This window comes from Coffea arabica, chromosome 10e (genome assembly GCF_036785885.1).
Source record: "Coffea arabica cultivar ET-39 chromosome 10e, Coffea Arabica ET-39 HiFi, whole genome shotgun sequence".
Lineage (NCBI taxonomy): Eukaryota > Viridiplantae > Streptophyta > Magnoliopsida > Gentianales > Rubiaceae > Coffea > Coffea arabica.
In genome coordinates this window covers 47,497,130-47,568,248 of record NC_092328.1, presented here as the reverse complement: position 1 = coordinate 47,568,248, position 71,119 = coordinate 47,497,130, and the positions used below count along the sequence as shown (strand labels likewise).

The window sequence follows — 71,119 nt, the reverse complement described above, 5'->3', positions numbered from 1 at the left end:
GACAGAATCCGTTAAATTTAATGGAAATGGCTTATTGGAACCTAAAAAAAAAAAATTTTATACCTAATTTTTATCAAATATACCTATTCTACCCCTTAACCCTCAATTCTCTCTATTTAGAGAATAAAATAAATGATTTTTTTGAGTTGTCTTTTGCTTAATTATATCAAGGCATTTTGGTCATTTCGTCCATTTCCGTTAAGTTTAACGGATTCCGTTACCTTTACAATTTAGTTCAAAACATGAGGGGTCGTGTTGTATATTTTGAAACCATGGGAGGTTTTTCTGCGTGTTAGGTTTATCACGGGGGCGTTTTTGTTTTTTACCCAAGATTGAAAGAGTGAGGAGTAAAGTATTATTGATCGACAAGCAATTTCCTGGGGACGTTCATTGGCAAGAGTCATCCTAGGTGAAAAATGTGCTATGTGCAGTGGGAAGGTAGATTTTGCAGGCAATTGGTTTTCAGTTTCGTTTGTAATGGTTGCAGTAACCATTTTTGTTTCAGTCATCTTCTGATATTGGTTATTGAAAAAATGACGATTCCACTCTAATAATAGCATAACCAAAACAGTGATAATTCTGGTGGAAAATGGTTGCATCAATAACTCAGCCAAATTAATCCCAGCAAACATGTTGCAGATGTAACTTTTTTATTTGTGGAACTAACGTGACCTTGACACTTTTTTTTTTCTTTTAATATATGAAATTCATGTAACCTTGATATTTATTTTTAATCGACTCTAATAGCCCTCCTCTGATAGTGATACCTAATTTCAATTATTCTATAACCTTGATTAGGATGCACATACTTCAACAGTTTCATGCACGATGAAAAAAAAAGATGTCCGACAATTCATCTTGTTTCTTGTTCTGTACGGATCCTCTATCCAACAATTAAATTTGGTTTTATGAGGTAAAGGTTAGTACTATATGAGGCAATTCAGCTCAGACCCTCTTATCCTACTTGGGATAAAGATTGCCTACATCTTTCTATTTAAATCTACCATTTTCTCCAGGGGGGAATAGTGGGGAGAGTTTTATTCAAACTTTTCAAGCTGTAAACTGTTTTAGCTGATCGGGTTGAACGGGATTGCAAGTTTAGGAAAGAAAGGGAAAAAAAAATTAACGGGTTTCTGGTAAACTAAAGAGGGTTTTAGGTATTTTGTCCACTAAACTCTTTTTTGGACAAATCGATAACAGAAAAAAATTTATATTGAAGGATTTTCTTAAATTTAGTTTTCCTGCAACTAGATGTGTTCGAAAGTAATAACCGAAAATTTTATTCCAATCAAATCGTCTGGCTTGTTTCGACTTAAGTTGTAGTTTGCTTTCTTTTTCTTTTTCTTTTTAAGGAGCAATTAAGTAGGTAATATATAGGGGGATGGAATGGTTCGGGAGAAAGTGTAAGTGAGAAATCCTTCAAAAAAGGGTAATAGATATAATTTTAGATCTTGTACAAAAGGTAAGATAGATTATTCGATATTACCTAGCCTAAAAGTGCAAGCGTTTAGATTGTAAATCTCCAATCTGCAGGTGAAGATTTGCGTCAAAAATTTTCAAAATGATTGATGGAGAACTTAGGAACTTAGAAGAAGTACAACCAATTTAGTTGCAAGGACCAATTTTGAATTCTCATAGACTAAGCGATTTCAGAAAATTTGATGAACTTCAATTCCCAAAACAATAATACAAAACTGGTTGTAAGAATTTTAAATATGCTGTTAAATTTCTGTGTAAATATCGCACTGTCAATAGGCAAGTCATGAATTCGTGATTTTATGACTAAAGAGCTCATGAAGCATTTCGAATCGGGTAAATTACATTTTATCCTTTTCCATTTAGCACTATTTCACATAACATTTATATGGTTTCAAAAGCTAATTATAGCCCATTATGGTCTAAATTAAGTATTAAAAGTAGCAAAAATCATTTTTAGTAATAGAAAGAGCTAAATTACAATATAGATTACTCTTTAGACTCATGTGGCTCTCAAAAATTATACATAGGTCTCTGTGATTAACAAATAATTTTCATCTTGATATTTGGGTACTTTTTGACATTGAAAACCTTTTCTTAGAGAATAAGTTCCATCACTTTAACACTTTAATTTAGATTAGGGATTACGTATAACTTTTCAAAATCATGGCTCTGTTGTTTGATAGGAAAGTCGTACAAGAAAATGTATTGTGAAAAAAATGAAGTAAAGGCGGTAAAGAAAGTAGAAACTAATAAGTTTCTACACGTGTTTGGTCAACAAAAAAAATGATGCATGAAAATACAAATACAAATACAAGTACAAATTCTTGTGTTTATTTAGTTGAAAATCATGGGAAAATTGGCTAGTATGGTCATTAATAAAAAAATATTCTATATTTAACTTCTTTTATTTTTTTTGGTATTTAAAATATAACAAAACATGTAATAAATATAAAGTTTTGCATCATAAAAGAGTTGTTTATCTCAAATTTAATCACATTTTTTTTAACAATAAGTTTATATGTATGTATGTATGCATGCATCCATGCATGCATGTATATAGGATAAAATGGTCTAATGACCCTCAAACTATTACAAATTACAAATTTTGGCTCTTTAACTATTACATGGGCAATTTTAGCCCTCCAACTACAAAAATATGTATACTCGTTGTCTTTCTGTCTATTTGAGTTATTATGTCGAACAAAAATAGCAACACACTCAAGTGACTGGGGATAAGTAAGGGGTCGTTTTGTCTGCACAAGATGTGTGCCGGATTAAAATTATTCTACTACCAAATTAACTAATTTCATAAAACTCTCCATTTTTGGAGTAGACATAAATATTTCCTCAACCCAAAATCCTCGACGAAAAATTTTGGCTACAATTGGCTGAAGGAGCGAAGATATCTCCGTCCGAAAGAGAAGAAGTTAATGTTCGTTGATTGATAACGAATTGGATAATTAGAATGAGGAATGATTTCTTTAGAATGAGGGATGATTTCTTTGGCCACCACTATCCTTGGCTTGAGTTTTCTGATTACACCCATTGGAGCTTTCAGGTGATTGCGCCATACTAGTTGAGTCCACAGACGCAAGTCCGAATAAATAGCTAACTCTTCATCAAATTCCAACTCAAAATAATCTTCCCTGAGGTCCTTCAGATCTGAAACAACCATCTTATATGAAAAAGGCAAATTGAGGGTCTCAGCGAAAGATGGCAACCACATGCCAGTCTCTTCCATTATCTGCTTACAGGTTCCAACAGCAAATATCTTGAGATGTTCAAGGGGGCATTCGTATCTGACAGCTAAAGCCTGCATAATCAGTGTCCAGTGTGCTCCATTGCTATCTTGAAAATCTATCAGATGAACCCTTTTATCTGATGCTACAGCATTCAAGATGGATTCTTGTTGGTTTTTTGGGGCATGAACTAAGAAACAACACCTTAGTGTTGCAAAAAAAGCTTATAAGAGACTTGTATTGAAGGTGAAAATGAGCTTATGTCCTACAATCATCAACTCACTATTTATAGTAATTACATGAAACAAACTAGCAAAATATCCAACTAACAATTATCCTAAAAATCTCAACAAAATATAATCTTCTACTACTAGCAAATCTTATCTAAAATATTTGTTAACAAATCAACATGATCTTTGGTTAACAAATATCCTTATTTTCTAATAACTAAATTATTTTGATATCAAACAAAATCTAGCAAAATATGTAGAAAAAGTTGCATATTCCAACACTCCTCCTTGCCACTTTTGCTGCAGATTTTGAATTGTCTTCTCAAATCTTTGAATCTTGTTTTGGATTGGACTTTTGTAAGAAATTTTGCAATTGATGATTCACCTTGCAATGAACTTCTTCCTTTGGATTTTTATGCAAGCTAAATATTAGCCTTGCAACAAGTCACTTTTCTGTCTTCTCATGCCAAACTCCACATAAAAGATGATTTTTTTTTTTTAATGTTTCCAAATAACCTTCTCATAGGTTTAAAGTGGAACATTCTTTGACGATATTTGAACCTATACAAAAAATATGAAATTCTGCATGGTTCTTCATTTTGTCATGACCATCAAAATCTGTAGACTCAAAAACAGAAATGTTATAATCTTGATAAATATCAGGAGTCAATTTGATATCTCCTGACTTATCAATGATCTCCTCCTGAATTTTTCCAGGATCTGAATTCTTGATTTCATCATCATGTTCCACTTTAGAATTGTCAAAATCCGACCAATTCATAGTGAAACTTCTCCTTTTTATTTTAATTGAGAATAATTTATTCTCAATCAAATCATTAGCCATTATCTTTGTGAAAACGGCATCAAAAACTGATATGTGAGTGCTGGCCTTGGATCTCTGTCTAACTGCAACTCTGTGGTCTCTAATTTGTGTATCCATCAGCTCTTCAAATACTGATGAAACAAAATTCGTCTCCACCATATCCCGTAGATCATTGACTACCAAATAAGTCCAAAATTTTATGGCCCAAATTTGGTAAGTTTCACCACTAAAAGTTGAAATATTTGACAAAAAGTTCTTTCCTGTCATGGCTTTGAACTTATAAAGGATCCTCACCAATGCATCACTCTCAAAACAAAAAAAGACTCAGGCCCTTAAGATATAGGCTCTGATACCACTTTGTTGGTTTTTTGGGGCATGAACTAAGAAACAACATCTTAGTGTTGCAAAAAAAGCTTATAAGAGACTTCTATTGAAGGTGAAAAATGAGCTTATGTTTTACATTCATCAACTCACTATTTATAGTGATTACATGAAACAAACTAGCAAAATATCCAACTAACAATTATCCTAAAAATCTCAACAAAATATAATCTTCTACTACTAGCAAATCTTATCTAAAATATTTGTTAACAAACCAACATGATCTTTGGTTAACAAATATCCTTATTTTCTAATAACTAAATTATTTTGATATCAAACAAAATCTAGCAAAATATGTAGAAAAAGTTGCATATTCCAACAATTCTGTTGCTCTAAACTCAGTTAAAATAGTGAAGGGTCTTTCTCGTTGAGGTTGCATGCGAGTCTTGGCCTGCATCTCGTCCACTGGCCTCCTTAGCTTCCCCACCAGTTCTTCTGTTGGAGCTATTCCCCACTCTAGTTCAATCTTCTTTTCAAGAGCTTCAGCGAAACAATACACAACTCTGTGGACAGGACTGCCGCTTTTAGAAGCAGAGCGACGGCACAGCTGAGCAACTTCCTTGCTTGCACATATTGTCGATTGGCCACCTTTCCAGCAGCAGCTTGAAGTAGTAGTGCAAGTTCCAAGTCTCCAGGAACTTCAGAGTGGAGACCAGTTGAGTTCCAATCATGGTTCAAAGTCACGGTTGCGGTCGCGTTCCGGAACGTTCCACATCGGTCTCGGCATATCGGTCGCGGTCTCGGTAAGACGCAAATTTTAAAGTATTTAATATTCTAAAAATTGTTAATAATATAAAAATGTATGCTAAATAAAAATAATTAAAAAATAGTAAAAGAAACGGCCAAGTCAATCCGTCACGGTGTGACTCGGCTGATTTCTCGTCTTGACTCGGGATAACTCGGAGTGACTCGCCGAGTCAATCCATCGCGGTGACGACTCGGCCGATTTCTCGGCGAGTCAAGTATTTCGGTATCGTTTCGTCACGGTATCGTATCGGTAGGAGTCGAGACGGTGACGACTCGGCCGAGTCGTCTCGGTCTCGGCCGAGACTTCGAACCATGGTTCCAATGCGACTGGCCACATAAGAATGAACATCAATCTTCTGGGAGTTGAACTTAAGTAGTTGCACTTTTGCCACCTTCATGAGGCTAGCAGTTGACGGAGCTGGATTGTCAGGAGTATCCATCAGTGTATCAGAGCTCAGCTCATTGAGATTTCCTTCCCTCAAACGCTTCAATTTGGTACCATGTTGCTTCAGAAATTCCAGCGATGTCCCTGGCAGAAACGGACTTTCCTTCTTTCCTTCAGCTAGATAGGATATATGTGGTACTGAATTTGCATAATTTGCTGGACTTGTATCCATGTCTTTCCAGTTATCTTTTCACTGAGAATAATAAAGAACAGAGATCTGATGGGACTAGCTCCAATAATTCATGTTTTCGTATTAAGCTTAAGACACTCAATCAGTTAGTCAGTATAGTTATTTTGACCCGTAGAATAATCCTTAAATTTTAAATGCTGCTGCAGTTGTAGCTTTAGCCATTGTGGCACTTCTAGGCAGAAAGCATTAATTTCTTTTATGTAGATTTCTTATTTTGTGTGGAGGTAACTGATTTCCTTAATGATTTAGTTACTTGAAGTAGTAGCCAAGAAATTTCCTATTTGTATGAGTTTGAGTTTAAAAATTATAAATTATTTCCTATTCTGTATAAGTTAGATATTATTTCCTATTATGTATAAGTTTAGAAATTAACAATTATTTCCTAGGTGAGGGTTGGCATACTACAAAATGGCACACAAGGAAACCATGTAATCTTTACATGGAGTGAGAGAGGTTCATAGGAAGTGAGAGAAATTATACAAGGATTGGGTTTGAATTAAAATTCTATTTTTATATAAGCTTTATTGTTTTATAATAGGTACAATGTTGGAGTTGAAACACGTTATATCTGTTATATCTTGCGTATCGTTTATGTTTTATGCTTGTGATTTGTTTTTCATTAAATTGTTGTGTACTTGATGTGTTAATAGTTGTTTGTTCCGCGTTTAGATCCCAACAACGGGTATCAGAATAGGGTTGAAGCACTTGCTTGAAGCACTAATGCAAGTTCCAAGTCTCCAGGAACCTCATAGTTGAGACATTTTGAGTTCCAAAACGACTGGCCACATAGGAGAGAACATCAGTCTTCTCTGGTAATTGAGCTCAAGTAGTTGGGCTTTTGCTAACTTCATGATGCTAGCAGTTGACAAGTCTTGATGGTAAGAAGTATCAATTGGTCTATCAGAGCTTAGCTCATTGATATATCCCTCCCTCAAACGCTTCACTCGGGTACTATGTTGCTTCAGAAATTGCAGCGATGTCCAAGGGAGAAACGGGCTTTCCCTTATTCCATCAGCAATATCAGAGACGTGTGGTGAATCAGCAAATTTTGCTAGAATAGAATCCATTTCTTTTTCCGGGCCTTTCACTGAAGAATAAAAAATCGAAACCTGTGTAAAAATTTCTCAGCACACCACTTATATAAAGACCAATTTTCATTCTTAAACAATTCTTAAAGAATCCTTGGCTCAAACTGGAAATTTTGATCAAGATATATTAATGTAATCTTGACAGGTGGAATGCTCTCTTAGAAACCAACAATCCCATAGGAAATATGTGGTTGTACTGACAAAGGATCTGTCTTTGCAGCGGCCTGGCACATTACAATCCAAACATGCTCAATGTTTACTCTAGATTTCCTGAATTATCATCCACAATGATCTAGGATTAGGAAATCTTAAAACCCGTGTAAGAATTCAGAAAAAACATTCCCTCAAATAAGTTGAAGTATCCTAAATGAAGCATTGAACATAACCAAGTATCAGATGCAAGTAGACGGTATTTCCCCAACACAAAAAGAAGTACTTGAAACGAATTCACATAATATGGATAAGTTGCCGTAAAAGAAAAGAAAAAGCCATGAAACAAGGATAAAACAGAGATGATTGGCAACCAAATTTCTTGGAAGAATTCAGACAGTAGGAACCGTTTTGATTGGATGAAAACCAGTGTATGCTTATTCCACAAATCCTAAGGCCTCCTTTTAGTTCTCATTCTCATATTGGTTATTGGAAGAGACGATTCCACTTTGACCGTAGCAAGAATTGTGGATTATAAAATTCGATACATCAATAACTCAGCCAAATTAGTCCCAGAAAGCATCCTGCAATATAGTTTTGTATTCAGGAAACTAATGTAACCTCAGCAGAAAGCACGATCTAGTGAAAGATTTCCAACAAGTCGTTTTGTTCCTTTTTTTCGCTTCCAAGTCTTTATAGTTACTATGAATATCTCACCTGCTTTGCAGGTGATTTTATACCCCGAAATACAAATTCTATCAACTTTTGATTCTCAACATCTTGTTGCAATACTTGTACTTACTTAGAACATAGAAGTCATAGATCTAAAAGATGTTCAAATTTTTCTAAACTATGAAGATACTATACCACCGTGTATTCATACTATTGTGTCATGTCAAATATTTTATATACTCATGATAACATTTTACTTAAATCATAAATGTTACACTTTTTTAATTTGCAAAACAATAATGCTGTTAAGCAGGAAAGAAAGGTGGACAAGTCAAGCATGGAAGTAACACACAGGGTTTTATAGATAGTAATAAAGCGAAAGGCTGAATCATGTGCGAAGTCAATTTCTGGGAGCCAGTAAATGAGTTGGTTTACTTTATTTCTTTCATTCCAGCTCACTTGTTATGAGAACTTCTATAGAAATATAACAAATTTAGTTACGTGGAGAATTTTGGAATGACTACAGATTAACGGATTTCAGAAGTTGATCAAATTAAATACCAAAAAATTCAGAAAAAAAATCAACGAAATTTGTTAGAATTTCAATTTGTGTCTTTAAATTTCAGAGTAAATCTGACATTGTTTTACACCATTTCTCGGAAATCCTCTGGACAAGTTAGTGAACTCCTATGGCTTGATGACCGAAGAGTCTAAGAAGCATTAAAATGCCGAGTAATTTAATTACTTGTTGTATTGGCACAGACCAAGAAGCATCTTCTGTTGAAAGAGTCAAGAATATTAATTTCCATTTATTATGAAGTTAGAAATATCATTTTTAGTGATGGAAAAAATGGCCTTTTTGCCAATGTTTCTGACCAAGTCTTTTGGTTCCACACAACTCCATTTTCATTTTCATTTTCAGAGACCCGATTTCTCCTCGATTACAAATCTACACCTATTGGCTAACGAGCCATTTAGAGAGCTAAAGGAAATTGCCAAGAACCATCAAGAGTTAAGATCAGGTTGACTTGAGAAGTATCGCCACTTATACCCAGTGATAAACAGATTTTAGATAAACTCAAGGAATTAGGAGAAAAAAGAGTATTGTTTTTTTTTTCTCTAGGGCAAATTGCACTTTATCTGCCTATGGTTTAGTGTTTTCGTACATAACCCTCATATGGTTTCAAAAATTATACATAATCCCCTCATGATTTAATTAAAGCGTCAAAGTGACGGAAATGATCATTCATAACGAAACCTATTAAAATATCGAAATTATGCTTGTTTAAAAATTAAAATGGTTGAAATGACCAAGATATATAAATATAATATACATAACACACTAACTATGTATAATTTTATATTTTACCATATAACCCCTTTATGATTTTATACTTTACCATATAACCCCCTTATGGTTTTAAAAATATACACATAACCCCCCTGTAGTTAAGAAATAATTTTCAACTTTACATAGAGGTATTTTTGACATTTTAGATGACTCCGTTATGGATTGCAAATTCCGTCACTCTAACACTTTAATCCAAATCATGAAAGGGTTATGTATAACTTTTGAAACTATAAGGGGGTTATATATAAAAATACTAAACCACAAGGGATAAAGTGTAATTTTTCCTTTTCTCTAAAAAAGATGGCATGAAATGCTATTCTTGATGGACCTTAATGCTCACTGTGCAAAAAAAAAGCAATATTTAGGGCGCTACCTATCGTAATTGCTCTTTCTTTAGCTGGGTAGTAATGCATGTTTAAGTCTCGTTGATCAATTTACTTGTTCTTCACTTTCAAAGACTCCAATATTAATGGTATCAATTAGAACTTTTGCTTGACTTTCTTAAAAGGATAAATTGGCTTGACTTGAGAAGTGAAACACACTCAAGTCGACTCCAGTCTCCTAAAACTTGACAAGCATGTCCATGTTATATTGAACAGTCTTTATGGCTGGAAGAAACCGTGGAAAGACCTCAGAGTCTAGTGTTGCAATGGTGGGGTGGGGTCTCCAACTAGCTTTATCTCCAGTATAAATTGTGTACACTTTAAGCCATTTTTAGTTCAACATAGAAAAATCACAACAAAAAAAAAATCATGGGTTCTTTAGCTAATCATCAAAACCCATCGTTCGAACTTCTTCTGCTCCTGCTTATCTCAGTTTTGGCTCTCCAATTTGCTTCAGCTTCTGTTGAGGAGGCTGAAGCCCTTTTGAAATGGAAAGCCAGTTTTTCAAACCTGAACAACACCCTCCTAACATCTTGGAATCTTCAAAACACTCGTAATCATCCAAAAGCAAGTGTCAGCCCTTGCACTTGGTTCGGTGTGTCGTGCATTGATGGCAGTGTAAGCACGTTAAACCTCACACATTCAAGTATCAATGGTACGCTTTACAGCTTTCCATTTTCATCTCTTCCAAATCTTGAAAAGGCTGATTTAAGCATGAATGAACTTTCTGGCAGCGTACCTCCTCAGGTAAGCAAGCTTTCGAAGCTCAGTTATCTTGATTTGTCCTATAATAAATTCTCTGGAACCATCCCACCAGAAATTGGCCTCTTAACCAACCTTCAAACCCTCCACTTGAACGAGAACTACTTAAATGGCTCAATTCCTCAGGAGATTGGCCAGTTAAGGTCTCTCGTTGAGCTTATCTTGTGTACAAACAACATTACGGGCCCTATTCCTGCCTCCCTTGGCAATCTGAAAAACTTGACTTATTTATATCTCTATGAAAATCAACTTTCAGGTTCTATTCCTCGTGAAATTGGAAACCTCAACAATCTTGTTGAGGTTGACATCGACAACAACCAGCTGACAGGCCCTATTCCAGCCTCGATTGGTAACCTGAATAACCTACTGCTTTTGCATCTTTTTGAAAACGGCCTATCTGGTTCCATTCCTCCTGAGATAGGAAAGTTGAAAAAACTCCAGAGTCTGAGCCTATGGGGAAATAAGCTCACTGGTGCAATCCCAACTTCACTAGGTAACCTGAGGGATCTGACTCTTTTGCATCTATATCGGAATCAACTTTCTGGTTCAATCCCGGAAGAGTTAGGCAACCTGAAGTCTCTGGTCGAATTCGAAGTAAGTGAGAATCAACTTTACGGGTTGATTCCTACTTCACTTGGCAATTTGATAGAATTGGAAACTCTGTTTCTTCGCGATAACCAACTTTCTGGCTCCATTCCCCCAGAGCTAGGGAAACTGACAAAGTTGGTTGTCTTGGAAATGGATGAAAATCAGTTCTCCGGTCATTTACCAGAAGGGCTATGTAGCAGTCAAACTCTTCGAGACTTCACTGTCAACAATAACAGCCTTTCTGGTCCAATTCCAGAAAGTTTGAAAAACTGTGCAAGTTTAGTCAGAGCTCGATTTGATGGGAACCAGTTCACTGGGGACCTGTCTGAATCGTTTGGTATTTATCCACACCTTGAATTTATCTTGCTTAGCAACAACAGCTTTTCTGGGGAGCTCTCAAGCAACTGGTGTAGATGCAAAAACTTGACAACTCTTTTAATCGCAAATAACAGCATCACAGGTCACATTCCTCCAGAATTTGGGAATCTGCCTAAGCTGGGCGTCCTTGATCTTTCTTCAAATCAGATAGCTGGGCAGATTCCAAAGGAACTTGGGAAGCTGAAGTCCTTGCTATGGCTGCTTTTAAATGACAACCAACTCTCGGGTGGTATACCTCTAGAGTTAGGATCACTGACAGATCTATTCTCTCTCGACCTAGCAGTGAACTTATTAAATGGATCAATTCCAGGAAGCATAGGAGAGTGCCAGCGACTAACCTTTTTGAACTTGAGCAGCAATAGTTTAAGCCACAGTATTCCATCCCAGTTGGGTAAGTTAATTCACCTTGACCTTCTTGATTTGAGCCACAATTTCCTCATCGGAGAGATACCAACTGAATTTGGAAGTTTGAACAGTCTGGAAACGTTGAATCTCTCCCATAATAACCTTTCAGGTGTCATTCCAAAGGCTTTGGCAGAATTGCCCGGTATTCAGCATATTGATTTATCTTTCAATGAGTTAGAGGGTCCAATTCCTTGTGGAAAAGCATTTGCAAATGCCATTATTGAACAACTTAAAGGGAATAAAGGTTTGTGTGGCAACATTACAGGGGTACGACCGTGTGATAGTCCTCAATTGGTCAAAAAGCATGAGAATGGGCAGAAACTTGCTCTCATAATTGCACTCCCTCTTGTTGGAGCACTCATGCTTTTTTCTGCGTTTGCTGGAATTCTCTTTTTTCACGAAAAAAGAAAGGGAGATCCAACAGTGAAAGACGGGGAAGTAAAGGGTGGAGATGTGTTCTCTATATCCTTATTTGATGGCAAAGAAATGTATGAGAACATCTTAAAAGTGACGCAGGATTTTGATCCAACATTTTGCATAGGGAAAGGAGGTCATGGAAGTGTTTACAAGGCAAATCTTCCACCGGCTAACACAGTGGCTGTAAAGAGACTCCACCACTTGTCTGAGTCTGCAGATCAAGAAGGTTTCTTGAAGGAGATAAGGGCCTTGACAAAGATCAGGCATCGAAACATTGTGAAGCTTCAGGGTTACTGCTCAAGTGCCAAATACTCGTTTTTGGTTTATGAGTACCTTGAAAGAGGCAGCTTGGCTAAACTTTTGAGCATTGAAGAAGAAGCTAAAAAATTGGATTGGCAGAAAAGGATAAAAATCATTAAGGGCATTGCTCATGCTCTGTCTTACATGCATCATGATTGTTCGCCGCCTATAGTTCATCGAGACATTTCAAGCAACAATGTTTTGCTTGATTCAGAGTATGAAGCTCATGTTTCAGATTTTGGCACGGCTAAGCTTCTGAAGATAGACTCGTCTAACTGGAGTGCAGTAGCAGGCACCTATGGATATGTTGCACCAGGTAATATAGTTTTTTTTCTCTTATGAACCATTCAAGAAGTTAATTACAGCATGATCACAAAGTTAATGATGACATGATTTTGCCTTGCAGAGCTTGCCTACACAATGAGAGTAACTGAAAAATGTGATGTGTATAGCTTTGGGGTTCTAACCCTTGAAGTAATCAAAGGCAGCCATCCTGGTGACTTCATTCCTCACCTTACATCGCCCACATCTGTGAACATCCAACTGAAAGACTTGATGGACCAACGACTTCCGTATCCTGGTCAGGAAGTTGAAGAGACTCTGGTATCAATTCTCAAGCTTGCAAGGGCCTGTCTGAATGTTGATCCTCAATCAAGGCCAACCATGCACATGATTTCTAGCCTTTTATCAATGGGTGCACAAGCACTGCCTAAGCATCTCCATGGTGACTTTCAGCTGTCTTAGGATTTCTTGACATTAATCTGTCTCATGGGCTACATTATTTTCTTTGTCGTCACATCTCCTCTTTAAATTTAGTTTTTCTATTGGCTTCCACTTTATGAAGCTTGAAAGGCATAAAACCTGGAAAATAATGGTATGCTGGAGAGGGTAGGCTTGCTTGATGTAACACTGCTTCATATGTGTATTGTGTACTCTACAATATCAACTATCTTTCAGCATGAAAGCAACAAGAAATATCGATTGCTAGGCAATATGCAACAAGCTTCTTTAAACATCCGAGACAAACCACAGAAGATTGGGCAAAAGCTAAATCACACCTTAGGCGAACAGTTCCAACTTCCAACGCATCTCTTCCTTGTATAAGTTCATTAACTTTCAATGCCTTGTATTTGACTACTGCTAAGCATAACTTTCAAGTTCTAGCTAACAAAATCTGCGCACCTTTGTAATAGAAGATTCTGAACCATGCTTCTGCTGGCTGCTTCGAGATGAATGACTGTGACGCTCCTTTCCACCTGGTTTGGAAGAAGCATTGCCATACCATACCATTCCAACAACAGCAATAATCATGCCAATGACCACATGTAAATTAAGACCCTCTTTCCCGAAAAATAAGAACCCCAGGATCAAAACAAGAATGGTTTTCATATGGCCAAGGACCTGGAATGAGACAGCAGTAAATCTGCCAATGCAGATGAACTGGCTCAGATTTGTTCCAACTGCAAAAGTGCATGAAAGGACTATAAACACCTGAGAAGATGCCCAAAGATAAAATAGTGTGAGGAAACACCTTAAAATAAACAAGCACCTCAAGAAAAGGCATCCTTATGTTATGATAAACAAATTAAAGGGAAAAAATAAATGTGACAACAATTATAAGGTTTATAAATTAAAATGCCATTAAAAAGAAGTTAAGATCAAACAGACAAACAGAATGAGAATAAGAGCAGAAAAAGTAGTGTGCGTGACTACGAGCAGAAAAAGCAGTGTGCGTGGCTATCCACAAACCATGCTATTATATTCAAAAAATATGAAGGGAAAAAGAAAAGAAGTTTGAAAATTAAAAAATAAACAAATAAATTGTGTATCTTTCCCACAGTTGGCAAAATTTAATTGGGACAGCTCATCAAGTCAACATCTTATGCTAGATCTGTCACTCCTGTAAGGCTGTGAATCCACTATCCTATGTCGTATGATAATTTAGAAACGTATTACAAACTCAAACAAATAAGAGTTCATCATATATGGCAGAATTCTTTTCCCTTCTAAGCATGACATGCGGTGAAATACAGGTCTGTAAAACAAAAAAGGGGTTCAACATGTGGAAAATATTCAACAGACATCGGGCAAGATATACAAAAGGTTTTTTTGGCAGGGCATGATGCACTATTTTGCAAACAGTGAACTATTACCATTTGCATATCATACTTTCAGTGGAATAAAACCTGTTCCAGCATGAAATTAACATTTGTATAGGTTGCATGCTAGTAAGCATGCCAAAAGTTGAGTACAATAAGCAAAATTTGATGCATCCGCAGCAATGCCACTTCCCAAGATTAAAAAGCACATGATTATCATCTAATTAAGAATGAGAATGTAACATAAGTATAACCATAGGAGAAACTGGGATGATCACAGTTAACATGAGCATCGGGCACAAAGACTTACCAAAGATGGTACGTTGAAGTTAAAGGCATCAATCCTCTTGTTTGTCAACCAATAATCTAGAAATGGGCCTACTAGCAGCAAAGATGCAGCCTGGGCTGGTGCTGTATGTCCTAGAAGATTGAATGAGCTAAGAGAGTATTTCCGTGGAAGGAAATGAACAAACTGCATAAGAAAGTCAAGTTCTTAGATTAACCTGAGGTTCCAAGCATTTCAGATGCACAAATAAAAGATTAAGCACCAAACAGTATTTTTTTCTTTTGAATATAAATAATATATCTATAAGCACCAAAAGCAACTTTAAAAATACGTAATTGTGGGGGATAATTACATAAAATTACAGGATTCGTATTCTGCATTTCTTCAGAAAAATTTTCAGATGGACAGGGGAGCAAAAGATGTCACATGCTTTATGCATCTGGTGTCGGATATTAGTAGGGCATCTACTAACTATAATAGACAAATTGCATCAAAAATTTTTTTTTTCTCTTTAATAAACCTTTCATCATATCACCAGGACTGGTAATCGTGGGGTCTGCATGATCTAATGTTGCATTAACCAGATGAACGATCAAGACATCATACAACCTTACATACAGAATTGAGCAGAGGAATAAACAACTTACATACTGTTGGAGAGAAGTACTCCAAACTGCAATAAAGGCAGCAACAAATCCTTTAGTGTTGACACTAACATTAGTGACTGTGCAGACGCCAACACCCAGGAGGACAAGAGCAATGCTGAGCTTTGTATCTCTTGAATATCTAATTTTGTCAAACACAACTTCCAATAAGCAGGAAACAGGGATCATACTCAGCTTTGCTATCTGACAAGAACAAAATTTATGTCATTCACTCAATTATCAGAGGTCATCTTCAACATACAGTAAAGTTATCAGTGAACAGTCTCCAAAATGGAGCTAATCACAAATACCTGGTCAAGTTGCAGTTCTCATTGAAGCAAACCTCAGTGTTTATCTAATTAGATTGCTTCAAATGTCTAGTCGGGATCCTCGGTGACATATTTTCTATGCCAATCCAATGCCACCTCTAATATATCGCCAAGTGTCCTGTTATTATTTGCACTTTAATTTTTTAATAATTCAAATTGGTTTGGTTTAACACAAATTTTCTTTACCCTCTAAAAATTTTGAACCAAAATTAACCGATCGGTCTAATTCAAATACCATCACTTTTGAGTTAACCACCCACAATCTGTTGCATTGGGGAAAAAGAAAAAGAAAACCTAAACAAAATTACCTCCAAACTCTTTCATCGGTGATTGCTTTGAACAAAGCCAAAAAGAAACAATCGGCAGTGGAGACAAGGAATAACATAATAAATATTTGGAAACAAAGAAGTCCAATTATGCACAGAATCTGGGCTGATGGCTTCAGGTTCAGAGAACTTTCCATGGAGATTTCTATCCATGAAGTCCTGAGTTTTTCCTAAGTTTACTTTTCGAACCCCAGAAAGGATTTGAAACAAAAGTACCCCAAATGCATAAATATCACTTTTCTCTGTAAACCGGCCAGTAGGACTGTACTCAGGAGCCAAATATCCCATCGCAGCGCTATCCTTGAGTGCTGAGAAGACAGTATCATTAGTAAGTAATTTGTGGAGACCCGAATCAGAAAGCAAAGGTCTGTTTCGTTGATCAATCAGCACATTCGCAGCAGAAATGTTTTGGTGAACAAGGGCAGGTTTATTCACCTTGTATCCATGTAAATACTCAATACCTGCTCATATTTATTATGTTATTCCTTGTCTCCACTGCCGATTGTTTCTTTTTGGCTTTGTTCAAAGCAATCACCGATGAAAGAGTTTGGAGGCAATTTTGTTTAGGTTTTCTTTTTCTTTTTCCCCAATGCAACAGATCGTGGGTGGTTAACTTAAAAGTGATGGTATTTGAATTAAACCGATCGGTTAATTTTGGTTCAAAATTTTTAGAGGGTAAAGAAAATTTGTATTAAACCAAACCAATTTGAATTATTAAAAAATTAAAGTGCAAATAATAACAGAACACTTGGCGATATATTAGAGGTGGCATTGGATTGGCATAGAAAATATGTCACCGAGGATCCCAAGTGCTTTCTTTGCTTTGTTGGCTTGTCAGGCAGAGAGGGAACTGAAACCGTGGATTGCCAAAGATGATGATCTTGGTCAGAAGATGTGGAGGATCAATCAACGCATTGTAAAAGTGATTGTGGAGCTAATGAGAAATCATGATACACCTGAATCATTGGTAATTCTATCCAGTGCTTCAGACCTCCTGTTACGCGCCACAGATGAGATGCTCGTTGATGGAGAAGCATGCACTTTACCGCAACTGGAGGTAGCTGATTCTAATTATTTGAATGAGCAGCTGTCCTTTCTTTTTTCTTTAAAATTGTAAAGACTTTTGAATTGCTAAATTTAAATGTTCAATTTTGCCCTTTCCTAATCTTTTCCATATATGCTTGTTTGAAATTATGAATGAAAGTATTGATCTTTTTCCTCAAAAAAAAATGTTTTTTTTTATGGGTAAATCTATAATACATTGACATTGTATACGCTAACGGATCTAAATACATCCCACGTGTAAAATGTAGAGATCAAATCCAAATTGAAATCATGTGGCATATATGCAGGCCTGGTTGTGTATACATTATTAATGTAGGAAAGATTAATTCTTATACACACACTGTTTACTGACTAATTTCCTGTATTTGCATCCTCTAACAATGAAAAAGCTCCTCGAAGCAACTGCTAGAGCGGTCCAACCTGTACTCGAGTGGGGAGAATCCGGATTGGCTGTGGCCGATGGCCTTTTGAACCTATTGAAGGTAATAGACCCATGTAAATAACATTCTTTAGTGCTGCTACTAGAAACGTAGTGTGATTTACATTGAAATTTAATGAGGATTTCTGTATGCCATGTGACATAAATTAAGTCTCATTTTTGCAAGAAGACGTGAGCATCATTAGGCATCAGAGATTACATTTTGTTCATCAAACAATTTGATGGGTTGATTGCATACTGACACATCTAGTACAATTGTTTGATTGCTAATTTGCAGTGCCGATTACCAGCGACAGCGCGCTGTCTCTCTCATCCAAGCGCTCATGTTCGGGCTCTTAGCACATCAGTTCTTCGTGCAATTCTGTATGCTGGTTCACTAAAAGCTAGTGGGAAAAAAGTGGACAAAAATGGCATTCATGGCCCTGCTTATCAGTATTTAAGTGTAGGCAATATCAACTGGCAAACTGATATTGAGAAGTGTTTAACATGGGAAGCTCATAGCTTACTTGCAACTGGAATGCCTACTCAGTTTCTTAGTACTGCTGCCAAAGAATTAGGCTGTACCATATCCATCTGAAACTAATAGTAACATATTGGTAATTTGACTGTTCTTGTGTTTAACAAGTGGATCTAGAACAACAGACACGCTACGATTGGTTTGATCTCTGCTTGCTAAAGCTGCTGTAGACTGTAGTATGCGACTTTTATTTGGTGTCACATTCCATTGTCATAATCCTTCATTTAGGGATAAATGCCAATTTGCCATGCAGTTAAACTTTGTGGATGAGATATGCAACAGAAGTTAGTGAATGCAGTAGTGGAAGTTTTCCCCATAAGGGTTTAAAATATCATGCTCCAGTTTTCAGACAAATTAAAGAGTTTGTTAGATAAGATTCAATAGTCAATGACCAGAGTTGAACTGCAAATAGAATAGACTGGGTTTATTGCAAAACAGGTTCTGATAAGAGAGATTTTGGAAACAAAAATGAGCCACCACATGGAGAATGACAAGCCACTGAAAGAGATTCTCCTGCAATTGATGTCTTGCAGCAGCTTTCTTCAGGAGAATGGATCTCAATACAAACTACAGGCATATTTGTGCAAATTTAGGCCTGCAGATGCCATCAATATGACTAATTATTATAAGAAGAAGAGGACGCTGAGACGACCAAGATGTAAAAAGCCAAATTATATGTTACAAATACAGGGGACCATGGTTCGTAGTCATCGTCCGGCCTGGAATCGGAGTCGCATCAGACAGGCTGGAGGAGAATTGGAGGCCGAGAATGGAAGCGGAAAGATCCCAAAGGGGGGGAAGAAGACAGGGAGAAAAGGCAAAAGATTGAGAACAAGTAAAAGAAGAAAAGAAAACAATTTGGATTGAAATTTTTGACTTCTTTGTTGAAAAGAATCGAAGAAAGTTTTGACAATCTGCCTTCTAAGAAATCTAAGTTTCTTCTAAAGCTGACTACCATAAAGTTGAAATGAACCATACTAGCTAAGATAGAAATTTCTTGCTAGTATTTTGTTTTCCAGCTATGAGAATCAAATAATCAACCAGCTATCTCTCCAGCTTCCACATGCCTGTTATCGTGTTGATGGATAGACTTATAGTGTAAATAGCTAGAAATGTTGATCTTTAGTGCAATCCATAAGAAAAATGACAAAGTTTCGGCACCTTTTATACCATTGGGGGAATTCCCCAAGTCTGGATGTGCTTATAAATGTCACTCCGAAACCTCACCCGAGTGCAGCACCAAAAGAACAAGTCAAATGCAGGTATATTGAATGGTTTAATAGAAGATTTCAGAGAGGTGTGATTTTGACTTCATTGAGACTGGGAACATCAGAAACATAAACATTTCTTCTTCCTCGTCTCACAAGAGAAACTAAGAAATAGCAAAGAAAATGCAGTAGTCTATCAATAAGGTTAAAACAGTAGTCAATCAGCTAGTCGGTAATCATGCCCAGCAGTTGACAGAATCCATAAATTTCATCTCCTGCAGCAGTCCTAGATTTCGTACTCATTCTGCAACTTCCAGGCTGAAAGAGATTGAAATGGGGCACCCTTCCACCCCATGATCAGACATTTCCCATCCATGTCCACAGTACAAGAACTCAAGCGCTCAGAACTTCTAAGGAACAAGCTTGCTTCACATAATGATGAGCGGGTTCGGTCTGTTTCTGCCATTGACAGGTGCCGAACCTGTGCAATAATAATAAATAAAACCTAATTACCACCTGAAGCAGTCAATAATCAATTCTAGTACTGGAGCAGGGATTCTAGGTGTGCAATGGGTTACTTGATTCACCCTATTCCCGAAGAGTTTGCTTAATCCGATATACCCGAATTAATTATTTAACTGATTCCACTAACTAGTAGATAGTGGCAAGCAGGGTCGTCTCCTCAGGGACTAGCGAGAAATTTATTTCTTTTCAAGTCAAAACAAATAGGTTTAGAATAAAATGTTAAGTAAATAATTTAACTGCAGAAAAGTAATTGATTAAAAGAAATAATTAGGAGAGTTCTAGCCAAGGGTACACTTCAGAAATGGTTCATGCACTGATCATCAATTCACAGATAATTCCAACATTTATTAATAGATTAGTTATAATTGTCATGCACGCGATAAACAACTAACCCTTCCTTAATTTATTGATAGTTAAGGTACGACTGTTAACTATTTCCCTAACCCAAAAACAACCCTAGGTACGACCGTAGGATTTAATTTCTAACTTGTATTAATAATTAGAAAGGTCCAATCCTAACTAACAAACACGCTACGAGAGTTTGTTTAAATTAGATCATATGTTCCCCTGACATAAACTCGATTACGCCAGTTGCTATTAAAACAGAGATAACGAACAATTACGGATTCAATTACCCCTATTTAGCAGAATAACCTATATGAATAATTAATTATTGCGCATTAATCAATCATACACAAGGCTATAACAATTAAAATCAAGGAACATATAAATATCAATAAATGAAGAAAATAATTAAAAATGGTTTAGATCTCACAGTAATCGTTGAACCAATTCGTCAGTTGCCCCCTTGACTAGAATTAGAGAATTAGCCCTCCATCAATGGAGGACAAATCGCGTGTGTTGATTTGGGAAAGGTTTGCGACTGTCTCCTCCAACTTCGGTCAACAATAGGAGGAAAAGCAAAGGATTTTATTGCGTCCAATTGTCTCCAAAAATCCAACGTAAAAGCTATGTTTTCAGAACCGGACCGGATAGCGACTCGGCCGAGGTCAGGGGTCAGGGGTCAATGGGTTCGATCGGGGGTCGATAGGGGTCGAACCGGATGACGTCATAAATAAAAATTATTTAAAAATTAAAATATTATATATATAATATCTAATAATATATTGATATTAATAAAGGTATATTTATATATATTTGATGTTTCAAATATATTTAACAAGAAAATACAAATAAATTAGAACAATCAAGTAGCAATTTATATTATTTAATAAATATTAACAAGTTTAGAATTAAAATTATGAATTTAATTGAAAAATAACATCAAATTTTAGGACAATATTTATAAAGTATCAAATATTTGAGGTATATCAATAAGTTTTAACAATTTAGGGGGTCAAAACATAATATTAAAAAGTTTGAATTTTTTTAAAAAAAATTACTGTTGAACCGGAAAAACCGGTTTTTGTCCGGTCAAACCCGGTTTTTGACCGGTTTTGACCGGGTTTTAAATTTCCGGTTTTTTTATATGACTCGGACCGGCTACCTAGCCGGTTCCGATTCGACCGGTTCGACCGCCCGGTCCGATCCGAGTTTCAAAACAGAGCGTAAAAGAGAGTCTGATGCCTTCTTCCACTTTCGGTCAAAGCCAACTGAAAAGCAAAGCCACAAGGGTCAATAATGGCGGCTCAATTGTTTTCTTCTCCTAATTGCTCACAAGCATACGAGAAAAGCTCTTTCTTGATTTCTCAATTTGGTCAATACAATTGGAAAAACAACTTGCCAGGTCAATGGAGGATAGAAAAGCAATACAAAGTCAACAATGGTAGCCTTGTCCCTCAAAGTTTCTCCTTTTTAAGTTACGGCCGAGCCAAATTAAAACGCAAAGAAAAAGAAAAGCGACAGTCCAACCTAAGCCAAAGGAAATCCCCTCAACAAGTAGTCTCCCAAAATAGAGGAAAAGATTTCCTTCTTATCCGAAACTGGCCTTCCAAAAATAAACAAGACTCTCTCAATAAACATAAAATAGAGTCTGTTACAATTTTAATTTCTTCATCTCTCCAAGCGGACCCCACTGCTGGACATGGCCCACGTACGACAAATCCTCTAAATCTTGATTTTTAGCACTTTTCAACACAAGTTCCTACAGTTAGCACCAGAACAAAATATCAGTAGAATCCACCCTACTAATGCAGTAGTTAATCAGAGAATTGTGCAATACTACTCGAAATATCCCACTAAAATGCACCCTATCAATCTCCCCCACACCTAAACTATGCTTGCCCTCAAGCATAATTAACTCAGAAATGCAATCATGATACCAAGCAATTTACAGCAGTTCATACCAAAAATGGCATTCCAAATTCTCCAATAACCTCATCGAAATCAGAATATACCAAATCAACAACTCTCGCAGTTTAAAGTGCACTCATTCATTCCAAAGTGTATAGGACATGTATATAAGATGGCTCTCAAATCAACACGATAGAATGACACTACCATAAGCTTGCTCATATATCATATCGCCACCACGCACTTGTGAATTTAAATGCATCAATCAAGGGACTTTACAAGGTTATAATAGGGCTGGGGTGAGAAGGTAGGATACAAAGGGTTCAAAGGGTATAAGAATATAAAGAAAATGCTCAGAAATTCATCACACAGATTCTTGCACATCTGGGACTTCAAAGCACCTCAACAATCCCTCAAGTGAAGTAAAAATCGGCTCTCGCCACAACCTTTGACTTTTCTTTTCTCTTTTTTTTTTTTTTTGCTCTTCACAATTTTTTTCTCTTTTTTTTTTGAATAAATACTAACACCATAGGAATCAACTTCACTAACTGATTGCCTGCGTTTTCTTCTTTCTTTTTTCATTTTCTGCTTTTTTTTTGTCATTTGCTTTCCCTTTTCTTCCACTCTTTCACATATATACATGTAATGCCTCTCAAATAATACTCCAGATTTCCATGTAATGAAATCAAAGCACTTCTTTACACGAGGTTCAAAGAGAGAGTCTAAAAAAAGGTTTTAAGGCTAAAAACTAGGGTATCAAGCGAAGAATAAGGCTTAAGACCCAACTTGGCTCCCTAATGGTAAATAAACTAAAGGTTGGTTTTTTTTTTTTTTTTTTTTAAGAAAGTCCAAGAATGGTTCAATCCTAGGTGCCCTATCACTTTAATGCATTAAACTCATTTAAATGTGGTCTTGACACGCATAACCGAGCAAGTTCTAAAGTGACAAACCATGTGCACTAATCACTCAACAAACGAAAAAATTAGGCTCAAAAATTGCACAAGTGATCAAATTAATGTCAAGTTCAGCATATTCATCAATCAATTCATTATTGAGAAATGGTAGAACACCCCATGGCATAAACTTACTACTTATACTCATATCTCAATCGCATTCATCACCGTTTAACTACTAAGGCAAGAAAAATGCACACCAAACAACTAAAAACTCCATTAAAAACATAGTTAACCCTCCCTTACACATAAACCTTACATTGCCTCCAATCTAAGCAAATAAGGAGCAAAATCGAGATAAAAGGGCAACGACACTTCCCTAAACGGAGGAGGGCAGAAGTGAACTAAGGCCGTGGAGGGAATGGCGGCTGGAAACCCACGTGGTGGAGGTACTGCACCAAATTCTGGGTCATTCCGGCCATTTGAAGCTCCATCCGCTCCATACGAGTGTCCATGTGCTACATCTGGAACCGAAGGGCTGCAAATTAGCTATCGGTGGAGGAAGACGGTGGAGGGGCCGAGGAGGACGGTCCAGAGGCATCCGTGGAAGGACCACCGGCCTCCGAGGCGGTGGATTTGGAAGCTTTGCGCTTCGGAGCAACATAAATTGGCCCCGAGGGGGCGAACTGAAAAGCGCCATTCACCGTTGCACAAGACCCATTTTTTCCGAGCAAACTAAATCTAGGGGTTCCATAGTACATGCCTGATGCAAATTATGATTATTCAAGTCCAAAATCCCAAGATTTACAGTCAATTGAGTAATAAATGAGCCCAAGATTAATGGTTTATTCTTCTTACTTAAGACAGTTCGGAGGTGGAGGGCAAACCAGCAACCCATATTGACCTTCCTCCGAACAACCATGCGCCAAATGAAAAAGAATTCGGGTTTGGTCAAAGTACCCGAACTGTCCTTTCTACAAGAGAAACTGTAAGCCATAAATCTATGTAAATAACGGTAGGCGGGGCTCTTAAGATAAGATGTCTTAGACTGGCTGGGGTCATAGTTGTGTCGGTCAACCGACAACTCTCTCCAATAACCGATGTTATGAGAGTAAAATGGCTCCGAATATTCGCATGGACTGTGCATATATTCCTCACTCTGGGAGTAGGGAATGTCAATGAACCCAAGGGCCAAGTTAAATTCAGTGATAGATTGGGTGAACTCTCTACCCATTAACCTAAACCGCACTACCCCAGGAGTGGTAACAGAGAATTCGTCAGGGATATTAAATTCAAAAGTGGCATAAAATTCCCAACTTAACTTAATAAAAGCAGGTAAAATGATAGCAGCATAGCGGGTCCAACCTATGTCGGCTAGATGCTTTGTGACCTCATCCCTAAGATTCAGTTGATCAAGTGTAGGGTCGTGGATATATTTACAATGAATTATCTTCCTTGTGCAAGCCGAGGCGTACCGCTCCTTGTCGGCAGCCAGGGTAAAGGTCAAGTGACTGTCAAAGTGGGCCGGAGAGGAGATATGAACCTCCCTATTCCGCCCAAGGTAGGTCCGGGGCCCTCCCGAGCCAGTCGATGGGACAGGTCCACCCAAGGAGACCGTAGGCTGTGGGGTGGAAGTGGATGGTTTATTCTTGCCTTTATTCTTTGGTCTGGTCATTGGTCTGTTGGATAGGGCAGAGGCAAGGCAAAGGTGCACAAAAGAGATCAACAGGCAGCTGATTCAGTAAAGGGTCCCAAGTACAGCTCCCAACCACAGACAATTACAAAAACGGACTATTAATGCACCCCCAAAAGCTAATTAAGCATGTAAACAGCAAAATGACCCCTAAATACTACAGATTTCACCCAAAAATTAATTAATTAAATAAACACAGCAAAACTCCCCCCAAATATCACTGGTTGAGCACAAAATGTAACAAATAGTCAACAATCAGCCACAGATATATCACAGCACCCAAAGAAGCACAAAATCTCTGTCCTCAGCTAGCAAATAAAAAATCTGGCCTCAGCTACGAAATTAAAAATCTATCCTCAACTACACAAAAATTAACAATCTGGCCTCAGCTAAAGTGGCAGAAATTTAAAAAGAAATCACCGGAATTTTTGACTGGCAGTGGGTGAAGTAGATAGCAGGAGCGACAACAGGGGTGGAGGAAGGCGCGTGATGGGCACGCGCGTTGGAGATGGCGACTGCTGGCGAGGCGCTCGGATGGATCGCGCCTAGGTAGAGCTCGCGCGCAGGAGTTGGGCACAGATGACACAGGTGCGCGCAAGGGGCTTGGGCGCACCTGGTACGCTGCAGCTGCTGAAGTTGCGCGCGGAGAGGTTGGCGAGCAGAGGTTGGTAGTCCGCGCGTTGGGCTGCTGCTGAGCAAGCATGCGGTGAGCTGGAGCGACAGGCGCGCAATGGGTCACGCCTGAGGTCGGGCGTCGCGCGCTGGTCACACGATTGGAGTGAAGCCCGCGCGCAGAAGGCTGCTGATGGCTGCTCTGGTTGCACACTAGGACGCGCGCGAGGAGGTTGCCGCTGCTGGCTGGGCTCGCGGTCGGTTGCGTCTGTGCAGGCAGGTGCGCACGTGCGCGATGGGTCGCGCGATGATGCTGGCCCTCGAACGAAGGAGACGCGCGCGATGGGCTGCGGCTGCTGGCGGATGGGTGGCTCCGGAGTGCGAGCCTGGACTGGAGCTGGGTGAGAAGCGGCGACGGACAGCAAGCAATAGCTGCGTGCGTCCGGGTGCGACGGTGGGCGTGTAGCAGCGGACGTGTGGGCGGCGGACAAGGAAAAAGAAAAGTAAGAAGAGAAGAAATAAAAGAAGGAAGAAGAAGAAGAAAAAGAAAAGAAAGAATGAGAAGAAAATAGTAGGGTTTCGATTCTTTGAAAATTTTTTTTTTTTTGAGTAAGGGCAATTTCATCTTTTTACTCTTTTTTTTTACGATGAACCTCTGTCTTAGGCGTGGGCACGCCTAACTGCCCTCTAGTCTTCTGACCGTCCGTCAAAATTTTTGATCCTTAAGCGTGACCACTTAGTGTGGGCACGCCTAACTGCTATAGAGTCTTTTGATCAATTCTCAAAAATTGAGTTCCTTAGACGTAATCACCTGGCATGGGTACGTCTAATTACTGTAGAGTCTTCTGACCGCGGGCGAGAATTTCCTTCCCTTAAGCATGACCACCTGGCGTAGGCACGCTTAACTGCTATAGAGTTTTCTGACCGTCGCCTTCCAACACTTTTTCTTAGACGTGACCACTTAGCGAAGGCACATCTAACTGCCAACTTCCTGTCACAAAACAACAAACTATCAAATGACACTAATACTTAACTAAAATTTCAAAAACGTACGAAAACTAAAACAAATAGTCTTGGGTTGCCTCCCAAGTAGCACCTTTCTTTAATGTCTTTAACTAGACACAGCCGGAACCCTCAAACAAGATAAATTGGATCCTTGAGGTGTACAACTTCTACTTCTTCAGCAGAGAATCTTTTAAAATAAGGTTTGAGACGATGGTCATTCACCACGAACTTCTTCTCCATCTTTAAAATTTGGATCTCCACTGCACCATAATGAAACACATTAGAAATGACAAATGGACCAATCCACCGAGAACGTAATTTACCGGGAAAAAGTTTAAGTCTCGAGTGATACAAGAAGACTTTTTGCCCTACTACAAAAGATTTCCTTGAAACCTGCTGATCATGAAAGATTTTACTCTTTTCTTTGTAGATCGTGGCATTCTCGTATGTCTCATTCCTAATCTCTTCCAACTCTTATAGCTGCAATTTCCTTTGGAACCAGCTTCTTCAAGATTCATGTTGCACTGCTTCACTGCTCAGAACCCCTTGTGTTCGAACTCCACAGGAAGATGACAAGCCTTTCCGAAGACAAGTCTGTATGGGGACATCCCAATCGGCGTCTTATATGCGGTGCGGTACGCCCACAGTGCATCTTCTAACTTCAAACTCCAATCCTTCCTGTCCGGGCGTACCATCTTCTCCAAAATTGATTTAATCTCCCTGTTTGACACTTCGGCTTGACCATTCGTCTGCGAGTGATACGGTGCAGATACCTTGTGGAGCACACCATATTTTCGGAACAGGGCAGCAATAGTTTTATTACAGAAGTGCGTGCCCCTATCACTTACCACAGCTCTCGGCATCCCGAAGCAGACAAATATGTTAGACTGAAGAAACTCTGCCACCACTCTAGAATCATTAGTACGGGTGGCTTTTGCTTCCACCCACTTGGAGATATAATCAATCGCAAGTAATATATATACGAAACCAAAAGACAAGGGAAAGGGACCCATAAAATCTATCCCCCAAACATCAAAAATTTCAACAAACAACATGAGGGTTTGGAGCATTTGGTCCCTACGAAAAATATTTCCCACCGTTTGACACTTATCACAGGATTTGCAAAACAAGTAAGCATCTTTAAAAAGGGTGGCCAATAAAATCCACTCTCCAACACTTTGCGAGCTGTTCGCTTGGACCCAAAATGCCCTCCACATGCAAACGAATGATAGAAATTTAAAATGGAGTGAAATTCACCTGCACTCACACACCTTCTTAGTACCTGGTCCGAGCATTGCCTCCACAGGTAGGGATCGTCCCAAATGTAGTATTTGGCATCACTTTTTAACTTATCTCTTCTAGTCTTGGGCCAACCTGCAGGCAATTGATTAGTTACTAAGAAATTTACAATGTCAGCATACCAGGGTACAGATGAATCAACGTCAGGGAGTTGCTCCTCTGAAAATGTCTCTCTCAATGGTTGCTCTTTCTTATGTGTCAGTAAGCGGTTCAAGTGATCAACAACCAAATTCTCTGCCCCACTTTTATCCTTTATCTCCAAGTTGAACTCTTGCAGGAGCAGGATCCATCTGATGAGCCTTGGTTTTGCATCCTTCTTCGTCATCAAGTACCTTAAGACTGCATGATCAGAGAAAACTGTTATTTTTGCACCTAACAAATAAGGTCTAAATTTTTCTAATGCAAAAATCACAGCTAGTAATTCTTTCTCCGTTGTAGAATAATTGAGTTGAACTCCATTCAACGTCTTTGATGCATAGTAGATTGCATGTGCCGCCCTGCCAATTCTTTGCCCCAACACCGCTCCCACTGCAAAGTCACTTGCGTCACACATTATTTTAAAGGGAAGGCTCCAGTCCGGCGATTGGATGACGGGCGGTGAGGTTAACGATCCCTTCAATTTGTCAAATGCCATCTTGCACTCCTCAGTAAAGTCGAATGCTACATCCTTTTGCAACAACTTGAATAGGGGCGCTCCAATTTTGGAAAAATCTCTGATGAATCTCCTGTAGAACCCTGCATGACCCAAAAAGGACCGCACTTCCCGTACACTTACGGGGTAAAGTAAAGCAGAAATAATATCGACTTTCGCTTTATCTACCCCTATGCCCCTAGCCGACACTACATATCCTAGAACAATACCATGCTTCACCATAAAATGACATTTTTTTCAATTAAGGACTAAATTCGCTTCTATGCGTCTTTTCAAAATTAAAGAAAAATTATCAAGGCATATATCAAAACTATCCTCATACACACTAAAATCATCCATAAACACCTCAATAATTTTTTCTACATATTCGGAAAAGATACTCACCATGCACATTTGAAAAGTTGCTAAAGCATTGCAGAGGTTGAAAGGCATTCTCCGGTAGGCAAACGTACCAAAGGGACAGGTGAATGTGATTTTCTACTGGTTCTCCGGTGCTATCGCGATCTGAAAATATTCTGAAAAATTATCAAGAAAACAGTAATAAACACGACCAGTTAATCTTTCTATCATCTGATCAATAAAAGGGAGAGGGAAGTGAACTTTCTCTGTCACGGCATTCAGACGCCGGTAGTCGATACATTGGCGCATCCTGTGGGTTTCTGAGCCGGGATCATCTCACATTCCTGATTTTCTTCCACCGTTACTCCCGCTTTCTTCGGGGCTATTTGGACCGGACTCACCCATGGTCTGTCTGAGATGGCGAAGATGATTTCCACTTCCAGGAGTTTAAATATCTCCTTCTTTACCACTTCTATTATTAGTGGGTTCAATCTCCGTTGTGCATGTCTTACCGGTTTTGCACCATCCTAAAGCCAAATCCGATGCATGCATAAGGACGAGTTAATTCCCTTGATGTCTGCTATACTCCACCCAATCGCCTCCTTATGATCTTGAAGAAGACGAATCAGATTGTCTTCTTGCCTTGGTGACAGGTGTACAGATATGATGACCGGCAGTGTCTTCTTGTCCTCGAGAAAAGCATACTTCAAATGCTTTGGGAGAGGCTTGAGCTCCAACTCAGGTGCCTGCACAACAAAAGGCAACAATTTTACCTAAGTTTCTGGTACAAATAGAGAAGTAAGCTCATATCTTGGAGAAATTGGTGGGAGCGAATGCAGTGCTTCAACTGCATGGTATAACTCATCACTTAATTCTACATCAGGAGTTGCTCCCAACTCAAGATGTTAGACTAATGCCATTGCCAGTGTATCGTTCCCATCCAATTCGAACGTTTCCTGCACAAGAGACTCAATAATATTTAAAACAAAAACAGAGTTAGTCTCATCCGAGTACTTCATCGCATCAAAGAAATTAAAATTTACAATTTCACCATCAAACTCCATCGATAAGGTACCCTCATTTACATCTATTTTTGTCCTAACAGTGCTTAAAAATGGTCTGCCTAACAAAATAGGTGACGGATTTAGTGCCATTTCATCCCCCATGTCTAGGACATAGAAATCTGCAGGAAAAACTAACTCATTGACCTGTACCAAAACATCTTCAACTAACCCTTCTAGATAAGCATTGGTACGGTCTGCAAGTTGGATTATAATGCCTGTGCCTTTTAATGGGCCAAGATTAAGGGACGCATAAATAGTCTTAGGCATTACATTAATTGACGCCCCCAAATCCAACATCGCTTTCCTAATTGGGGTACCTCCTATTTTACATGGAATTGTGAACATACCTGGATCCCCACACTTGGGAGGGAGTTTTCTTTGGAGTATTGCCGACACATTTTCTCCCACCGCCACTTGTTCATCTCCTCTTAGCTTCCTCTTGTGGGTGCACAAGTCTTTAAAAAATTTGGCATACTTTGGTATATGCTTGATTGCATCCAGTAAGGGGATGTTGATCTCCACTTTTCGGAACACATCCAAAAGCTCTTTTTCCTTCTCTACCTTCTTTGTCTTCTCCAACATGCAAGGAAAAGAAGGTAAGTTAGATTTGATGGGAGGTAAATGAGTGAATGTTACCTTAGGGTCTTCACGGATGCGTCCTTCCTCTTCAATTTTTTTTTGTCTCCTCCTCACTTTTGCTTTTTGAATTTTTCACTTTAGATCCCTCCAGTTCCTTGCCACTTCTCAGTGTCATGGCACTTACATTTCTGGAATTTATCTCGGATTGTGATGGTAATTTTTCATAGACGTGGGACTCCAGGCGATTAATGGCAGTTGTCATTTGGCTCATTCGAGCCCCCATATCTTTCATGCCTGCTCTGGTGTCCTGCTGGAATTGAGTAGTGCTCATGGTTAAGTCTCTAGTTTCTTGCTGGAGTTGAGCCATATTTGTGGTCAATGATTTGGTCTCTTGTTGGAGTTGTCTAGTCTCTTGCTGAATCTGAGTGGTAGCCGTGACTAAACTCTTGACAATATCCTCCAAAGAACTTCCTGAGTTGGAGGATGAAGGTTGAGGCTTGGGTTGCCATGGTTACTAGAACCCTGGTGGACGATTTGGGAGTGAATTCTGTGGCCTGTTCCCATAACTGAAATTGGGATGGTCTCTCCAACCGGGGTTGTACGTGTTAGAGTACGGGTCATACTGCCTACGGGGCGCGGGCACGCCTCCGGCCATGTTCACTTGTTCTGCCCCATCCTCTTGCAAAAAGGGGTATGTGTCCGTACAGTGGTCCATACTTATGCAGCTACCACAGATCTTCGCTCGCTGCACGTTCCCCATGGCTAATTGCCTGACAACCGACGTCAACTCTGACAGCTGCTGCTGAAGGGATGACGTCTCTACCTCGTTGACCCTATGGGTGGGGTTGCTCTCGCGGAAGCCAAATTGCTGGAAGTTTTCTGCCATGGTTTCGATAAGCTCCCACGCTTCCTTCAGTGTCTTGTTTGCCAGTGCTCCCCCACTCACAGCGTCAATAATACTCCTATCAGTTGATTGGAACCCTTCATAGAAGTACTGGATCAACAGTTGTTCAATAATTTGATGCCGCGGGCATCTAGTGCACAACTTGTTAAACCTTTCCCAATATTCATACAAGAACTCCCCGGGATACTGTTTAATGCTGCAGATTTCCTTCCTCGAACTCGCAGCTCGGGATGCAGGGAAGAATTTTTCCAAAAACTTCTTTTTCAACTGTGCACATGTGGTAATACTACCAACTGGAAGGTAGTATAGCCAATCTTTAGCTGCATCCTTGAGAGAGAAAGGGAAACTCTCAGTCTAATTTGCTCTTCAGTGACCCCAGGAGGTTTCATACTAAAGCAAATCACCTCGAACTCCTTGACGTGATTGTGGGATTTTTCACCAGAGAGACCATGGAAAAAAGGTAAGAGGTGAATCAACCCTGACTTCAACTCGAAGGCGGTATTCTCTGCCAAAATGGGGAATGTGATGCACAAGGGCTGGTGAGTCAACTCCGGGGTAGCCAACTCCCTTAGTGTTTGGGTGTTTGTCATGCTATATTCGTCATCTACTGACTCGTTTGCCGTAAATGTTTGCCCTTCTTTACATCTCCTGGTCTCTTGCCTTCGCCTATGCGCTGCTTTCTCAACTTCAGGGTCGTATATCAATTCACCTGTGCGAGAAGAACGGGGCATAAACTAGCAAAAATATCAAGCAAAAAAAAAATCCCAAAAAGAAATAAATATTTCAAACGCCAGTCCCCGGCAACGGCGCCAAAAATTGACAGGTGCCGAACCTGTGCAATAATAATAAATAAAACCTAATTACCACCTGAAGCAGTCAATAATCAATTCTAGTACTGGAGTAGGGACTCTAGGTGTACAATGGGTTACTTGATTCACCCTGTTCCCGAAGAATTTGCTTAATCCGATATACTTGAATTAATTATTTAACTGATTCCACTAACTAGTAGACAGTGGCAAGCAGGGTCGTCTCCTCAGGAACTAGCGAGAAATTTATTTCTTTTCAAGTCAAAACAAATAGGAGGTTTTAGAATAAAATGTTAACTAAATAATTTAATTGCAGAAAAGTAATTGATTAAAAGAAATAATTAGGAGAGTTCTTGCCAAGGGTACACTTCAGAAATGATTCATGCACTGATTATCGATTCACAGATAATTCCAACATTTATTAATAGATTAGTTATAATTGTCATGCACGCGATAAACAATCAACTCTTCCTTAATTTATCGATAGTTAAGGTACGACTGTTAACTATTTTCCTAACCCAAAAACAACCCTAGGTACGACCGTAGGATTTAATTTCTAACTTGTATTAATAATTAGAAAGGCCTAACCCTAACTAACAAACACGCTACGAGGGTTTGTTTAAATTAGATCATATGTTCCCCTGACATAAACTCGATTACGCCAGTTGCTATTAAGACAGAGATAACAAACAATTACGGATTCAATTATCCCAATTTAACAGAATAGTCTATATGAATAATTAATTATTGCGCACTAACCAATCATACACAAGGCTATAACAATTAAAATCAAGGAACATATAAATATTAATAAATGAAGAAAATAATTAAAAATAATTTAGATCTCACAGTAATCGTTGAACCAATTCTTCAGTTGTCCCTTGACTAGAATTAGAGAATTAGCCTCCATCAATAGAGGACAAATCACGTGTGTTGATTTGGGAAAGGTTTGCGACTGTCTCCTCCAACTTCGGTCAACAACAGGAGGAAAAGCAAAGGATTTTATTGCGTCTAATTGTCTCCAAAAATCCAACGTAAAAGAGAGTCTGATGCCTTCTTCCACTTTCGGTCAAAGCCAACTGAAAGCAAAGCCATGAGGGTCAATAATGGCGGCTCAATTGTTTTCTCCTAATTGCTCACAAGCATACGAGAAAAGCTCTTTCTTGATTTCTCAATTTGGTCAATACAATTGGAAAAACAACTTGCCAGGTCAATTGCGGATAGAAAAGCAATACAAAGTCAACAATGGTGGCCTTGTCCCTCAATGTTTCTCCTTTTTAAGTTACGGCCGAGCCAAATTAAAACGCAAAGAAAAAGAAAAGCGACAGTCCAACCTAAGCCAACGGAAATCCCCTCAACAAAGTAGTCTCCCAAAATAGAGGAAAATATTTCCTTCTTATCCGAAACTGGCCTTCCAAAAATAAACAAGACTCCCTCAATAAAAATAAAATAGAGTCTGTTACAATTTTAATTTCTTCATCTCTCCAAGCGGACCCCACTGCTGGACATGGCCCACGTACGACAAATCCTTTAAATCTTGATTTTTAGCACTTTTCAGCACAAGTTCCTGCAGTTAGCACCAGAACAAAATATCAGTAGAATCCACCCTACTAATGCAGTATTTAATCAGAGAATTGTGCAATACTATCCGAAATATCCCACTAAAATGCACCCTATCAACCATTCCGAACTCTGCGAAAAGCTTCCTCCAAAAACCGATTTTTTCTTGTCGTTGAAACCTCTCCATTCCTTCAGCCACGATAATGTTTTGAACCATACGTGGAAAGATAACTTCTTCAGTCATCTTTCTATACAAAACGTGATGATCCATGCAAGAGTTGATACAATCAAACATTGCACTGAATAGAAGGAGTGCGGCATCAAAGCGCTCGGGGAAATTTGGTGCATTTGTATTTGCCTCGAATTCTTTGACCACCACTATTCTTGGCTTCAGTTTTCTGATTACACCCATTAGAGCTTTCAAGTGATTGGGCCATACTAGTTGAGTCCAAGGACGCATGTCCGAGTAAATAGCCAACTCTTCATCAAATTCCAACTCAAAATAATTTTCCCTGAGGTCCTTCAGGTCTGATACAACCATCTTATATGAAAAAGACAAATTGAGGGTCTCAGCGAAAGATGACAACCACTTGCCAGTCTCTTCCATTATCTTCTTAGAGGTTCCAGCCGCCGATATCTTGAGATGTTCAAAGGGACATTCGTATCTGACAGCTAAAGCTTGCATAATCAGTGTCCAGTGTGCTCCATTGTTAATTTGAAAATCTATCAGATGAACCCTTTTTGCTGATGCTATAGCATTCAAGATGGATTCTGTTGCTGTAAACTCAGTAAAAAGAGTGAAGGGTTTTTCCTGTTGAGATGTCATCATTGCAGGTTGCATATAAACTTGGGCTAGCATCTCGTCCAATGGCTTCCTTAGCTTCCCTATCAGTTCCTCTGTTGGAGCTATTCCCCACTCTTGTTCAATCTTCTTTTCAAGAGCTTCAGCGAAACAATACACAACTCTCTGGACAGGACTGCCACTTTTAGAAGCAAAGCAACCACACAAGATGAGCAACTTCCTTGCTTGCACATATTGTTGATTGGCCACCTTTTCGGCAGCAGCTTGAAGTAGCAGTGCAAGTTCCAAGTCTCCAGGAACTTCAGAGTGGAGACCAGATTGAGTTCCAATGCGACTGGCCACATAAGAAAGAACATCAATCTTCTGGGAGTTGAACTTAAGTAGTTGCACTTTTGCTACCTTCATGAGGCTAGCAGTTGACAGAGCTGGATGGTCAGGAGTATCCATCAGCGTATCAGAGCTCAGCTCATTGAGATTTCCTTCCCTCAAACGCTTCAATTTGGTACCATGTTGCTTCAGAAATTCCAGCGATGTCAATGGCAGAAACGGGCTTTCCTTCTTTCCTTCAGCTAGATTGGATATATGTGGTACTGAATTTGCATAATTTGCTGGACTTGTATCCATGTCTTTCCAGTAATCTTTTCACTGAGAATAATAAAGAACAGAGATCGCTTTATGTAAAATTTCTCAACTAACCACCTATTTAGAGCACTGAAAATTCCATCTTACAAATGATTCCTCTGCTCAAACTAAATGTGGATCACTAGAGGCAAAAGCTGTTATCTTGACAAGTGGAATGCTCTCTTAGGAGCCAACAAAAATCCGCGAGCAGTATATACTATATAGTTGCCCTGACAAAAAAGCCGTCTTTCGGGTGGGAGAAACCTAGAAAAGTAATACTCCAGGAATTAAAAGTCCAAACACATTCAGTCGGAACTTGCCTTTTCAAATTATCCGCAATGAATTAAACTAGGAATTAATAATCTTAAATGCCAAGTGATAGTGAACAAAAACATTCCCAGATAACTTTTTTGAAGTATCATCGTGAATCTTTAAATAGAAGTATATATTTTTAAGATCAGGTTGGCTTGGGAAGTATCAGCTATTGTACTGAATCGTTAATACAAAAGATTGTAGATAAACTGTAGTAATTAGGGGAAAAAGAGTTTTTTTTTTTCCATAAACAAAATGTCACAAGTTGCAGATCTTGATGGACCTAGTGTTTAGGGATCTGTCTATCTTAATTGCTCTTCCTTGGGCAATATTTTGTTCAAGTCTCGCTCATCAGCTCGGTTGTTCACTTTTGCTCCTTGGTTACTACTGGTATGACTGTCCACTTTTGCTCGACTCTCGGAAAGACAAATTGGCAAGTCTACTTCAGTCCCTTGAATATTGACAAGCATATTCTTGTTATGTTGAACAATCTCAGTGTCTAGTCTTATAATGGTGGGATCGTTTAGTAATAATTCCAGCCAGCTTCAGTTAAACATTGAAAAGATTCATGGGTTCTTCGGCTAATCATAGAAAGCCATTCTTCAAACATGTTTTGCTCCTATATACCTCAGTTTTGGCTCTCAAGAAAGCTTGTCTTCAGGAAGCTACAGCTCTTTTGAATTATAAAGCCAGTTTGCAAACCAAAACAATACCCTCCTAGCATCTTGGAACTTTCCAAATTCTTCTGATCTTCCGAAAGTGTCAGCCTTTGCATTCTGGCTCAGCGCATCATGCATTGTGTTAAAAGTGTGAACATATTGAACTCACAAGTACTTTTGAGTGTTGATGGTACACTGTACAGCTTTCCAGTTTCATCTCTTCCAAATGTTGAATATGCTGACCTGAGCATGATTGAACTTTTTGGCTGCCTCATCATATTGCAAGCTTTTGAAGCTCAATTATCTAGATTTGTCCTTTGATTAATTTTCTGGAAGCGTCCGACCTGAAGTGCTGTGTAGCAAATCAATTCTCAAGGCTTCACAGTCAATGACAACAGGCTTTCCGGTCCAATTCACAGGCCTACCATGATGCAGTTCCTGGAAGTATGTGATTTCACTGCTAGCACCGATTCCCCCCTACCCTTACTCATTGCTATCGTCAGACCAAAAAACTCGAAAATAGCGAAAGAAGATTGAATACATGTTTTCATATTAAGCTTAAGACACTCAATCAGTTAGTCAGTATAGTAATTTCACCCGTAGACATAATCCTTAAATTTTAAATCCTGCAGCAGTTGTAGCTTTACCATTGTGGCACTTCTAGGCAGAAAGCGTTGGGAAATTGGTTTAATTTCTTTTATGTAGATTTCTTATTTTGTGCGGAGGCAACTGATTTCCTTATTGATTTAGTTACTTGAAGTAATAGTCAAGAAATTTCCTATTTGTATGAGTTTGAGTCTAAAAATTAGAAATTATTTCTTATTCTGTATAAGTTAGAAATTATTTCCTATTCTATATAAGTTTAGGAATTAGCAATTATTTACTAGGTAGGGGTTGACATACTCCAAAATGGCACACAAGGAAACCATGCAATCTTTACATGGAGCGAGAGAGGTTCATAGGAAGTGAGAGAAATTATACAAGAATTGGATTTGAGTTAAAATTCTATATTTGTATAGGCTTTATTATTTTATAATAGGCTCAATGTTGGAGTTGAAACACGTTATATCTGTTATATCTTGTGTATCGTTTATGTTTTATGCTTGTGATTTGTTTTTCATTAAATTGTTGTGTACTTGACGTATCAATAGTTGTTTGTTCCTCGTCTAGATCCCAACAACGGTTATCAGAATGGGGTTGAAGCACTTGCTTGAAGCACTAATGCAAGTTCCAAGTCTCCAGGAACCTCATAGTTGAGACTTTTTGAGTTCCAAAACGACAGCCCACATAGGAGAGAACATCAGTCTTCTGGTAATTGAGCTCAAGTAGTTGGGCTTTTGCTAACTTCATAATGCTAGCAGTTGACAAGTCTTGATGGTAAGAAGTATCAATTGGTCTATCAGAGCTTCCCTCAAACGCTTCACTCTGGTACTATGCTGCTTCAGAAATTGCAGCGATGTCCAAGGGAGAAACGGGCTTTCCCTTTTTCCATCAGCAATATCAGAGATGTGTGGTGAATCAGCAAATTTTGCTAGAATAGAATCCATTTCTTTTTCCAGACTTTTCACTGAAGAATAAAAAATCGAAACCTGTGTGAAAATTTGTCAGCACACTACTTATATAAAGACCAATTTTCATTCTTAAACAAATCTTAAAGAATCCTTGGCTCAAACTGGAAATTTTGATCAAGATATATTAATGTAATCTTGACAGGCGGAATGCTCTCTTGGAAACCAACAATCCCATTGGAAATATGTGGTTGTGCTGACAAAGGATCTGTCCAATCTTTACTCTAGATTTCCTGAATTATCATCCAGAATGATCTAGGATTAGGAAATCTTAAAACCCGTGTAAGAATTCAGAAAAACATTCCCTGAAATAAGTTGAAGTATCCTAAATGAAGCATTGAACATAACTAAGTATCAGAAGCAAGTAGACGGTATTTCCCCAACACAACAAGAAGTACTTGAAACGAATTCACATGGATAGTAAAATATAAGTTGCCGTAATAGAAAAGAAAAAAGCCATGAAACACAGATGATTGGCAACCAAATTTCTTGGAAGAATTCAGACAGTAGGAACCATTTTGATTGGATGAAAACCAGTGTATACTTATTCCACAAATCCTAAGGCCTCCTTTTAGTTCTCATTCTCATATTGGTTATTGGAAGAGACGATTCCACTTTGACCGTAGCAAGAATTGTGGATTACAAAATTCGATACATCAATAACTCAGCCAAATTAGTCCCAGAAAGCATCCTGCAATATAGTTTTGTATTCAGGAAACTAATGTAACCTCAGCAGAAATGCACGATCTAGAGAAAGATTTCCAACAAGTCGTTTTGTTCCTTGTTTTCGCTTCCAAGCCTTTATAGTTACTATTAATATCTCACCTGCTTTGCAGGTGATTTTATACCCCGAAATACAAATTCTATCAAGTTTTGATTCTCAACATCTTGTTGCAATACTTGTACTTAGAAGTCATAGATCTAAAAGATGTTCAAATTTTTCTAAACTATGAAGATACTATACCACCGTGTATTCATACTATTAGCCCCTCGGGGTGCAGATCATCTGATCGTGTCATCTATCTTTACAGACCACGGCTCGATTCTCCCCGAATTAACGCACTAGGCATCCTAAGGGGTGGGCTCTGCTCTGCCGCAGGGAATTTAGTCTGGGTGATTTCAGGATACCCCTGTACCGAAAAAAAAAATGTATTCATACTATTGTGTCATGTCAAATATTTTATACACTCATGATAACATTTTCCTTAAATCATAAATGTTACACTTTTTTAATTTGCAAAACAATAATGCTGTTAAACAGGAAAGAAAGGTGGACAAGTCAAGCATGGAAGTAACACACAGGGTTTTATAGATAGTAATAAAGCGAAAGGCTGAATCGTTCGCAAAGAGCTGGATTCCTCTACGCACATATCGTGCTTGGGCCGAGCTGGGGCGTCGGACCCGGGCCGCAGGGGATTATTCGGGTCCCGTAAGGATTGACCCGGACACCCCTGTGTCGACAAAAAATAAAATAAAAAATAAAATAAAATAAATCGTACGCAAAGTCAATTTCTAGGAGCCAGCAAATGAATTGGTTTACTTTATTTCTTTCATTCCAGCTCACCTGTTATGAGAACTTCCATAGAAATATAACAAATTTAGTTACGTGGAGAATTTTGGAATGACTACAGATTAACGGATTTCAGAAGTTTGATCATCTTAAATTCCAAAAAATTCATCCAAAAATAAATCAACGAAATTGGTAAGAATTTCAATTTGTGTCTTTAAATTTCAGCGTAAATCTGACATTGTTTTACACCATTTCTCGGAAATCCTCTGGACAAGTTAGTGAACTCCTATGGCTTGATGACCGAAGAGTCTATGAAGCATTAATTTGTATTGGCACAGACCAAGAAGCATCTTCTGTTGAAAGAGTCAAGAATATTAATTTCCATTTATTATGAAGTTAGAAATATCATTTTTAGTGACGGAAAAAATGGCCTTTTTGCCAATGTTTCTGACCAAGTCTTTTGGGTTCCACACAACTCCATTTTCATTTTCATTTTCATTTTCAGGGACCCGATTTCTCATCGATTACAAATCTACACCTATTGGCTATTGAGCCATTTAGAGCTAAAGGAAATTGCCGAGAACCATCAAGAGTTAAGATCAGGTTGACTTGAGAAGTTTCACCACTTACACCCAGTGATAAAAAGATTTTAGATAAACTCAAGGAATTAGGAGAAAAAAGAGTATTTTTTTTCTCTAGGGCAAATTACACTTTATCCGCCTATGGTTTAGTGTTTTCGTACATAACCCTTATATGATTTCAAAAATTATACATAATCCCCTCATGATTTAATTAAAGCGTCAAAGTGACGGAAATGATCGTTCATAACGAAACCTATTAAAATATCGAAATTATGCTTGTTTAAAAATTAAAATGGTTGAAATGACCAAGATATATAAATATAATATACATAACACACTAACCATGTATAATTTTATATTTTACCATATAACCCCTTTATGATTTTATACTTTACCATATAACCCCCTTATGGTTTTAAAAATATACACATAACCCCCCTGTAGTTAAGAAATAATTCTCAACTTTACATAGAGGTATTTTTGACATTTTAGATGACTCCGTTATGGATTGCAAATTCCGTCACTTTAACACTTTAATCCAAATCATGAAGGGGTTATGTATAACTTTTGAAACTATAAGGGGGTTATATATAAAAATACTAAACCACAAGGGATAAAGTGTAATTTTTCCTTTTCTCTAAAAAAGATGGCATGAAATGCTATTCTTGATGGACCTTAATGCTCACTGTGCAAAAAAAAGCAATATTTAGGGCGCTACCTATCGTAATTGCTCTTTCTTTAGCTGGATAGTGATCAATTTACTTGTTCTTCACTTTCAAAGACTCCAATATTAATGGTATCAATTAGAACTTTTGCTTGACTTTCTTAAAAGGACAAATTGGCTTGACTTGAGAAGTGAAACACACTCAAGTCGACTCCAGTCTCCTAAAACTTGACAAGCATGTCCATGTTATATTGAACAGTCTTTATGGCTGGAAGAAACCGTGGAAAGACCTCAGAGTCTAGTGTTGCAATGGTGGGGTGGGGTCTCCAAGTAGCTTTATCTCCAGTATAAATTGTGTACACTTTAAGCCATTTTTAGTTCAACATAGAAAAATCACAAAAAAAAAAAAATCATGGGTTCTTTAGCTAATCATCAAAACCCATCGTTCGAACTTCTTCTGCTCCTGCTTATCTCAGTTTTGGCTCTCCAATTTGCTTCAGCTTCTGTTGAGGAGGCTGAAGCCCTTTTGAAATGGAAAGCCAGTTTTTCAAACCTGAACAACACCCTCCTAACATCTTGGAATCTTCAAAACACTCGTAATCATCTAAAAGCAAGTGTCAGCCCTTGCACTTGGTTCGGTGTGTCGTGCATTGATGGCAGTGTAAGCACGTTAAACCTCACACATTCAAGTATCAATGGTACGCTTTACAGCTTTCCATTTTCATCTCTTCCAAATCTTGAAAAGGCTGATTTAAGCATGAATGAACTTTCTGGCAGCGTACCTCCTCAAGTAAGCAAGCTTTCGAAGCTCAGTTATCTTGATTTGTCCTATAATAAATTCTCTGGAACCATCCCACCAGAAATTGGCCTCTTAACCAACCTTCAAACCCTCCACTTGAACGAGAACTACTTAAATGGCGCAATTCCTCAGGAGATTGGCCAGTTAAGGTCTCTCGTTGAGCTTGCCTTGTGTACAAACAACATTACGGGCCCTATTCCTGCCTCCTTTGGCAATCTGAAAAACTTGAATTATTTATATCTCTATGAAAATCAACTTTCAGGTTCTATTCCTCGTGAAATTGGAAACCTCAACAATCTTGTTGAGGTTGACATCGACAACAACCAGCTGACAGGCCCTATTCCAGCCTCGATTGGTAACCTGAATAACCTACTGCTTTTGCATCTTTTTGAAAACGGCCTATCTGGTTCCATTCCTCCTGAGATAGGAAAGTTGAAAAAACTCCAGAGTCTGAGCCTATGGGGAAATAAGCTCACTGGTCCAATCCCAACTTCACTAGGTAACCTGAGGGATCTGACTCTTTTGCATCTATATCGGAATCAACTTTCTGGTTCAATCCCGGAAGAGTTAGGCAACCTGAAGTCTCTGGTCGAATTCGAAGTAAGTGAGAATCAACTTTACGGGTTGATTCCTACTTCACTTGGCAATTTGATAGAATTGGAAACTCTGTTTCTTCGCGATAACCAACTTTCTGGCTCCATTCCCCCAGAGCTAGGGAAACTGACAAAGTTGGTTGTCTTGGAAATGGATGAAAATCAGTTCTCCGGTCATTTACCAGAAGGGCTATGTAGCAGTCAAACTCTTCGAGACTTCACTGTCAACAATAACAGCCTTTCTGGTCCAATTCCAGAAAGTTTGAAAAACTGTGCAAGTTTAGTCAGAGCTCGATTTGATGGGAACCAGTTCACTGGGGACCTGTCTGAATCGTTTGGTATTTATCCACACCTTGAATTTATCTTGCTTAGCAACAACAGCTTTTCTGGGGAGCTCTCAAGCAACTGGTGTAGATGCAAAAACTTGACAACTCTTTTAATCGCAAATAACAGCATCACAGGTCACATTCCTCCAGAATTTGGGAATCTGCCTAAGCTGGGCGTCCTTGATCTTTCTTCAAATCAGATAGCTGGGCAGATTCCAAAGGAACTTGGGAAGCTGAAGTCCTTGCTATGGCTGCTTTTAAATGACAACCAACTCTCGGGTGGTATACCTCTAGAGTTAGGATCACTGACAGATCTATTCTCTCTCGACCTATCAGTGAACTTATTAAATGGATCGATTCCAGGAAGCATAGGAGAGTGCCAGCAACTAACCTTTTTGAACTTGAGCAGCAATAGTTTAAGCCACAGTATTCCATCCCGGTTGGGTAAGTTAATTCACCTTAACCGTCTTGATTTGAGCCACAATTCCCTCATCGGAGAGATACCAACTCAATTCGGAAGTTTGAAAAGTCTGGAAACGTTGAATCTCTCCCATAATAACCTTTCAGGTTTCATTCCAAAGGCTTTGGCAGAATTGCCTGGTATTCAGCATATTGATTTATCTTTCAATGAGTTAGAGGGTCCAATTCCTTGTGGAAAAGCATTTGCAAATGCCACTATTGAACAACTTAAAGGGAATAAAGGTTTGCGTGGCAACATTACAGGGGTACGACCGTGTGATAGTCCTCAATTGTTCAAAAAGCATGAGAATGGGCAGAAACTTGCTCTCATAATTGCGCTCCCTCTTGTGGGAGCACTCATGCTTCTTTCTGCGTATGCTGGAATTCTCTTTTTTTACGAAAAAAGAAAGAGAGATCCAAAAGTGAAAGACGGGGATGTAAAGGGTGGAGATGTGTTCTCTATATCCCTATTTGATGGCAAAGAAATGTATGAGAACATCTTAAAAGTGACACAGGATTTTGATCCAACATTTTGCATAGGGAAAGGAGGTCATGGAAGTGTTTACAAGGCAAATTTTCCACCAGTTAACACAGTGGCTGTAAAGAGACTCCACCACTTGTCTGAGTCTGCAGATCAAGAAGGTTTCTTGAAGGAGATAAGGGCCTTGACAAAGATCAGGCATCGAAACATTGTGAAGCTTCAGGGTTACTGCTCAAGTGCTAAATACTCGTTTTTGGTTTATGAGTACCTTGAAAGAGGCAGCTTGGCTAAACTTTTGAGCATTGAAGAAGAAGCTAAGAAATTGGATTGGCAGAAAAGGATAAAAATCATTAAGGGCATTGCTCATGCTTTGTCTTACATGCATCATGATTGTTCGCCGCCTATAGTTCATCGAGACATATCAAGCAACAATGTTTTGCTTGATTCAGAGTATGAAGCTCATGTCTCAGATTTTGGCACGGCGAAGCTTCGGAAGATAGACTCGTCTAATTGGAGTGCAGTAGCAGGCACCTATGGATATGTTGCACCAGGTAATATAGTTTTTTTTTTCTCTTATGAACCATTCAAGAAGTAAATTACAGCATGATCACAAAGTTAATGATGACATGATTTTGCCTTGCAGAGCTTGCCTACACAATGAGAGAAACTGAAAAATGTGATGTGTATAGCTTTGGGGTCCTAACCCTTGAAGTAATCAAAGGGAGCCATCCTGGTGACTTCATTCCTCACCTTACATCGCCCACATCTGTAAACATCCAACTGAAAGACTTGCTTGACCGACGACTTCCGTATCCCGGTCAGGAAGATGAAGAGACTCTAGTATCAATTCTCAAGCTTGCAAGGGCCTGTCTGACTGTTGATCCTCAATCAAGGCCAACCATGCACATGATTTCTAGTCTTTTATCAATGGGTGCACAAGCACTGCCTAAGCACCTTCATGGTGATTTTCAGCTGGCTTAGGATTTCTTGACATTAATCTGTCTCATGGGCTAGTTTTTCTATTGTCTTCCACTTTATGAAGCTTGAAGGGCATAAAACCTGGAAAATAATGGTATGCTGGAGAGGGTAGGCTTGCTTGATGTAACAGTGCTTCATATGTGTATTGTGTACTCTACAATATCAACTATCTTTCAGCATGAAAGCAACAAGAAATATCGATTGCTAGGCAAAATGCAACAAGCTTCTTTGAACATCCGAGACAAACCACAGAAGATTGGGCAAAAGCTAAATCACACCTTAGGTGAACAGTTCCAATGCATCTCTTCCTTGCACAGTTCATTAACTTTCAATGCTTTATATTTGACGGCTGCTAAGTATAACTTTCAAGTTCAAGCTAACAAAATCTGCGCACCTTTGTAATAGAAATAATGACAAGTCTCAGGAATATGCAATCGAGAGGAAATATGTATTGGCACCAAGAAAAAATAATTTCTATAAATTATGATCAGCAATCAAAACAGGAAGATCCAGGGGTGATCTAAGCCCTCTACCAAGTATCCCTTACAAGCTTCAAGGGACTTTGACATCATTAAGAAATATATAAGAATTACAAAATTCAGAAAACACTACACAATGATGGATTTTAGACTTGTGTATCTAGAGTCAGACGACTGAAAAATTCTCTGTATGGGCTATCCTTGTATACTCAATTTGCAAAGAAGAAAACGCTCAGACTTTCTCATCAATTTCAGAAGATTCTGAACCATGCTTCTGCTGGCTGCTTCGAGATGAATGACTGTGACGCTCCTTTCCACCTGGTTTGGAAGAAGCATTGCCATACCATACCATTCCAACGACAGCAATAATCATGCCAATGACCACATGTAAATTAAGACCCTCTTTCCCGAAAAATAAGAACCCCAGGATCAAAACGAGAATGGTTTTCATATGGCCAAGAACCTGGAATGAGACAGCAGTAAATCTGCCAATGCAGATGAACTGGCTCAGATTTGTTCCAACTGCAATAGTGCATGAAAGGACTATAAACACCTGAGAAGAAGCCCAAAGACAAAATAGTGTGAGGAAACACTTTAAAATGAACAAGCACCTCAAGAAAAGGCATCCTTATGTTATGATAAACAAATTAAAGGGAAAAAAAAGCTGTAATTGGGACAAATAAATGTGACAACAATTATAAGGTTTACAAATTAAAATGCCATTAAAAAGAAGTTAAGATCAAACAGACAAACAGAATGAGAATAAGAGCAGAAAAAGTAGTGTGCGTGACTAAGAGCAGAAAAAGCAGTGTGCCTGGCTATCCACAAACCATGCTATTATATTCAAAAAATATGAAGGGAAAAAGAAAAGAAGTTTGAAAATTTAAAAAATAAACAAATAAATTATGTATCTTTCCCACAGTTGGCAAAATTAAAATGGGACAGCTCATCATGTCAACATCTTGTGCAGATCTGTCACTCCTATAAGTCTGTGAATCCACTATCCTATGTCATATAACAATTTACAAACGTATTACAAACTCTAAAAACAAATAAGAGTTCATCATATATGGCAGAATTCTTTTTCCTTCTAAGCATGACATGTGGTGAAATACAGGTCTGTAAAACAAAAAAGGGGTTGAACATGTGGAAAATATTGAACAGACATCGGGCAAGATATACAAAAGGTTTTTTAGCAGGGCATGATGCACTATTTTGCAAACAGTGAACTATTACCAGTAGCTCATTTCCAGTATATCATACTTTTAGTGCAATCAAACCTGTTCCAGCATGAAATTACCATTTGTATAGCATGCCAAAAGTTGAGTACAATAAGCAAAATTAGATGCATCAGCAGCAATGCGACTTCCAAGGTTCCGAAGATTAAAGCACATATTTATCATCTAATTAAGAAGGAAAATGTAAGATAAGTATAACCATAGGAGAAACTAGGATGATCACAGTTAATATTGAGCATCGGGCACAAAGACTTACCAAAGACGGTACAGTGAAGTTAAAGGCATCAATCCTCTTGTTTGTCAGCCAATAATCTAGAAATGGGCCTACTAGCAGCAACGATGCAGCCTGGGCTGGTGCTGTATGTCCTAGAAGATTGAATGAGCTAAGAGAGTATTTCCGTTGAAGGAAATGAACATACTGCATAAGAAAGTCAAGTTCTTAGATTAACCTGAGGTTCCAAGCATTTCAGATGCACAAATAAAAGATTAAGCACCAAACAGTATTTTTTTCTTTTAAATATAAATAATATAACTATAAGCACCAAAAACAACTTTAAAAATACATAATTGTGGGGGTTAATTACATAAAATTGTAGGATTTGTACTCTGCATTTCTTCAGAAAAATTTTCAGATGGACAGGGGAGCAAAGAGATGTCACATGCTTTATGCATCTGGTGTAGGATATTAGTAGGGCATCTACTAACTATAATAGACGAATTGCATTAAATTTTTTTTTTTTTTACTCTTTAATAAACCTTTCATCATATCACCAGGACTGATAATCATGAGGACTGCATGATCTAATGTTGCATTAACCAGATGAACGATCAAGACATCATACAACCTTACATACAGAATTGAGCAGAGGAATAAACAACTTACATACTGTTGCAGAGAAGTACTCCAAACTGCAATAAAGGCAGCAACAAATCCTTTAGTGTTGACACTAACATCAGTGACTGTGCAGACGCCAACACCCAGGAGGACAAGAGCAATGCTGAGTTTTGTATCTCTTGAATATCGAATTTTGTCAAATACAACTTCCAATAAGCAGGAAACAGGGATCATACTCAGCTTTGCTATCTGACAAGAACAAAATTTATGTCATTCAGTCAATTATCAGAGGTCATCTCCAACGTACAGTAAAGTTATCAGTGAACAGTCTCCAAAATGGAGCTAATCACAAATACCTGATAGAATCCTACGGAGTTCCACATCAAACTGACATTCATTCCCACAATTGAGAAGTTTGCGAATAGGACAAATTTCAGAAGCTCTGGAAAAGGTAGATGTGAAGATTGGATGTAACCCAGCCACCTAAGTACAGCCGTCATCAATGTTGTAGTAGCAAAATGCATACCAGTTAATGTTGTAGCTGCACAGATTGTACCAATTAAGAGCCAGAACAACCATTTAAAAAGAAAAGGGTCAGTGCAATCAAACAACTTATGAGTTCATGCGTCCAAAGAAGGCAATAGGGAGTAGGCAATAGTTAAGTCAGTGCTTGGGGTTTGTTTTATTCACTCACACAGGATAGCGAGACATTGACTTTGGGCTTAAGATCTTCACAAAATAAACTAAATCATACCAGTTTCTATTACATTGTTCCAAAACATAGAATGCTGTGACATTGTTTACATGAAAACGAAGGAGAATGTTAATAACAAAAGATTAAAGAGCACCAGTGAAATGACTTCAATCGCCAATTAAACACAGTTCATAGATATTATTTTGCTTCACCATATTCTAGCCAGTTACGGACAAGGCAATCATAATTAGATGCATCTATAGTATAAACATATAGCTAACTTCACTCACTACCAAAAGGATTTTGCTAAAAGTCTAGAAATTGGAGAACCAAAATGGTAAGACAAAGACAAAGATGAAAACTTTACCAAAACTAAAACCATATGTAGCCATTAAGGCTTTATTGACAATGATAATCCCAACTGACGTCACTACATTGAACAGCCATGCTGCTGCGTCAACTGCAGCCTTCTTATCTGCCTTGCTAGCTGGAGCCATTTTCTTTTCCCTCTACAACAACTGGTGACACGAGACCTGCTAACTCTCGAGCACCAGAGCAAATCCCCTAACAGCCCGCATTAAAGCTCAAAGAACCACCTTTTCAATCCTTCCAGCTTCCACACCTGAAATTTGTTCAAGATTGCAAACAAAGCATTAGCAAAACTTAATTTTTAAACTGAATTCGACCCTAAATCTATTGCCCCTTAAAACCCAAAACAGTGTCAGAACCAATAGTTATACAGAAATTTCTTTCTTCACTCCAAAAATGGAATCCTCTTCATTGCATTTAAACTCTACCAAAGTGGGCAATTGACAATAATTCAGCAACCAGAATCTGTAATTACCAACCAAATTCAAAAGTTCTTTTTTTAATTATTAAAAAAGACCCTAATTAGTACGCGAAACAGCTAATTAGTCAAAAAACCAGAGTGAGATTAACTTAACAGATCAATGGCACAGTATAATTGCACCACTCAATCAACAGATCCATAAACTCCTAAATCAACATCACTAAAAGTGTTCCAAAATCCCCAATACCCCCAAAATTAAGTACAATTGCATTGTTCCAAAATCAGATCTAAATCCTATTCAGATCACTCAACAGATCTTAATGCACCGCTATCATAAATAAAACCCATTTTAATGTAACTAAATTCAAAGAAAAATATACACAAAATTTAAAAAATTGAGTGACGTACCGTTAGGAAATGATAGAGGCAAGGAAAGTGACCCTTTTGATTGATGAGTTTAGATCTTCTTCACACCCACAACACACACTTATGAGAGCTATATAAATACGTGTATGTACATACAGTTATGTGGTAATTAATTAATTTCTCTATTTAATTACAGAAAAGGAAGTAGAATAATAGTAGTGTCATACATGTGAATTTATAGAGCATAAGACTGATGAATGTACGCAGAGAAAGTGTGTGTCTGCTCTGTGTGTGTGTGCGTGCGTGAGAGAGAAAAGGAGAGAGGAAACGAAACCGAGAGGAATGTAAGTAGCTTTCGAACTCACAATAATTAGGGTTTGACCCCAGAAGGAAAATTTTAAGATTTAAAGAATTACAGTTGGAGGAGTTACTTTTCTTGTTTCTTCAGCTATTGCCAATAATAATCAAATTTGTTAATTTCTTCAGTTGGAGGAGTTAAAATTTCTTCAAATTTGTTATCTTGAATTGTGAAGCAAGAGAAGGGTATGATTTAAAGAAAGGTAGAAGAAATTTTATCCAATACCTCTATTTTTTATTGTCTTAATTCTAGATACTAAACTAAAGCTTTCTCGACGTGTTATTTTGACTCACTTATGTATAATATGAAATAGAGCTAATTTTATATACACTAATAATGTATACACTATTACAGTTGAATATGTGGCACATGATCAAAATTTAAATTAAAATGAGCTGTCATGCACTCAATAATAAGAGAGTATACACTGTCAGTTTATAAAAGATTAATCATATAAAATAAATGATCTCTCAATTTGTTGCAAAACAGAACAAGTAAAATTCAACATGTAGTTGAGATTCGGGTTGATCTACATATATGGCAAATTAATTAGTCGAATGTGTCGTTAAATCACTGAGTATAACTAGTACAGTTGATAATTAACTCGCATTACATACTAATATTTAAATATTTGTATCTTGATTCATTGATTTGTACGATAAAGCTTTACATATACTAGTATTAGAAGCAACGTATGTCATAAACTAGCTATTTTTTAAGACCTTGATTGTATTTAGTAATGAATAATTCGAAAATTTAAAGATAATTACATGAACGTGGGAGGTGCGAAGAGAGTCAATGAAGTCAAATGCACTTACTAATTAAGACTCCACACAGAATGGCGACATGCTAGGTGGTGATATGCTTGGGAGTTCCAATTCAGGAGACTAAAATCGGATTTGAACCTCACTATATAATATGGATACTTACCCACGAATAGGGAACATATGGAATTAAATAAGGAGTAAATTGTTGAAATCAATGTTGAAAAATGAGTTGTGTTGTGGTCCATTTGTAATTTTAGAGGATAGTTAGGCACTTTTGCAGTGTGGGACGGCAGATGGGATGGGCTGTGCAAATGAGCAAAGTTTGGTGCGGAGAGACTTAAGAATTTGGAAGATGCTTGCATGCTTTTTCAACTTTATACCTACAATTTTTTCAACTTTCATTCAACCTTTTTATGAAAGAGTGGTTGTTATACTCCTCCTTGGCCGTTCTTTGTTAACTTTTTTTTTATTTGGACTTCTTTAACTTCTGTTGTTTTATCATCTAAAATGCTTATGCTCACATTCATTAATTGTTTCCAATTACATTTTAAAATTTATTCAATCTAATTTTACTCCTTTTTTCTTTAAAAAATAATACATAGAATCCCATTTATTCAGTCTAAGTGACGAAACGGTAGGATTATATTATTTGAGATAAAAGTAATCACAAACGAGCAAATGTTCGATACTTACATTGTGCTACTAATACAGTAGATTGGAATTAATCCATTCTACGTCTTGATAACTGTTCCTCAAAGGTCGAGCACTAAACTGAACACTAAGATCATTACTATTCACTATTTCCTTGTAATATACATAAGTTGTTTAATCACTCTCCGCATGTTCCAACTTCCAACTGCTGTAGGTACATGCAACGTATAACTTTTTCTGCAGTGGTTTAATATAATATCATGTTCTTAAATAGTTTAATCTTTTCAAACATGATTCTTAGTGTAGAAATTAATTTCATGTTCTTTGTCGAATGCAACACGTAAAAGATTTTCCGGAAATTCGATGATACTGCTGAAACGAGACAGTTTATGGAAAAAAAGAATTATGATGACGCTCTCGCTTATGGTCTTCGAAATTCATAATTTGATGAGTTTTAAGTTTATATAAAGGATTGCACGAGAGAATAGTTTAACAAGTTTGGCTTTTGTCAAATTTTCTGTTATTAGTATAGGTTTCAATAAATGAAATGAAATAAGGACGTTTATAAAAGAAAAATAATTTTCGTCAACAAAATGTTTTTTTCCAAAAGCAAAAAAAAAAAAAACATACATCATTTTTTGAATTTATGTTACTGATATTCATTGACAATAAGCTAAACAACGAGCAAAAAAGTTTTGTTACTGAGATGGGGAATCAATTTCCAGTTGACGAAACCTTAGTGTGTATTAATCCCTTTTGGATCTTACAGGGAATAGCATTTAATAGCTTTTTTTAACTAAATTTCGGTTAACTTTCTTAAGAGTCAATTATCTGAATTTGCTAACCAATCTGTTTTTTTTTTTTGCCTTTTTAATCAATCTTTATGTTAGTCAACTAGCTAGCCGTAAATCCATCGTTAGATATAAACTCGTTAATTTGGTATTCCTCCAATGACCCATTTCTGGTGAATTTTGGACTTTATTTATTGATTCGATAATCTATCATATATATATATATACACACACGTACTAATAGTTATTATCTTTTCTTGCATTTATATACTTTCCTTATTTAATCTTGTCTACCCTTTCTTATAGTTATTTACTTTTTTAATTTTTTTTATATTTTTAAAAATATAACACCTGGAATATATTTTAATGAGTGTTCATTAGACAAAACCGTTATTCATTTATTTATTTGCGCATAACGGATTCTTTTCGGGTGGATTGAAGTGGAAGGATTAAGAAATTATCTTTGGCCAGTCCAGAAGAAAAGGAATTGTTTTCAAGTGCAATATATCAACATTTTGGCGCAATCTAGAGAATCATTAGCATCTTAGAACGAATAATTGATTTTTGGAAGGATTTGTTTGGAAACAAGCAATTAAAATTTGTGAACATGGGTTTTGGTTATTATTAACTTACCTAAACATAATAATTAAAAAGTAAACTTTTGAAAGCGAAAGGGTGATCTAGAAGGAATTAAAACACAATAATGTCATCCTAGGACCAAAATTGACCTTATAATTCCAAAAATTAATGTCATAATCAAGACTCAATAACCTCTAAGACTCCAATTAACTGAATGAGCATTTTCTTTCTTTTTTTTTTTTGGTAAAACGCGAAATAAAAAAATTAAAGAAATGCTTGACTAAAGGTCTAGAGTTAAAGGTATAAATTTTTTTTAAAAAAAAAATCCTAGCTAGCCCATGATTTTGATGAGTATGATCAAGAAAAATCATTAATCGTATTATTAACTACTTAATATGTTTCATTGTAGGGGGGTCTTATGCATTAAAATTAAAAAGTGTATGAATGAGAAGATTTTCGGTCCAATTGTTTCTTGGATAGACGTGAACCAAATAATGCTAAAGCAAAAACTATTTCCTAATATAAACTTATGATGTCTAATAATGGTTAAAAGGTTCAATCAAGTATCGCAAATCAACATCTTGGCCCCATAATTGATCTACAAACTTTTCTTTTTCCGACTAATCATGATTAATAAGAAGGCAATGGGTCCTGCAAATTAGGTCTATCCACACTTTTCTACCTTATATGGGTGAGACAGGCCCTTTTTCCCCCCTTTAATGCACGAAATTAAAGGAAGGAGAGAATTTATTTAGCAAATAGCAACTTCTTAACTTATTCTTTTTGTTCAATTATTTGGCTAAGCTGTTTGTTTATGGCGAAACGCGACGGGTTTCCGTCAATTTGTTCCGTAGAGACGAGGTATAAGGATATTCCTTTTCCCATTCCGTACGTCAAGGCGCATGATTTTTGCGTGAGCAAAACCCCTTTGCTTGTTCCGCGCGGGAATGCTCCCCACCAAGTCAGGTTTTTGGAGTTTCTCCATGCATGGTGATGCCTTGTTTCGACGGTAATGGATTTCCATCTTAATTGGTTGGGAAACTTGGAATGGATTTCAACTTGTAATTGTAAACACTTTCGCCCCAAAAATAGTTGCTTGGAGAAGGGGACTATTTTAGGGTCCAAAGAGCTTGCTAAGGTTTAAATAAGGGTCTAAGCAAGTCTAATCAAACTGAATACTCTAATGTTCCAGTTTGTTTGATTATTTTAACAAGTTTAATTTGTTTATTTATCAAACCGAATTTAAACAAACTTTCCATTAAGTTTGAAAATTATCAAATATAAAATGCTATTCAAATTTGGTTTAACCAGTTGGCAAATCAAACTCGAACGAGCAGTTATCAAGTCGAATTTCATTCGAATAACAAGTAGGTTGGTTCATCGTTCAGTCCTAGATTTAAGCTTGGGATCTCATAGGATCTCAACGTTCGTTAGTAGTGTCGTGTTAGGAGTTATTGCCTCCTTTTTTTAGGAGAGTAGAAGTGAATATGCTCAGAATAAACATATGAACATCGCCCTTCAAAAGCATTCATTTTGTCCATCTATAAACATTTACGCCTGTTTTTGGATGTATACACATTGATTAAAGATGAATCTCCCGGACTACAAAAATACTTGCGGGAGAGGAGGAAGTAGATTAAAGGAGGGGCCGCTGCCTGCCCCCCAAAATTTAAGACATCCTTTTACACCCTTTCAAAAAAATGAAAATGATCACTTATGCGCTAGCAAAAATAAGATTCTGTTCCCCAAAATTTTGAAAATCCTTTAACATCCCCTTAAAACATTTAAAATGTTTACTTACGTCCGTACAATAAGTACACTTTACTTGCATCCTAAAACTTTTACGAAAGTATAAGGATACCCCTTTGAATATACATTTTTATTAGTCTTACCCTTCAAATTTCAAGATATATGGTTTAGGGCAGCAAAGGTGATAATTAAGGACGTAGAGCTTTAAAACTGCTTTAATCCAGCAATTCATTGTTGAATTGTGGACAGTAACACATTTGGTAGTTGAAAAATTAAAGAATTTTGATCATTCATTTGATGCTTATATAGATATTCTTTTCAAAATAGACTATATTATAAAAAGACGCTTAATCAAAAAAGACTATATTCTTTTCAAAAAAGACACTTAATCAACTAGACTATATTATAAAAATCTCTCTTGTATTGGTCATAATCAAATTGATGTGCAACTTGAACTTGTATGATTAATAATTGACTCTACACCATAGATTTGCAACTTGCAACCGCCAAAAAAGAGCACCTCAATGTGGTACCATCAGCTATAGGAGTTGTAAATACTATACTAGTGTTATTAAAAAATTAGGCTGGTACAATATAGGAAAGAATAAACATAAACTGAAAATAGGTGGATATTGAAAATAACAATCCGAGGCTTGTGAGCACAATTTCCTTCAAACAGATTCGCTCCCTACAGGTAGAGTGCTCGAGGTTAAGTAGGCGTCTGTCTCCCAAGATACAACGGATTAAAGGTGAATATGTTAGTACCAAACTTCTTCACCACAGCGAACTCGAACTAGAGCAATATAGAACACTATAAAAGATAAAGATGCAAAAGAAAAAAAAATTGGAGAGAGAGCTCTGTTTTTTTTTTTTTTTTTAACAAAATAAAAAGAGAGTTATTTATAGATGTTGGCCAAGGGTGATTGTAGAAATTGGAAACAAATGTTAAATTCCATTTAATTATCTTCACATTTATCAAAGTACTACATTCACGTACATATATGTATTCTCGATAAGAAAACTCCAAATCCATGTATTAACAATTACGTACATAAATACTTAATTCGTAAGTACATGGATCCTAGGTACATGAATCTTCAGGTATATGAATGATAGATAATTATCCTTGGATTCTATCAAGAGTGCTATTATGAGAACGATTTTCTCATTCACTCTACAATGAATTTTTCCATTTTTCCAACAACTAGTAGTCGTGTCTTTGTATGGACAATCAATTGAAAAGTACAATCTAGAACAAGAAGATTTCGCAAATTGCTTGTAAACATTGAACATTTCCTTGCAGCGGGGAAACAACCATTTGCACTGTTGCCTATACAGATGTCAAAATGCTACTTATTACAAGAAGGATCTCTTATTTACAATCGCTCCCGTCTTATCATTCAATTCAATTTTTTCTTGGAATGATTGACTTGTCGAATGAATTTTATTGCTAGTTCGCGTGAAGTTTCTAACATATATAGACATAGCAAAAGAACAATTTAACAGATGTTGAGCTTAACTAGTATACTTACAGATTTTTACAAGTTGCAATAGCTTAGTCTACGATAAATCCACATTCATCGGAGTGGTTTTCTCCAAAATTAGTTGCAAGACAGCTCTCCAATCCACTGGTAAGTTTGATATTATAAAACTAGTAGGCTTATAGATGGAAAAAGAGTTGCTATAAAAAATTTAGAGTTCTTGACTTCCCACATATATTGGCATCCCGCCTACCTTTCCCAGGGAAGTTGTTCGTCTAGGATAGTTTGCTCCATTAAACCTCCAACTCCTCTTCAGCAACTCCCTCACACACCCACAAAACCCGAACCACACAATATTTTGGTTTCACTTCTCTTCAGCAAATTAGAAGTTTTGGTTTCACTTCTCTTCACCAACTCCTTTTATTTAAGTATTGCTCCATTAAACCTCACTCCCCTTCAGCAAGTTAGAGGTTTTGATTTCACTCCGCATGTTTAAATAACTAGCTTAAATAAAAGAAGGGAGAATACTCGTTTTGGGTTTTCTTTGGGGGACAATGTTTTGGTCTAACACCATATTCAAAATGTGCGTTCCCATTTGCGTCATTGCTAGCTGGTTGTTGCACATTTTGATCCTTCATTGTAACGCACTATCAAGGGCACTCAGATATGCTCATATGATGATGATGGCACGAAAGGGAGAAAAGCAAAATCATATCAATGTGAAACGTGCACTAACCGGGAATTGGACTTTAAAAACTAATTAACGAGTAACATTACACTCTAATTGCAGCTCATATGATGTGCAAATGAGCTTCGCAATACACATATAGTGCTGATTAATGTTAAAACCTTTTTATTCATATATTATAGCATCTTTCTTTCTTCTAGCTACCTCATTTTTTCTTTTTCTTTTTGGTGTTTTTAAAGGATTAATTTTTCCTACATTGATAGTGTATACAATGTCAATGTTGGATGAATGACAACTATACAAATTTTGAATTTAAAATTTAATTTTTGCGCATATGTCATGGACATAGTTATAAAACCCAGCTTGGTCCAATAGTCGAATCGGTCAACCTGGTGAACCGGTCATAGGATCAGATTGAGTTGCTTTTTAAACCAATTAAGTAACAAAGCTGTTGACTAGTCAATGACCCGACAGTTCAATCGGTGAACCAGAAAAAAAACCATCTATTAAATTGCCGGTTGAACCATCAATTTCAAAATTTTACTAATTTTCTAATTTAAAATATATTATTATATAATATGACTATTGTGCAACTCGCGATTGAATCGGTGATTTGGTGATTGGGTCACCTCTCCGATTGAGCTCCGGACCAAGTTTAATAATTATGATCATGATTCCAACAGTAATAATTTATATACTGTCAGTGTATATAAACTTTACTTTTTTTTTTTAAATTTACACAAAGTAAAACATAATAAAACACAACACCATCCATCATTGGCATCTTGTAGAAAGTAAAGAATGAGAAATATCCAATTCTTGCTGAGGGTTAAGAACTCAAGGTTTTTTTTATGGAGGAAAGGCAATTGCCCTCTTCATGTGATTAATAAAATTTAAAACTGGCATTTCTTTCTCATGTATAGGTTTGTCTATATATATATATATATAAGAACTTAAGCATTCTGAGTCAAGGAAAACAAAGTAAAGAATTAGAGTGATTTTATTGTTTTCAATTCTAGAATTTTTACACACATATGACTAATAAAAAAAATTAGATCCTTCCACTTCTTATTTTGGAAACTTTTATTAGGGAAATATTCATTGAAACAAAAATCGAGTCAAAGTTTGCATAATTGTTATATATTTATTTCTACCCTACTCTTTACATGAATATTTTTCCATCTTGTTAAAAAAAAGCATTTACAACAAATTCACTATTTATTATTCCCTCCATCTCACTTTGATAGTTTTGATTTTTTTCTCATAAAGTTTAAGAAAAATTAATCAACTTTGTTGGAAAAGTAAATCTAATCTAATGTTTTTCTAAAATACTAATGTGTTTGGATACCTCCATTATTTCAAATAATATTATGCTTGCATCACAAACACATTTCCCAACCTACCTTTTTATATTCCCAATCACCTTTTTATCTCACATACATCACATCACAAAAAGTGCTACAGTAATTATTCCAAATAATATTTCAAATATGAGTATTATTAATCACTATACCTTTACATTAATTATAACATAAATAATAAAAGTATATTGCACCACTCTAGACATATATCAAAACAATTATTGGTGAAAAAGTTGACTATATTAAATAAGGTAAACTATATTTACTGATAACGAAGTATATTAAATAGGAGTATTTTAGATAAGTTAAAAGTTAATTATATTTTTCAATTGAAATGTGAACTATAATTTAGACTGATGAAAAAGAAAAACAAAACTATTAAAATAGGATAGAGGGAGTAGTATAATTACAAATAATATCTGTAATGTATTGCTACCCAATTGTAAAATCATTTATTTTTATTTTCGTTTTTATTCAAGAGAAGCTCCAAATTTTATCTTGGAATTTTTTTGATGCATTAGAGCCCATTACTTCAAACCTTTTGAGCCAATTGGAGCCCATGGGTGAGCGTTTCGTGGGCGAAAAATGAAAAATGTCTGTCCGGACTTTGCAACCGGGTCAATATCGGGTCGAGTTAATCAAACGTGATAAAAAGGCGCACGCTTCTTTTTCAGCAGCTCTCCAATATCCGTTCACATACGTACGAGTCTCTCAAACTTCAACCTCCGCCGAAAAACTCTCCGGAATCTAACCCCCCCTCCCCCAGCGCCGTCCACGATCACCGGGGAATCCTAAATTCTCAGCAAACACAAGCAGATGGCCAAGAAGAGGAAGTCTGTGGCCACAAGCTTGGACGAGGTGGATCGGAGCATGTACTCCACCTTCTGCACCGCCGCTAACTCTCTTTCTCAGCTTTATACTCAGGCGATGAACCACCAAAAGCTCTCCTTTCAAGCCGGGGAACGCCACGGCCTGGTATAGGAATTGCCTATTTCTTCATCTAATTAGACAGCATATATTTGTTTTCCGAATTCATATGAAAGTTTTCATTTTTTTAAAATTATCTTTTAATTCGTATCTATATGTACGTAGTTATATGCATTTATTTGCATACTTGTGGTAAAATAATGTCTGATTTTTCCGTTGGATTAAATTTTCAGCTTTGGCAATTTGCTGCATATGAATATTACTCGACTGATTATTGCTTTTTGGCATTATAGATGTTTCTGGTGTTTCTTCCCCTCTCCTAACTTGTTTTTAGACAATCACTGGAAAAGAGAACGATTGGAAACCAGGGAAGATGTGTAATTTAGGTTTTAAAGAGTGTCTCCGTCATTTCCTTGGTGTTTTGGCAGCAATTGGCTTTTATTAGCAGAATGGAGTTGCTATCAAACTTTTTGTGATGTCAAATTGGTGAATTTTTGGTCTGTGAGAGTGGTCTATTGAGCTGCTGTTGTTAGGAAATGCTAGGGTTAGAGTAGGTTAGTAGTTGAAAATTTTGTGCAACATTAGGTTATTGTTGAATCGTAGTATTGGTATTTTTGTTTGTTGAAATATTTGTCCACGTAATGCGATCAACCCAACTTGTTTCTTTCAAGAGTGAACCACTTGAGAATGTCTGTTGTGTCTGCAATAAGTGGAACAAGGATTGTAGGTGACTCATGATCGATGGCTGTGAGTTTTGGATTAATTGTCGTGTTCTTATTGAGGCAGAGTTTGAGGATTGGGATGGAGGTGGAATGTGGACATGATAGATGAACAATTACGAAGTTATTTTTTGACTTTAGAGTATCATATACTGATTTGTACGTTGAATCCTTGATCTGTCAGGGAAAAGTATTAAAATGTTAATTGGTCCATAAAAGTTTTTGCCTTTTGTCATGGGTTGTAAGAATATGTAGAATTTTGGCTGTTATAAGAGTGTATAGTGATATGGCTGTTGGTTCAAATGTTAAGTTTCTAAGGTTCAGCTTGCATTGGATTTACGATTAATTTGAGGCATTTCATTTGTCGAGACTGTTTCAAGCCATCATTAAAAGGCTGGTCTGGTATTCTGTATTTTGATGCTAAGGACTTAATGGAGGCAAAGTTTGTCAAAGCTCAAAGTTTTATGAGCCAGCAAAACCACCCACCTTGCACTGTTTTACTTTCTGCTGCGTTTGGTGCAAGTTAGTTGCTTGGAGATGAGCTGATTGCATAGATGTTAGAATTTTTCACTTCGAGGGATCCATCCTTCAAGATCATGGGAATCTCGTTAAGTCACCATAAAAATGCAAGAACTTTCAGTTATATTTGGAAGAATGTTGTCACCAAAATTTGATGCAACAAGTAAAGTTGCTCCTGTGCATATGCATCTTTACCAATCTTCTTTCCCCAACTTCAATTACTGTGTCTTCCAGTCCTTGTTTTTAATCTTTAAACATTTTAGTCTAGAATTAGCAAGTGAAATTGGTGCTGCCTTTATTTGGCAGAATTCGAAAATTCATGTTTAAGTGGAAAGCCTGAATGGTGATCAGGTGTTATGACATTAGGAGAGCTGAAGCTTGGGGCTAGAAGGCTGAAAGTTTGGTAATTTTATTCTGGATGGAGGGCAAGCATCACTCACTTTCTGTTACTTTGTCAGGGCACTCAAAAGAAAATATATAGAAGTGACAGCATGGATGCTTATAATGTAGTGGAGGTCATTACACTGAAACAGTTTAGAAATTCTTATTTTTTTGGTTATCCAAAATGACAAAGTTTCAGTTTGGAACTGTGAGCACTGTATTAGGTAATGTAATAGCTTCTTGTTAATGTTGCTGCAGCTTCATTCTCATTAGTATTTTTTGTGGTTTTTTCTTGCTTCTATGATATTTTTCAATACTGGATTTTCTTTGTCTGCAATTAGATTCCTAGGCTTTGGTATTCATGCTGATCTTTCTGATGTCTGCTTGCCTGATATCTTTAATGTAGGGTGTAGTTTTATAGCATGTTAAACTTTATGCATCTGTGAAAGGCTATCTCTTGGTTCTGCGGAATAATTTTTATTGCATCTTGTTCTACAAGGAAAAACTTTATCAGTGGATCTTGAGACAGCAAGAGGGTGGGTCAAGAGTAACCACAGGTGATGTGCTTAGCTATTTGCAGGTATCTTTTCTTCCTAAACTTCCTCTTAGAAGCTCATTTGGGTCATGCTTGTCCTATAGTTTGTCTGGATTGAAGCACAGCTGCACATACTCTTATCTATTCTCTGGCCTATAAGTTTGTTAAATCTGTATGTGTTGTACACTATTTGCAATTGAGCAGGCTGTTATTATCTTTGTCATCTGCTGAATCTTATTCAGGTTCAAGTGTTGGACAAATTTCAGCCTTATTAAATAGTCTATGCTGAGTAACATCACTGATGTGTGCATCATTTATTGGTTTAATATGATGATGGTAAATTGGTACATTTGAGTCCTAGTATATCTGACAATCTTCTTCTTTGTCTAGGAGCCCAAGAATTTAAAACAAATGCACACACCAAAATCTGGTCTAACGATGTAGATATCAATTTTAGGGTAGGAACTGAGATATGGATACTAGATGTATGTTCAGTTTTCCTTTGACAAATGCTTGGAATTGGTTACAATGCGTGAACCTGTTAGTTGCTACTTGGGATTTGTAGCTAACTTTTGGCAATTTTTTTTTTAAATGTATTGCTGAGACATTAATGAGGTAATTTGCATAATTTCAATCACTAGCTGCTTGTTTTCATGTTCTTTTGGTGTTTTAATTTAGTGAATGCGTACTATTTGAATATGGAGTTTTGGATATTGTTGATTATTTGGTAGTATACACAGTTTTCTTTCCCACTAAGAATTAATATGTGGATCCATTTTTGCAAAATTTCAATGGATATCTGGTTGTTTTCCTGTTCTTTTGGTGTTGAATTCAGTGAATGTGTGAAATTTGAATATGGGTTTTGAAATATTGTTGATCATTGGTAGTGTATCCTGTTTAGTTTCCCACTAAGAATTCATTGATACCCGTGGCAGACCGAGCTGGATTATTCCGGAGAAGAGCCACCCATATCACCAAGAGCACCAGGACAGCATCAGCATTTACAATCTGCGCACTTTGCAAACTCAGGCATGATAGTTCCTACTGGCTCTTCTGGGTTACCCCCCGGGGTGCAGGGGTTTCGTTCCGAGCCCTCTGATCAACAATCAAAAAATTATGTTTTTTCAAATGCTCTTTCTAGCCCCGTTCGTCGAAGTCTTCAGAACTATCACATTTCTCCAGGAGGATACTTTCAGAACAATGTTCAGCCCAGCACAAATGGAAATAGGAGCAGTGAATCCAATTTTATTCATCAGCAGACTAGGGATCCCAATCCTGTCAACTCCAACGATTCTGCCATGGATATGCATGCGGATAGTCCAGGTCACGAGTCTACTTACTGAAAGGTCCGAATTTGTGTGCCTTGAGCTGCTTGTCATGTCGTAAATGGAGAAGTGTGGAATTGCTATTCAGGTCTCTGTAGATGTCGTGCTTGTCAAAGGATGTTTACAAGGATCGATGGGGACACGGAGTTGGCGGCCATCTTATTAAGACTAAGCTGGTGAAATCTTGGAGTTTGCCATGAAATTTATGTTAAACCTAAGTACCGATCATGGGCCAGAAAGGCAACATGATGAGCAGTATGCCTGTCAGAAGTATCAAACCTTGGTTGGACCAGTTTTTTTTTTGGAAAAAAAAATCTTCCTAGTCTTGCATGTAAAGGGCTGTTTACTGGTAGCTATTATAGTATTTGAAAGCTCATTATTGTTTGCATGACTCTATATAATTTTGCTCTAATTGCTACGAGTTATAGTAGGCTCTTTTTCAAATACGATAAGCATTTTTTTTGTCAAGTAGGGAGGGGTGAAGTTTTAACGAGCAATTCAGTGAGAAATACCCCCTCACTATTGTAGGGGTCATCAAAATTCACTCCATTCATTATGCATTTCTACTTATATTTCATAGCCAGACACCAACTCTGGAATTCTAGGTTTCTTGCATCTTCACATCATCATAGGTCCATGTCCACAACTCCAAAGCAGGGTGATGGTGATAGGTAGAAAATGTCGTAGAATTAATTTTTTTGTATATATTTGTGAGTTATTTTTGATATATTGTGTGGATGAGATGTTTTTTAAGTTTTTTTTTATGTATTATTATAATATTGTATTTAAAAAACTTATTTTTGAAACATAGAACAATTCAAACGGAGCTGATCATGTTTCAAGTACATTGCAAACTGAGCTAATTCTGTCACTGAAGGAAATAGCGGGCCACCCAGGATACTCATTGGAAAAAAAAAACAAAATCGAACTGTATGGTGGAGTAAAACGATCACGGATGTGCATCTCAATCACAAAATAAAGCTGAAAAGAGTGTATTGAAAGTCCAGAAGGAAACTTTTATAATTGACAAATGAAGAATAGGAGGAGCTACTATTATTGACTCATTAGAATCATTTTCCAAGTATTGATGGTAAACACTGGCCAGTAAGTATCTTATTCTTGTTAATAGGTGAAATGACTGATCCTATTTTTTGCATATTCTGATGGTACTAAAACATCACTAAATTTCAATAAACTACAGTGTCTTTTCTTTCCCTTTCTCTACTTTTTTTTTGGTTTAAATAAAATAGTAGTGTGATGTTAACGCACCCAAACGAGCAGGAAGGAGAGCCACCACTACAATGATGGATTGCCTGCCATTTTCCTTTGGAGAGTTGGGTCACCGTCAAATGTGGTGTGCAAATGCAATGGGAATAATCGTGTAAAGCTCTAGTTGTCACAGTTCTTGATCATCGTACTGATGAAATGAAAATTTGCACTTGGACATTTACCATAAGCTAATGGAGGGGAATAATGGGAAAATTGTTGCAAAAAAAAAAAGAAAAAGAAGAGCAAATTCAGTTACTCACACTTGCCCAGAATGATTCTTGCAAGCTTGTTTTCTTTATTGCCCCTTTGTATATTCATTTTTAGAAATGACAATTGATCATTACATTCAACAACAAATTTCATGTTCTAAACAAGTATGAGAGTCTATTGTACATAGCATACATTTTCTCATGCAACTTAGTCATATTTTAATTACAAACCTTATTAATAATGATGTTAGCCCCTAAGATGAGTGCAGATCTTTTTTTGTTAGTATAGTGCTTAGGATCATCTTTCCGACATGATCCATCTCGGATACTTTTCGATGCACGGAATTATCTTGTAGTTTAGAGAATCTATGAGCCGAATACACTTACGATAAGATGTGATTGACATGACATCATACAGGCTTTTACAGGCCTATGCTCCTGCACTAATAGATCTATAATCGACCTATCGCCGCATCTTGTCCCATTAATGTGGCCCGAACTCCAATGAAACCTCTCAGGTTCCTCCATAAATACCTCATTTCTTGAACCCCAAAAGGTAACAGGTCCTTAGCCCTTCTATTCGGTAATCCATTCCCGAACACTCAACCCTTGCTAATTTAGGCATCGTAGTCAAACAGAGGGAACATCCCTGCCCTTGCTTCTAATTTCGTACAGGAACTCAGAGTTGGAGTTTGCTGGTCTCTGGTCTTCTCCGTAACTCCGATCGTGACTCTACAGTTAGCATTTTGGTTTAGATACCTATAGGCAGGCATGGCTCCCCCTAATTCATATACAGGCCTGAAACAGCTATGTCCCTTCTGGCAGAAAATTAAGTGGAAAGTATGTGAGTTGGAACCTCTCTTCAGCTAACCACAACCCTCTTACTTACCAGATACATTTCATCTTGCGGAAAAAGGTTGGAATCAAATAGAGCTCTCCAATAATTGGATAGCCTAAGAAAATCAACACACGTAGTCTTATCAATTCAAACCCCCTGACAATCATAGTTAACAAACAACAAGTCTACAATCACTAATGTGACTGGGGACAAGAAGAAGGACCAACAAGACGTGTACTGTTGTTGACACCGGATTTCTGTCATGTTCTTTTTTAGTAATTCATAAGTTTCATATTCAAAACCGTTTATGGTTTATTTTTTGTAATAACTGAAATTGTTACTGATGATATTTATTTATTCCTTTCGTTATTGATGAATATTCTAGCAGTACTAAGGGCTCGCTAATTTTCAATAAATTCGATGAGAAAATGGAGTGCAGCAAAAGCTGTTTCCTTCTACTACGATTTTCTGCTACTGTCCAGTGGTAGTAAAAGAGAAGAGTCACCTCAAACTTTTGGCTGTATGGTGATTTGTGAGGATTGGAAGTATTCAATGATACATTTTCCTTTGGCGCATTTGGTCACATCAAAGTTTGGTTTGCAATTGGAACATCAGCGAGTTGAACATTTCCAATAATAAGCTAAAGGCTGCTGCGGGGAATATTTGGAAGATTGTTGCATGAAAACAAAACGCAGTCACTTTGAAACAAGTGTTGATTGGTTTTAATCAAATGAAGAAAAAGCAAAAGAAAGATACATTCGAAAACCCAACTGGGATAACTTATTGAAAAACTCTAGGAAGTGAAGTAGAAGATCAAAGCATTTGTTTTTTTACCATTCAAAGCTCTTCATGTAAAATCTTTTGTCTTCTTTTTCAGAGCTTGAAAACAGTAGTCATAGTTTGCCATCGATTTCAAAGGAAAATAGGCAACTTTTGAGCTGCAATTTAGCTGAAAATTCCAAAACTATAGTCAAGCAAACGTGCCTCTTTGGGCCTTTGGATGTTGATGCTCAATTTTTTGCCCACCTAACAAAATTCCTTGACGGACTTGGATCAGCAACAACCACCAAAATGTGCAATAGATTGAATTCCTAATTTCACTTCCCAAAAGTACATGGGATTCTATTGAACCTCTTTCTCATGCAATTCACATATCTTATCCAATACAATTTGTCACATCAGAGATTAATCGCAACTCGTTAGTGATGGTCTACAATGCATGAAAATGCTACTCACCCTTTGACTCACAAAGTCAGTAGTGGCGTTCACTAATATCATATGGGCCAGGGAAATAATCTAATCTGCAATGGAGATCGAATTTCAAGAATATATGTAGAAAATGAAGGGAAGTTAGCATCATGAGCCTCCTGAGATGAGTGCAGCTTTTTTTTTCTTTGTCTTTTTACTTTCTTTTCAATTGCTGTCAATTAGTACTTTCAAAATTGTTAAATCTTGTAATAACTTTTTTTCCGGGTATCTTATCTTAACTTTTGAAAAAGGATTGAAAACGCTCCCAAAAAAGGGGAAATATTGCATGTCAGAGAGTGGACATAGAGATTTTTATTGACTTAAATTTCGTTGTTGTAACTTGTAAACAAACATTTCCTAACGGAAATGCTTTAAGTTATAACAATCTGGGCTCTTTAAGTCGCGGGAATTAGTTATCAAACATTCTAAAAATACTTTTTTTTAGGGATAATTTCAGAAACCTCCCCTGAGGTTTCTGACAGCCTCACTCAACTCCTCTGAACTTTACAAAATATCAGCTACCTCCCCTAAAACTAAGTAGAGCATATCAAATCTCACCCAATTCAAATGCACAAACAATTTTAAATATGGATCAGGAGAGAGAAAAATATGTCATCCCACATCTGCCCTCGAGATTATCATTAGTGTCTTGGGCCTTGTTTGGCCTAAGTCACTACAGTAAAAAACTTTTACAGTAAACTACAGTAAAATTTTAGACAAACACCCAAAAAATTCACTTGTCAAACGGGGCCTTAATTTTTGTTGAACAGTACAAACCATCTAACAACAATGAAATTTCAATGGGTGTATCTGAAATTGATGGAAAAGGCAAGGTGCCTATTGCATTTTGGAAGGCAGAAGCCAATTAACTAAGTTGGTTAATCATTCACATTACTCAATTAACTAATTCTGTCAAAATAGTTTTGAAATATATCATAAGTTATGAGGGAATATCTGTCAATTCATCATCAATGATATCACAAATAGATCCCAATAACCTGACAGGGAAGGTATCTGATATTTTGTAAAGTCAGGAGAGGTGAGTGAGACCATCAGAAACCTCAGGGGAGGTTTCTGAAATTATCCCTTTTTTTTTATAAGTATGCCGCAGTCTCAAACGGGACTTACAACTTTTTGATGAGTGTGTGTCTCATGGCTGCACGAAAAGTTTCCATTAATGAGGTCTCCTCCTCAATTTCATATACTATTCATATTTAGACCGAAGACCCAATTAAATTCCTGCTTGACCGCATTTTCTCTTTGCTTCTGACAGTCAACCAGGCAATTAATAGCGTGCGTTATGGATTTGGGGCAGGGACGGTCATCAGTATGACCGTCCTGCACGGTTAAGGGCCAAGATTTGCCCTCAAAATTTTGTGCGGTTGAGATTACACCATGTAATTCGATTTTCAAGTCAAGTGTGGGATCCACCACTATCTGTTCTGAAAATACACCCTGTGAAAAAAAAGTTACATCGTGTTTAATCAATGTTACGCACAGTGCAAAATGAGGACAACCGGCACAAACGGTTGCACCGTATCCCGTGCGTTATAGACTTGAGATTTAATGCCTTCATCTATTGGCTCTGGTGCGGGGGACGACTTCGCTAGTAGTCATCAACCAGGCAATGAATATTCTTTTACACGTTTCCCAATCACCCTTAAATCTCATGTAAATTACACACTAAAAAAATATATATTACACTAATTTTTTCCAAAAATTTTTTCAAAAAAAGCAATTCATGACTCAAGCATATGACTTGGAATTTTGAACCTAGCTGGAATAAAGTACTTAACAAATCCCATTTACACCCGATACTCGATCCCAAAGGTCAGAATCAAGAAATAAGCATCTGGAGAAGATGATTTCATTCTAGGATCGGGTCTTGTATCAATATTTAAATCTGAATGTTTCAGCAGAGTCATCTGTTGAAAACAGGAGAGCTTTGCGCTTTGACTCATAAAATGAAAGCTCCATTAGCCATGAGAAATATAATAGAAAAGAGCATCAATTCTTTGTTTCCCTTTTTTTTTTCCCCTCTTGTCGTTGACCTAAACTTTTTGCATATATTTCCATCATGACCTGGAAAGGCAAGGGGCATGGTGCCTAGACTATAGACCCATTTAAAAAAAAAATTAAGAAAAATGAACCAGAATGGTCATCATGAAGTGACATCAATTACAGTTGGTCTGATTATGATTAGGGAAAAGAAAACTCATGCTAGAAAACTAGTCATGGAAGTCTCAAACTATTTAGTTTAAAGAATTTCAGCTTTGGTTTCTAACATATGGAATTTTTGTTAGTTTGATCAGTTATGTAAAATTGACAACTATTAGTTGATAAATGCACGAAAAACTCAACATAAAATCTCAATGACTATCTTAATTGAAGGTTAAAAAATAGTTGTAAAGCCTACCAGAAACAAATTGAAGGTTAAAAAATAGTTGTATCATAATTGAAAAAAAAAAATCAAATTTTGTCATCCTCCTTTCTTGGGTTTGCATCTAGCTAGGACAAACAATTGGTACGAATGATAAATAGAGTCATGTTTCATGCGTTATACGCATTTAATCATTACAACTACATAATGCCATTGCATAACAAAAGCAGATTTAGAATGAAAGTCCCTCCCTACTCATCATGAAGCAGTCCTAAGTGGACCATTTTATCATCTCTGAAATGATTCGGAGTTCCAAACGTAAACCCTCATCGTGCTAGTTCATATCCAAAAGTAACATGAAATCTTCTTCTCATGTACATGTTTTTTTCTTTTTGAAGTATAAAAGAAAAAAAAAAGGTGAAGTAAAATAAAATAAATAAAAAGAATAGCAACTATATGTTCAATTTACGTTCTCTTTCTTTTTTTTTTAGTGGATTAATTTATGAGTAAATCTTTTCTACACTGACGGTGTATACACTATCATCGTTGGATTCATGACATATGTGCAAAAGTTGATTTTCAAATTCAAATTTTGCGTAGTTGTCAATCATCTAACGCTGATAATGTAGGAAAGATTAATTTATTTGCTTGCTCAAATATAAGAAATATAATTAGCAATCGATCTGTCATAAGAAGTTAGTTTATTTGGACGAAAAGAGATCTTGATTTAATGAATAATGTTGAGAATAGAGATTTTAAATAAGTTCAGATCCTCCTTTATTCTCTCCATTTCTTAAATCCTATCCTAAAAAATGCTAGTTTATATGCGTTAGAGTTTTCTGGCAGTAGAGCAAAACTCCAAGCCGCCTAAAATTGAAGAATTTCATTTTTGTTTTCCACAGAAATGAAGTTCTAGTCATTGATTTGACTTTAGCAATTTGTCTTATATACTAGCTTCAATTAATTAAACGTTCCAAATCAAAAGATCTAGATGATTACGTAACCCTAAAGAACTTCAATGCTCGCAAGCTTTTGATACGTTTCGTGTTTCATTAGAATTGATGTTTCAATTGTTGATTTTTGACATATGAGCTTATAAGAGTTTCATCAAACATACTAAGTACTTCAAATAATGAAAAGTTGAAAAATCTAGGTGACAAAATGATTAGGTAGTCCTAAGTTGCCAAACTATTTTCCGAATGCCAGATGTTTTAAGCAATTTCCACAAAATGAGGGTGCCAAATTTTTGTTCTCTGCTTCTTTATAATCTTTGTTATTTAACAGATGACCAAGTTTTAATGATTGTTTAGCGAATTTTGGACTATATTTGCGTGTGGTTTGAACCAAATTCTAGGACTCAACTGGTAAAACTAAACAACCAAATCCAATGACAAATGATTCGAAATTCTCTGAATCTTTTCAGTTATGTAAATTATTTAAGAGGTATTTAAATTTATAAATCACCTATTATTCTAATATTTAAAATATATCCAAATAATTAGTGAATTACAAATCTAAATGTCTCTTAAACATTCTAAACAATTAGAGTGATTTGGATGAATTTTAAATTTTTCATCAAATTCCTCAATCCAAACAAAGTTTTAAAGAATCTGATTGAGTGTTGTTAAATACTTTAATGTTAAATGAGCAAAGAAAAGGGCAATGGCATGGCAGAATTTTATGATGGTTTGAGCCATATGTCATGTGTGGATGGGTAATGATTCAGAGGCTGATGCTAAAATAGTGTTGAGTGGACAGTTCTAAAATCTTTATTAGTTAATTTAGAGGGTTTTGGTCAATTGAATTGGGATTATTTTACATATTCAAAGTAAAAGCAGCCATAGGAAAGTGAACAAACTAAAGCGAAATTTCCAGTCTAATTAATTGCCCATTGGCACTTGCTTTTCCAAAAATTAAGGCCTTAAATAAAAAAAATAACATTGATTATGATTTTGATCCCAGTGAACCAAAAATGTTGGCATATTAAATCAAAACTCAAAATTAGAAATTTTCATTTTATTATTTAGTAGTATTAATTTAGTCAAGTTAGGATTTTAGTAATTATATTGGAGTTAAGTTATGGTATTTTTATTGTTAAGGAATTAGTATCTTATTAAGAAATTTCTTATAGCTGTAAGACTTATTTATCAAGTCATCTAGTTGATAAATAGAGAGTCATATTATTGTATTTAGTTAAGAAGAATGAATAATTAAGAGTCTTATTTTTATTATGTGATTAATAAATTATTGTTGGTATTATTTCTCTTCTCCCACATATATTATTATGTGTGTAAATTGCATCCCCATATACATTAATTTTATGTAATATATCTCCTATATATTTTTGGGTTCTACAAAAAACAGCACCATTCCTTATCTGGTAAAACAATGCCCAAAATAAACATATGAGACGTTCCAAAATCAATATATCCTAAATAAGAGCAGGGAACTATCCGGATTTCTGAGTCGGGGATTATCAGTATTTTAAACAATCGAGAAGTACAAGAAATGAAGTATGTTTAGTAAATTGCTAACCTGTAAGTCTGTTTTCTTTCTTTACAAAAGGATCGAATTTCCATACTTCTTTGTTTTTAATAGCGATACCAAATGCTACGTAAAAGGTCTTGCATGTAACTTATTTAGTTTACTGTATGCTTAAATGAATCCTATCTCAAAACTTTTTCTAGCAAACTATAATTTCATATTACTACATCATTATGCATTCGACTATTTGCAGGTGGTGAAAAGTTCACCATCAACACACGAAAAATGGAAATGAGTGTTTTTGACGGGGGATTATTTAGGATAATTTTTTGAAAAATATTATAGTACTTTTTGTGATATAATGTATGTTAGATAAAGAGGTGATTTGAAAAATAAAAAATAGTTACAAAAAGTGTTTATAATACAATCAAATAATTTTTTTTTTTACAAATAACAAGTCATCCAACAAACTATTTAGTTTAAAGGTTTAATGGTATTTTTTTTTCTACTGATAAAATTTCAATATTGTCTCGCATTTCACCATTCACCACTTAAAAAATTCTAAAATTTAATCATGAATTAAAGCCCAAATGTTCACTATGTGCTTTTAGATTCAGTAAGTATGTCTACTTGAGCTAATTTACTCTTAAACATGAGTCAGTCGTGGTGCTAGGAACCAATATTAGAGGGGGGGTAATTATTTCGGTGTACAATACTCTAACAAAAATTTTTCATATATAGTGCAGTCGAACTACCAGTGGTGATTGAGAACACAAAACTAGGACGGTTATTAATTCAATCATCCTGCAACAGTTTTCTCTATTTTAATAAAATGTACATTTATTTCTTCAAAAAATAAATTATTTTGAGCAAATTTTAGTGGCTTCCACATATAACATAACTTGTACATGATGTAATCTTAGCCTTTTTTTTTTTTTTTTTGGCCAATCCTTGCCCTTGACCTTAAAAGGACTGTTGCTGCCCTACTCCTGGTCATCGATATTAGGGTTATTATAAACGAAGCCTGATCCTGATTCAGCAAATCTTAAAATTTTCCAGTCAAACAAAATATGACAGCATTGAGTACGAAATCTTGGCATAACACAACATAGAGCTGAAAAAAGAAATAAAGCACGAATAATATAATCTTCCAATACATTCTTATTTAGAAATATGAAATCGTACTTAATTAGAAATCCATCCATATATAAGTGCTATAGCTCATGTTTAGCTTAATGGAAGAGCCCTTAAACGTGCGTACTTAAGTAGCAAAGCACGTATGGTATAATCTTCCAATGCATCTTATTTAGAAATCTACCCTTAAATACTAGCTGCTTAGCACAGCGAAAGAGTCCTAATTAAAACCTGCATCCGAATGACACCATTTGGATGGCTTCTTTGAGGGTAAGATTAACTATGGGTTGCCCGGTGACACCAGACTTGATCGCATAGCAAAGACAAGAAGAAACATCTGTCGCAT

The 71,119-nt window shown here is 36.9% G+C and overlaps 6 protein-coding genes across 9 annotated transcripts; 4 read left to right on the top strand and 2 right to left on the bottom strand.

Moving 5' to 3' along the window:
• Window positions 1–10,031: 10,031 nt before the first annotated feature.
• On the top strand, window positions 10,032–13,520 carry LOC113710916 (uncharacterized). Its single transcript, XM_027233992.2, has 2 exons — window positions 10,032–12,844; window positions 12,935–13,520. The coding sequence occupies exons 1-2, from the start codon at window positions 10,048–10,050 to the stop codon at window positions 13,270–13,272; spliced, it is 3,135 nt and encodes a 1,044-aa protein (XP_027089793.2). The 5' UTR covers window positions 10,032–10,047; the 3' UTR covers window positions 13,273–13,520.
• LOC113711597 (UDP-rhamnose/UDP-galactose transporter 6-like) lies at window positions 13,423–16,762 on the bottom strand. Of its 4 annotated transcripts, none has more exons than XM_072066682.1 (5): window positions 15,869–16,762; window positions 15,561–15,761; window positions 14,938–15,099; window positions 13,930–14,019; window positions 13,423–13,784 (listed from the first exon to the last, which is right to left on the bottom strand). In XM_072066682.1, the coding sequence occupies exons 2-5, from the start codon at window positions 15,744–15,746 to the stop codon at window positions 13,689–13,691; spliced, it is 534 nt and encodes a 177-aa protein (XP_071922783.1). In that variant the 5' UTR covers window positions 15,747–15,761; window positions 15,869–16,762; the 3' UTR covers window positions 13,423–13,688. The 4 variants fall into 4 exon arrangements, with proteins under 4 accessions (XP_071922783.1, XP_071922782.1, XP_071922780.1 ...); XM_072066681.1 differs by having other exon boundaries at window positions 13,423–14,019; window positions 15,869–16,004; window positions 16,195–16,757; XM_072066679.1 differs by having other exon boundaries at window positions 13,423–14,019; window positions 15,869–16,757.
• Window positions 16,763–16,987: 225 nt separating this feature from the next.
• LOC113711596 (protein GIGANTEA-like) lies at window positions 16,988–18,340 on the top strand. The gene is made up of 3 exons (XM_027234756.2): window positions 16,988–17,269; window positions 17,667–17,759; window positions 17,994–18,340. The coding sequence occupies exons 1-3, from the start codon at window positions 17,003–17,005 to the stop codon at window positions 18,291–18,293; spliced, it is 660 nt and encodes a 219-aa protein (XP_027090557.1). The 5' UTR covers window positions 16,988–17,002; the 3' UTR covers window positions 18,294–18,340.
• A 22,335-nt stretch (window positions 18,341–40,675) lies between these two features.
• On the top strand, window positions 40,676–44,192 carry LOC113712032 (uncharacterized). The gene is made up of 2 exons (XM_027235307.2): window positions 40,676–43,551; window positions 43,644–44,192. The coding sequence occupies exons 1-2, from the start codon at window positions 40,755–40,757 to the stop codon at window positions 43,979–43,981; spliced, it is 3,135 nt and encodes a 1,044-aa protein (XP_027091108.1). The 5' UTR covers window positions 40,676–40,754; the 3' UTR covers window positions 43,982–44,192.
• A 237-nt stretch (window positions 44,193–44,429) lies between these two features.
• Window positions 44,430–48,685, bottom strand: LOC113712713 (UDP-rhamnose/UDP-galactose transporter 6-like). The gene is made up of 6 exons (XM_027236244.2): window positions 48,423–48,685; window positions 47,592–47,846; window positions 46,887–47,071; window positions 46,579–46,779; window positions 45,952–46,113; window positions 44,430–45,010 (listed from the first exon to the last, which is right to left on the bottom strand). Exons 2-6 carry the CDS (start codon window positions 47,719–47,721, stop codon window positions 44,690–44,692), a joined length of 999 nt encoding a protein of 332 aa, XP_027092045.1. The 5' UTR covers window positions 47,722–47,846; window positions 48,423–48,685; the 3' UTR covers window positions 44,430–44,689.
• Window positions 48,686–57,482: 8,797 nt separating this feature from the next.
• Window positions 57,483–61,655, top strand: LOC113712844 (uncharacterized). Its single transcript, XM_027236443.2, has 3 exons — window positions 57,483–57,780; window positions 59,851–59,931; window positions 60,822–61,655. The coding sequence occupies exons 1-3, from the start codon at window positions 57,622–57,624 to the stop codon at window positions 61,227–61,229; spliced, it is 648 nt and encodes a 215-aa protein (XP_027092244.1). The 5' UTR covers window positions 57,483–57,621; the 3' UTR covers window positions 61,230–61,655.
• Window positions 61,656–71,119: the final 9,464 nt, after the last annotated feature.

Coding starts and splice junctions, on each gene's coding strand:
- LOC113710916 (XM_027233992.2), top strand. CDS start 10,048: ATGGGTTCTTTAGCTAATCATCAAAACCCATCGTTCGAACTTCTTCTG. Junction 12,845..12,934: donor CTATGGATATGTTGCACCAG/GTAATATAGTTT, acceptor TTTGCCTTGCAG/AGCTTGCCTACACAATGAGA.
- LOC113711597 (XM_072066680.1), bottom strand. CDS start 15,746: ATGATCCCTGTTTCCTGCTTATTGGAAGTTGTGTTTGACAAAATTAGA. Junction 15,100..15,560: donor GTACTTCTCTCCAACAGTAT/GTAAGTTGTTTA, acceptor TTTCTTATGCAG/TTTGTTCATTTCCTTCCACG. Junction 14,020..14,937: donor ACTTCAACGTACCATCTTTG/GTAAGTCTTTGT, acceptor GCATCTTCTCAG/GTGTTTATAGTCCTTTCATG.
- LOC113711596 (XM_027234756.2), top strand. CDS start 17,003: ATGTCACCGAGGATCCCAAGTGCTTTCTTTGCTTTGTTGGCTTGTCAG. Junction 17,270..17,666: donor GCACTTTACCGCAACTGGAG/GTAGCTGATTCT, acceptor ACAATGAAAAAG/CTCCTCGAAGCAACTGCTAG. Junction 17,760..17,993: donor GCCTTTTGAACCTATTGAAG/GTAATAGACCCA, acceptor GCTAATTTGCAG/TGCCGATTACCAGCGACAGC.
- LOC113712032 (XM_027235307.2), top strand. CDS start 40,755: ATGGGTTCTTTAGCTAATCATCAAAACCCATCGTTCGAACTTCTTCTG. Junction 43,552..43,643: donor CTATGGATATGTTGCACCAG/GTAATATAGTTT, acceptor TTTGCCTTGCAG/AGCTTGCCTACACAATGAGA.
- LOC113712713 (XM_027236244.2), bottom strand. CDS start 47,721: ATGGCTCCAGCTAGCAAGGCAGATAAGAAGGCTGCAGTTGACGCAGCA. Junction 46,780..46,886: donor ACTCCGTAGGATTCTATCAG/GTATTTGTGATT, acceptor TGTTCTTGTCAG/ATAGCAAAGCTGAGTATGAT. Junction 46,114..46,578: donor GTACTTCTCTGCAACAGTAT/GTAAGTTGTTTA, acceptor TTTCTTATGCAG/TATGTTCATTTCCTTCAACG.
- LOC113712844 (XM_027236443.2), top strand. CDS start 57,622: ATGGCCAAGAAGAGGAAGTCTGTGGCCACAAGCTTGGACGAGGTGGAT. Junction 57,781..59,850: donor CCGGGGAACGCCACGGCCTG/GTATAGGAATTG, acceptor TTGTTCTACAAG/GAAAAACTTTATCAGTGGAT. Junction 59,932..60,821: donor ATGTGCTTAGCTATTTGCAG/GTATCTTTTCTT, acceptor TACCCGTGGCAG/ACCGAGCTGGATTATTCCGG.